Source organism: Tamandua tetradactyla, chromosome 3, assembly GCF_023851605.1.
Source record: "Tamandua tetradactyla isolate mTamTet1 chromosome 3, mTamTet1.pri, whole genome shotgun sequence".
Classification (NCBI taxonomy): domain Eukaryota; kingdom Metazoa; phylum Chordata; class Mammalia; order Pilosa; family Myrmecophagidae; genus Tamandua; species Tamandua tetradactyla.
In genome coordinates, this window is record NC_135329.1 from 87,741,735 (window position 1) to 87,813,823 (window position 72,089).

Sequence of the window (72,089 nt, forward strand, 5' to 3'; positions counted from 1 at the left end):
CACCTGAGCTGGGGGCCTATTTTTAGTAGTCAGAATTTGTTTATTAATGTCACAATTGGTGTTTGGTTGGACTCAGTCCCTGCCACTGTTAGAATCTCTTTCCTTTCCCTCTGGGAAGCCGCCTGTGGGGGAGGGGCGCCAGGCACTGGCCTCCGCGGCTTGGGGAACTCACTGTTCCGGAGACTCGCAGCCGGTCCAGCTGGTCCAGACTGGGGTAGGCTGTGTGTCTGGTCACTATCGTGGCTCTGGGAGCTGTTCTGTACTGTTTCTGGTTATTTAGTAGTGTTCTGGAGGAGGAACTAAAACACGCACATTACTAAGCTGCAATCTTGGCCAAGATCATATTCTTCAAGCTAATCCACTCCTGTGAGTATATACTTTTTTGGGTAGGACCTTTTGATTGGGTTACTTCAGTTGAGGAATGCCCCAGGTGGGGTCTTAATCCTTTTACTGAAGTCTTTTATAAGAGATGAAATTCAGCACAATCGAGAGAGAAGCTGAGAGAGAAAACCCAGAAAAGCTGAAAGAGAATGCACAGAAAACAGAGAGAAACCACAGAAACAGAGAGGCAGCTACTGAAGCCAGAAGTTGGAAGTGAGGAAACTTCACAGAGAAGAGAGAGAGACCAGCAGACATCACCACAGGCCTTGCCAACTGACGGAGTTTCTGAGGATCACCAGAAGACCATCTTTGGGGAGAAAGCATTGCCCGCTGATGCCTTGGTGGGTCATTTTCGTGACCTTAGAACTGTAAGTTGTGGATTAATAAATCCGCAAAGAAAAAACGAACCCATTTCTGGAATACTGCACTTTGGTAACTTTAGCAAACTAAAAGTTATTAACTCTAGTTTTTGCATGTCTAACAAGACAAGGTCTAATACAGGCTGGATTTTTACTGATTCTAAGTCTCTTTAGGTAAGAAATAGCCTCTATCAGAAATAAATTTTTTCTTTCAGATGCTGTTAACACTGTAGTCAATGAGTAAAGACAGGTATAATATTCTAATCATGCAAGAAAAAAATTAATTAACTGCCCAGGGCTAAGGGTAAGAGTGACAAAAGAAGAAAAGAAACTGTTAACTCAAATTTGTTCATGATTGACAACAGGACTGCTACGTTATTTATTGATGGGGATATGTCATCACTGTCATCTTAGAAGAGAAAAAATAATTGAAAATTAAGAAAACACAGAAACGCTGGGAAATGACAGAGTTTACCTAAGTGATAGAGAATATGACATAAGTTTCTACTAAGAATCAGTTTTTGATGAGACGTCCCCTTTCATATAAGGAATGATTCAGAGTCCTCCATGTTGGTGATACATAAGGTAATGGTGTCATAATCAATATCATCATTATCTCCTTAATTAGGCAGAACAAATGGAAGCTGAAAAAAATCAATTTTGGAAGCCTAAATTAGGGTAGAAGAACATTTACGATAAGCCAAGGACAAAAGGAATATTTGGGACCTTCTTTCCTACACCACATTGTTCTCAGGAAAACTGTGAATGTTACGAGGTGTACCAAGAGAAGGCAGAGTAGTGCTCACCTAAGTTTGGAAGTCATCTATAATGGTATCCATTTTGAGGTTCCACAATGTTTATAATCAAATTAAAGACATGAATAGTTTGACAGAATGCAGACCTGTTTAAGTTTGTATAATCCATACTTCTCAAGCAAATGTGGGGAAGCCTACATGTTTTTCTTTTTTTGGATCAAATTAGCATGGTTAAGTCTCTGTTTTGGGTTTGGTAAAGCTTCTAGGATGCAATGTACCAGAAATGGACTGGCTTTTAACAATGGGATTTATTAACTTACAAATTTTCATTCTAAGGCCATGAAAATGTCCCAATTAAGGGAAATCTATCTTGGTAACTTAACATCCAGCAGACTTGTGCTTTTTTTGAAATTGCTAAATTAGAAAATTCCTGTTGGAATAAGCCTGGAAATGAAACCTGGTTCAGTGTTGTTAAGCAGAAATGAATAAATATTGAAGAGTAAGAAAAATAACTAACTTTGCTTAGAGGTTCAAAAAAAAAATTGCACAGGACAGTGTGAAACAGTACAGGGTGGCTTTATCCAGGGTTACTGTAGCAGGGGTAGAGAGAGTATAACTCGACTTTGTTGAAACAAGGAGAGCCAGCTTTTTCAAGGCTGGAACTGGGTTGTAGGAAAAGTATTGGAGGATAAGAAAAGGGATAAAGGGATTTATTACTGGAGTCAGTGGCAGACTTACTGAGGTTGCTATTGAGACCACTTGGTTCTGAATGTTTCCCTCTTTGATAATTAGGCCTCCTGGAGTCTGTAAGGTTGAGAGACAGGAGGCAGGAGGTAAGTTACTTGCTATTAGGAGCCTCTCAGGACCGGGGTTGCTGGGAAGAGAAGATGAGAGCAGCAGGGGGCATAGGTTGGGTGACAAGTTTGACATATAGAATAGTTAGGATCTGAAGTTGTCCTTTTTTCTTTTTCCTTTTTTCCCTTTCATATTGCAATTTGTTTTTCTCTGCAGCCTCAAAGCTACAAGCTTGGTTTCAAGGTAGTATGCGCAAAGACTAAAGCTGGCAGCTTGGTCAAAATTAAAAATAACTCAGGATAGGATAAAAACACCATTCGCAAAATGGATCAGAGTTAACGCACCAGGTGACATCAATATATAGAAGTGCACCTGCGAATAAATTCTGAGGGGCTAGCCAGAGAAAAAACAACTCACATGATTATAATCATTACAAAACAAAAAGATATTTGTATATGAATTGATCTTTTGAAGCAATATAGCCAGCCAAGCTAATTTTGAACCAATATTCCCAATCCTAGTTGGTAAGATATTCTCAATACTCCTTGGGATTTCTCTCATAGTAGGAGGCTCCTGTTTAGAATATCACAGGGAGGACAGCGGATTAGATTTGAACTTGTATCTGCCATGTAGTCTGTGACTTTGGACAAGTCACTTCACTCTTCTGGCTTTCGTTTCCTCATATATGGACAGAAAGATTAAGTGATATTAGAGGGACTATGAGACTGAATGAAATAGAGATTTTAAGTCATTCCATTGACTTCCACTTTCCTTCAAGATGGGAAAGAGGCAAGAAATGGGCATGCTTTTGTTGTGAATATGGAAACTGAGGATGAAAAGTGGTCATCACATTTACTCAAGGGTAAAAATGTAGCTAGACCCAATTCTTTTTTTATTTTCTCCAAAAATACTCACTGTGATAGCTTTGAAGTTTCATTTCATATATTATATTCAGTGGAAAGAAAATCCTGTTATTCCTTTAACCATTGTTACTATAATCCAAGTAAGTATTTATGGAACAATTCCAATAGAAATCACAGGAAATATAATGTTATATGAGACATGGCCACTTTCAGGAAATAGATGTATAATTATATGTTTATGTAAAGAGAGAGAAGAAATAAGGAGAGAGAAATAAAATATATATATATAAAAGATGCAGAGGAAATCTCATAACAATCCTATAAGTGGAGAAACCCTCTTATCCCATCAATCAGATTTTATGTTTCTTAAGAATGGCATCCTTATGTCTTACTCTTGTACTCACTTCCCAGCTCCATGCACCTTTGCTTGGACTCAGCAAAGCTCTTACACATGGTGGACAACAGGAAGCAGATATTTATAAATCAATTTCTTCATTTTATACCAAGTCACTGCATTCTTCTAGGCACTCATATATATTCATTCATTCACTCATGTATTAATTTATTCTTTCATTCATTTGCATTTTACTCTAGCCAAAAGCCAGAGTGTGGAACAAAGTTAAAACAATGAGAACATTTAAGCCCGTCACCATCCCTCAAGCTCTGCTCTTGATTACTTTTGTTATCTTTGCTCACAAGGCAACTTGTGAGGAAATCACCAAGTGAGTAGCAGGCCTAGTGAATCAATGAGCTTTGTTATCATTTGTTCCCAGCAGCAGTACTGCCCTTGCCTTGCCTGCCAAGCCTGTTAACCTCCTGGGAGATACCTAGAGAGGTTAATTAGTTTACAGCTGGCCATAATTAGGATCAAAAGGCTGCAAAAAAAGCAGCTCTTAAGCCTCCTGACAGCAAGCATATGCAGAGGTGAAGCTGTCAGCTGGAGCACACTGCAGTGCTTTAACTAGAACTTAGACAAGGAAAAGTTTGGGCGTTGTTAGATAGGGACGCCAGCTGAAAGCTTAACAACAAAGGACGATGGAACCCCAAGGAATAACAGTCACAGTAGCTGTAGTGCAAAGAAGGAGACACTCAGGTCCTACAATGTTCATGGTCATCCCTGCCAACCAGTTTTCTCAGAAGTAAAGTGATGTAGTTGCTTTGAACAGCGTCCAAGGTTTTGTATCCTGGTCTCTGTCATGGCTGAAAAGGTTCTCAGGAGTGTTACAATGAGGAGGTACTGACTTTGGTCAATCTTTTTCACAGCAATAATAATAGTAGCTAACAATACATGGTCATATCTCATGTTCTCAGCACTTAATATTTTATTTGATTTCCACAGCAACCATGAAAAACAAATGCTGCTAATGCCAGTATGGGCCTAAGGGAATTAAGATTCCAATAGGAAAGATCACTTATTTCAGGTCATAGCCTCATCAGTGAATGAGACCAAATTCATAAGCACGAGTTTTAGGCTTTAAAATAGCTTGCTACCTCCACCCAATATCACCCAGCCTCCTAGGTCTGAAATGCATCAATCTATATTTAATTCTGCCTTTCTAAAATCCCAAGGAGTATTGTATGGAAAAATACGCAAGATGAGTTCTCACTGACTACCTTCATTTAACCCATCTAGCTTCTTCCCCAGAAATTTAAGTTTCTAGCAGTGGAAAGGAAATACCTTGAAAAATGATTCACCTGGTTTAATCTTTCCTCATAAAAGGTAAGTAGTATTAGATGGGCAGCCCAAATCAAAGCAAAACAGAAATCCCAGAGGTGGGTAAAGGAAGATATTCTAGATATCTCCATTGCCTTGTTAACTCTCATCATCTGGTAGCTCCTTGGGATTAGAACTGCCTTCTCAAGACCACATACAAAAGCTTCCCCAGGCCACTGTCTCTCTCTTCACTCTAATTTTAGAGTTTCTTCCCACCATACAAACTGATATTCAATTATTTATTTTTTTATCTTTTCCTACCTGTCCCTTTCACTTCCATGTAAGCTCCATGAGGACCAAATAACTTGTGTCTTTTTAGCCTTCCACCCTAGCACCTAGAAGAGTGCCTATAATATGGTAATAACTTGATAAATACTTTTGAATAAATGTGTGGATGAATAAATGAAGATAAATGTGCATGTTGCAAATGGGGAATCTGAATCTCCTGGAGATTTACTTTCTGAAGTTATACGCTTAGTAAATAGTAGGTTCATAATGAAAACTCAATTCTGTTTCTGTCCACATGGCTACTTTGTATAGCATGCTCTTTCCCTAAGAAGGACATGGCCCTTTGTGCAGGCTCCTCCCCACCAAGGGAATCTAAAACATGATTCCAGTGCTAACGGGTAAAGAATTGGTGTGATTGCTGCTTATTGGAATTATCATGCTCCTCAGAATCTGTGCCTAGGTCATGCAATAATTGATTCATAAATTGAAGTAAAATAGTCATCCAGAGCTAATCTTCATTAGTTCTTAAAATAATGGCCAATATGCATCAAAAGCCTTTAACATGGTCATAATGAGTGAGGCACTAACTACAAATCAGGGAATAAATCCTTAAGCATTATTATGAACTAGATGGATGTTTGCACTTATTTATGACCAAAAATCTTTTTATGAAGAATCTAAATATTCAATAATGGCATATTAGTGGAACATTTTAATGGCACATAAAAATTCTTATGAGATCAAGTTAATTGAATAAAAGGAAGTGCACATATAGAATAGTGCCATATATTCATGAAATTCTCCATCATATAGCATTAACAGTGATTATTTGTGGATAGTAGATTATGGATATTTCAGAAAAAGAAAACAAAATTACACACACATTTTTTGCTAATTCTCAAATTTTAATGATTATATTATTTTGTATAATTATAAATAAAGTAGAATTTGAGGCAAAATAAATCAGGAAAAGCTATTTCCTTCTTAATCAATTATTGTCTTTAATAGTTTATAATTTACTGGTTGGATGATGATAACCTGTTAGCAATTTTCTTCTAAGTGGTCAATTTTTCAAAATTAGCAAATTTGGTTCTAAATTAGACACCATCACAAGTAGCCCTCATAGTTATTCACACAAGTCATTTCTAATTCTCCATTTATATGGATTTTCAACATAAAACTTTTCAGGTGAGTATAGGGGGAACATTCAGAAACAAGAAAATAAGACCAGGAAATTACATTTAAAAAATTGAGTTTTATGTGCCCAACAATTTACTGTGTGTTTATTCTGTGAAGAACGTTCACTATTCTTAGACTTGACTCTGACACAGCAAGATAGTTTGATAAAAGGACATAAAACTAACACCAGGTCAGGTAACTTAAACATACAGAGAAGAATAAATTAAGAACACATATGCTGAAATAGAATCAGAAGAAACATAAACATCAACAAGTTTCAATCAAGCCTGACCTTTCAAACCTTACTGGAAGAAATTAAGAAAGACTATTTGTGAGTTTTCAAGTAGTATAATCCCTGGAAGGAGTCAACCTGAGGAAGTTAATATAGCATGGTATTCAGAATTTTATTTCTCTCACAATAATTGTAATTACACACTTAAACATCATAACTAGAAGCAGATCATTGTATTATCTCAGATTTCGTAGAAGAACCAACACAAAACAAGATAATGAAGTAATTTATCTGAAAATAAAAGCAGATATTCCAAAAAGCATTTGCTGTTAGGGCAAGTTATTAGAAATACATATAGATTCACTTGCAGAATGACTCTGACCATCTTATAGGAGAGTAAATGCTTTTCCTACTCAACTCATTTTTTGACAAATGTACATCACTCTTTTCTAAAATCTTTCTATGACTAGAGTGTTAGGTATGTCAATGAACAAAATTATCTTCAAAAGTCATCAGGATGTCTGCTTTAGTTACTCTTTCATGCTCTAAATCACAAAGCTTTCTTGAGTAGATACTGTTGACCAGGCTTTTGTTGGACAGGGAAATTCCAAGATAAGCAAGATAAGAATCTCTGCTCTGGAAAATTTGACATTGCATTGGGGAAGAGAGACAAGCAAGTCCAGAAAAGAGTAGGTTAGGAGCTTTGATTATACCCAAGGCACTGTTCTGTGGGCAATTCTCCTGAATTAGAGGAATCAAAAACAGCTTCCCAGAAGTGGAGGCAGCTGAGCTGAGATTTTAGACAGCTAAACATTGGAAGGAAAAAGGGTAAAATTAGCTGATGAACTTTCTGCCAGAAAAAAAAAAAGTAGCCCATGCAAAGTCTCAGATATCTGAGGGAATACCAACCTTACTGCTTATACTCCCTGGGAATAATGCAGAAGTTCCAGCTGACAAGGTTTGTAGGAATCAAAGTCTAAAAAATCATGCTGGGGACTTCCGGAGAAGATGGCGGCTTAGTAAGACGCGTGGGTCTTAGTTCCTCCTCCAGAACAGCTACTAGGGGAGTAGAAATGATACAGAACAGCTCCCAGAGCCACGACAGAGATCAAGAAGACAGTGTACCCCATTCTGGAACAGCTGACTGGCTGGGAGAACCCGCTCCGGTGAGAACGCCGAGGGGCGCGGGCTTCCCTGGGCCGAGGCGGCAAGCAGCCGGACTCCCTCCCTTCCACCTTCCCGGGCCAGCTGGGAGAATTGGACAGGCGGTCCCCTCAAGCCACGGCGGCTGGCGACCCCCCCACGCGCGGCCCCCTGGACCAACTGGGAGAATTGGATCAGAGATCCCCAGGCCGCGGAGAACGGTGACCAGGGTCCCTTCCAAACACGTGGCTTCCCGGTCGAGCTGGGAACGGTGCACTCTCCCGGGCTACAGCAGCTGGCGCCCTCCTGCCACACTTGGCACCCTGGGCCGGCTAGGAGATTCGGATGGGCGCTCTCCCGGGCTGCGGCGGCCAGCGACCCTCCCCGCATTCGGATCCCCGGGCCGGCTGGCACTCTTCCAAGCCGCTTTGGCTGGTGAACCTCCCCCACAGCGAGAGTTTTCCAAAGTTAAAGGACCCACAGCACCTTTTACTGGTGGGACCCGCAGATAAACGAGTGCCATGAGCGCCACCTACTGGGCAGGATAAGAAAAACAGAACCCAGAGATTTCACAGAAAAATCTTTCAACCTGTTGGATCCAACACCCAGGGAAATCTGACTAAATGCCCAGACACCAGCAGAAGATAATGGAACACGCTCAAAAAATTGAAAATATGGCCCAGTCAAAGGAACAAACCAATAGTTCAAATGAGATACAGGAGCTGAGACAACTAATGCTGAATAAACGAACAGAATTGGAAAACCTCTTCAAAAATGAAATCGATAAATTGAGGGAGGCCATGAAGAAGACATGGGCTGAACAAAAAGAAGAAATAGAAAAACTGAAAAAACAAATCACAGAACTTATGGAAGTGAAGGATAAAGTAGAAAAGATGGAAAAAACAATGGATACCTACAATGATAGATTTAAAGAGACAGAAGATAGAATTAGTGATTTGGAGAATGGAACATCTGAATTCCAAAAAGAAACAGAAGCTATAGGGAAAAGAATGGAAAAATTTGAACAGGGGATCAGGGAACTGAAGGACAATATGAAGCGCACAAATATACATGTTGTGGGTGTCCCAGAAGAAGAGAAGGGAAAAGGAGGAGAAAAACTAATGGAAGAAATTATCACTGAAAATTTCCCAACTCTTATGAAAGACCTAAAATTACAGATCCAAGAAGTACAGCGCACCCCAAAGAGAATAGACCCAAATAGGCGTTCTCCAAGACACTTACTAGTTAGAATGTCAGAGGTCAAAGAGAAAGAGAGGATCTTGAAAGCAGCAAGAGAAAAACAATCCATCACATACAAGGGAAACCCAATAAGACTATGTGTAGATTTCTCACCAGAAACCATGGAAGCTAGAAGACAGTGGGATGATATATTTAAATTACTAAAAGAGAAAACTGCCAACCGAGACTTCTATATCCAGCAAAATTGTCCTTCATAAATGAGGGAGAAATTAAAACATTCTCAGACAAAAAGTCACTGAGAGAATTTGTGACCAAGAGACCAGCTCTGCAAGAAATACTAAAGGGAGTACTAGAGTCAGATACGAAAAGACAGAAGAGAGAGGTATGGAGAAGAGTGTAGAAAGAAGGAAAATCAGATATGATGTACATAATATAAAGGACAAAATGGTAGAGGAATATATTATCCAAACAGTAATAACACTAAATGTTAATGGACTGAATTCCCCAATCAAAAGACATAGACTGGCAGAATGGATTGAAAAACAGGATCCTTCTATATGCTGTCTACAGGAAACACACCTTAGACTCAAAGATAAACATAGGTTGAAAGTGAAAGGTTGGGAAAAGATATTTCATGCAAATAACAACCAGAAAAGAGCAGGAGTAGCTATACTAATATCCAACAAATTAGACTTCAAATGTAAAACAGTTAAAAGAGCCAAAGAAGGACACTATCTACTAATAAAAGGAACAATTCAACAAGAAGACATAACAATCATAAATATTTATGCACCGAACCAGAATACCCCTAAATATGTGAGGAATACACTGCAAATACTGAAAAGGGAAATAGACACATCCACCATAATAGTTGGAGACTTCAATTCACCACTCTCATCAGCGGACAGAACATCTAGACAGAGGATCAATAAAGAAATAGAGAATCTGAATATTACTATAAATGAGCTAGACTTAACAGATATTTATAGGACATTACATCCCATAACAGCAGGATACACCTTTTTCTCAAGTGCTCATGGATCATTCTCAAAGATAGCCCATATGCTGGGTCACAAAGCAAGTCTTAACAAATTTAAAAAGATTGAAATCATACACAACACTTTCTTGGATCATAAAGGAATGAAGTTGGAACTCAATAATAGGCGGAGTGCCAGAAAATTCACATATACATGGAGGCTCAACAACACACTCTTAAACAATGAATGGGTCAAAGAAGAAATTGCAAGAGAAATTAGTAAATATCTCAAGGCGAATGAAAATGAAAACACAACATATCAAAACTTATGGGATGCAGCAAAGGCAGTGCTAAGAGGGAAATTTATTGCCCTAAATACCTATATCAGAAAAGAAGAAAAGGCAAAAATGCAGGAATTAACTGTCCACTTGGAAGAACTAGAGAAAGAATAGCAAACTAATCCCAAAGCAAGCAAAAGGAAAGAAATAACAAAGATTAGAGCAGAAATAAATGAAATTGAAAACCTGAAAACAACAGAGAAAGTCAATAAAACCAGAAGTTGGTTCTATGAGAAAATCAATAAGATTGATGGGCCCTTAGCAAGATTGACAAAAAGAAGAAGAGAGAGGATGCAAATAAATAAGATCAGAAATGGAAGAGGAGACATAACTACTGACCTCACAGAAATAAAGGAGCTAATAACAGGATACTATGAACAACTTTACGCTAATAAATACAACAATTTAAATGAAATGGACGGGTTCCTGGAAAGACATGAACAACCAGCATTGACTCAAGAAGAAATAGATGACCTCAACAAACCAATCACAAGTAAAGAAGTTCAATTAGTCATTCAAAAGCTTCCTAAAAAGAAAATCCAGGTCCAGACGGTTTCACATGTGAATTCTATCAAAATTCCAGAAAGAATTAGTACCAACTCTCCTCAAACTCTTCAAAATAGTCGAAGTGGAGGGAAAATTACCTAATTCAGTCTATGAAGCCAACATCACCCTCATACCAAAACCAGGCAAAGATATTACAAAAAAAGAAAACTACAGACCAATCTCTCTAATGAATATAGATGCAAAAATCCTCAACAAAATTCTAGCAAATTGAATCCAGCAACACATTAAAAGAAATATACATCATGACCAAGTAGGATTCATCCCAGGTATGCAAGAATGGTTCAACATAAGAAAATCAATTAATGTAATACACCATATCAACAAATCAAAGCAGAAAAAGCACACGATCATCTCAATTGATGCAGAGAAGGCATTTGACAAGATTCAACATCCTTTCCTGTTGAAAACACTTCAAAAGATAGGAATACAAGGGAACTTCCTTAAAATGATAGAGGGAATATATGAAAAACCCACAGCTAATATCATCCTCAATGGGGAAAAATTGAAAACTTTCCCCTAAGATCAGGAACAAGACAAGGATGTCCATTATAACCACTATTATTCAAGATTGTGTTGGAGGTTCTAGCCAGAGCAATTAGACAAGAAAAAGAAATACAATGCATCAAAATTGGAAAGGAAGAAGTAAAACTATCACTGTTTGCAGATGATAAGATACTATACGTCGAAAACCCGGAAAAATCCACAACAAAACTACTAGAGCTAATAAATGAGTACAGCAAAGTAGCAGGTTACAAGATCAACATTCAAAAATCTGTAGCATTTCTTTACACTAGGAATGAACAAGCTGAGGGGGAAATCAAGAAATGAATCCCATTTACAATCGCAACTAAAAGAATAAAATACCTAGGAATAAATTTAACCAAACAGACAAAAAACCTATATAAAGAAAACTACAAAAAACTGCTAAAAGAAATCACAGAAGACCTAAATAGATGGAAGGGCATACCGTGTTCATGGATTGGAAGACGAAATATAGTTAAGATGTCAATCCTACCTAAATTGATTTACAGATTCAATGCAATACCAATCAAAATCCCAACAACTTATTTTTCAGAAATAGAAAAACCAATAAGCAAATTTATCTGGAAGGGCAGGGTGCCCCAAATTGCTTAAAGTATCTTGAGGAAAAAAAACGAAGCTGGAGGTCTTGCACTGCCTGACTTTAAGGCATATTATGAAGCCACAGTGGTCAAAACAGCATGGTACTGGCATAAAGATATATATATATATTGACCAATGAAATCGAATAGAGTGCTCAGATATAGACCCTCTCATCTATGGATATCTGATCTTTGATAAGGCAGTCAAGCCAACTCACCTGGGACAGAACAGTCTCTTCAATAAATGGTACCTAGAGAACTGGATATCCATATGCAAAAGAATGAAATAAGACCCATCTCTCACACCCTATACAAAAGTTAACTCAAAATGGATCAAAGATCTAAACATTAGGTCTAAGACCATAAAACAGTTAGAGGAAAATGTAGGGAGATATCTTATGAAACTTAAAATTTGAGGCGGTTTTATGGACCTTAAACCTAAAGCAAGAGCACTGAAGAAGGAAATAAATAAATGGGAGCTCCTCAAAATTAAACATTTCTGTGCATCAAAGAACTTCATCAAGAAAGTAGAAAGACAGCCTACACAATGGGAGACAATATTTGGAAATGACATATCAGATAAAGGTTTAGTATCCAGCATTTATAAAGAGATTGTCCAACTCAACAACAAAAAGACAGCCAACCCAATTACAAAATGGGAAAAAGACTTGAACAGACACCTATCAGAAGAGGAAATACAAATGGCCAAAAGGCACATGAAGAGACGCTCAATGTCCCTGGCCATTAGAGAAATGCAAACTAAAACCACAATGAGATATCATCTCACACCCACCAGAATGGCCATTATCAACAAAACAGAAAATGACAGGTGCTGGAGAGGATGTGGAGAAAGAGGCACACTTATTCACTTTTGGTGGGAATGTCAAATGGTGCAACCACTGTGGAAGGCAGTTTGCCGGTTTCTCAAAAAACTGAATATAGAATTGCCATACGACCCAGCAATACCACTGCTAGGTATCTACTCAAAGGACTTAAGGGCAAAAACACAAACAGACATTTGCACACTAAGGTTTATAGCAGCATTATTTACAATTGCAAAGAGATGGAAACAACCAAAATGTCCATCAACAGACGAGTGGCTAAACAAACTGTGGTATATACATATGATGGAATATTATGCAGCTTTAAGACAGAATAAACTTATGAAGCATGTAATAACATGGATGGACCTAGGGAACATTATGCTGAGTGAGTCTAGCCAGAAACTAAAGGACAAATACTGTATGGTCCCACTGATGTGAACCGACATTCGAGAATAAACTTGGAATATGTCATTGGTAACAGAGTCCAGCAGGAGTTAGAAACAGGGTAAGATAATGGGTAATTGGAGCTGAAGGGATACAGACTGTGAAACAGGACTGGATACAAAAACTCAAAAATGGACAGCACAATAATACCTAATTGTAAAGTAATCGTGTTAAAACACTGAATGAAGCTGCATCTGAGCTATAGGTTTTTTTTTTTTTTTGTCTGTCTGTTTGTTTGTCTTTTTTTTCTTTTTTTTTTATTTTATTTATTTTTTATTTTTCTATTTTTTATTATTATTATTTTTTTTCTCTATATTAACATTCTATATCTTTTTCTGTTGTTTTGCTAGTTCTTTTCCTAAATCGATGCAAATGTACTAAGAAAGGATGATCATGCATCTATGTGATGATGTTAAGAATTACTGATTGCATATGTAGAATGGAATGATTTCTAAATGTTGGGTTAATTTCTTTTTTTTCTTTAATTAATAAAAAAAATCATGCTGGCGAAATTTATCCTATGCTGTATTAGTCAGGATTTTCTAGGAAACAGAACCGATGGGAGACATTATGTAAATATTATGAGATTTTTAAATAGGAATTGGTTCATGTGACTGTTGGGATGGACAAGTACAAATGCCGTGTGGCAATCTACAAGGTAGGAACTCCAATGAAAGTTTTCATGAATTCCCCAGGAGAAGCTAATTGGCTGAAATACAGATGGAAATTCTCCTGTCTGACTGATGGAATCATCACTTCTTTAAAAACCTTCAGCTGATTGGATAAGACATCTCTCATTGGCAATCTCTTCAGTTGATTGTAGATGCAGTCAACCACAGAGGAAATAAACTTACTGATGACTTAAATTCATGAAATCTCCTCAGAGCAACATTCAAGCCAATGCTTGCTTGACCAAACAACTGGGCACCATGAGTTGGCTCATGAAGTTAACCATACACATGTACCTTGGCACTTTTCCATAAATGTAACTTTTATAGGAGCCCTTATTTCATTGCCCCCTCCCCCCATCTCTGCCCTATATTTTTATCCCTTGGAACTGTTTCCCTGTCATTCATGGTTTGGAGAGAAATGCCAAAAATATGTAGGAAATGGTCACAAACACTGGAATATTGGTTTACCTGCTGGAAATCTTGATTAGCGTTTCAACCCCTAAATTACCTCACAACAAATAAGAAGATAATTAGAGAAACAGTCAGGTGCCAAACTGGATCTAGCCACTTAAGTTTCCTGTCTGTGTAGGTAACAATAATAGCAACAGTCTCCAGCTGTACAGAGCAAGAGGGAAGGAATCAAATTCTGGGGAAGGAATCATATTCAATCCTGACATCAGAGTTTGCATACAGCCCAGGAGCTACTACATCTGGCAGGCATATTCCTTTTAATTAAAGAAATCTTTATTAAGCACTGAGCACTGTGCTAGGGAAATTCCCTGTGATAGAGAAGTAATGAATTAAACACTGCTAAAGCAGATTGGGAAGAGTGAGAAAGTGAGACATCAGAAAGAATACCAAGAGCATAGCTGCAGTAAAAGTGGGATAGGGTAAGATTCTGATGATGACTGTGTAGAGAGGAATCCAGATAATGAAAGACCTTCATACCTAATTGATTTTTCAACACCATCCTGAAGGCAGAGGGGAGACACTGATTATGGATACAAAGGAAGTGGGACAGACTTCAAGTTGGGATACCATCTGTGGAAGTAATAGAAAAAAATGAGAAAATAGGGCCCTAAACCCTAGAAAAAAGTAACATCTGATCTGCTTCCAGTAATCATCCCATCTCACCTTGAGTTTTCCTTTTATTGAACAGGCATTCCATTTCACACACAATAAAATGCACAAAACTTGAGTGTTCTGTTCCCTGAGTTTTGGCAATTGAACATCTGAGGATATATTTCTGAGCTCTCTATTCTTTTCTGTTAATCTACTTGTCCTTAAGCAAATATCTTATCTTCTTTATTGCTGTGACTTTAAGATACATATTGAATTCAGGTAGTGTACTCAAACTTTATTCTTTATCAAGAATGGTGACTGTTCTAGATTATTCTCATTTCTGTACACATTTATGTATAAATTTTAGAAAATATTTTACAGAGCTTCTAAACAGTTTATGGAATTTTGATTGGGATGCTTTGAATCTGTATATCAATTTAGAAAGAATAGATATTTTAACAATATTAAGTCTTCCTGTCCATTAACATGGTATATCTATCAATTTATTTAGACATTTGAAAAATTTTCTCAGTAATGCTTTGTAGTGTTTAATAAAGAGGCCTTAGTACAGCTTTACTTAGACGTTCCTCAGTACTTAATGTTTTTGATGTTATTTTGAAATAGAGCTTTTAATTAAAAGTATTATATCTAGTATATATAAATATAACTTATTTTTATGTTGATACTTTATCCCTTGATCTTGCTAAATTAACTTATTACTCCTATTGCTTGTCAGTTTATTTGGATTATCTATGTGCACAATCAAGTAATATGCAAATAAAGACAGCTTTACTTCTTCTTGTACAATCTGTATACCTTGTATTTCTATCTCATACCTTATTACAGTGATCATAATCTCTAGTACAGTGTGAAACAAAATTAGTGAGAGCAGGTATCCTGGCTTTCATTTGATCTTTGTGTTAAAATATTTCATCTTTTACCATTAAATGTAATGTTAGCCAAAGGGTTTGGTAGATGCTGTTTGTTGGGATGAGGAAATCCCCCTCCATTCCTAATTTGCTGAACATTTTTATCATGAATTGGTGTTGATTTTTGTCAAATATCTTATCTGCACTTACTGAGAGATCATATGATTGTCTTTTTAATTCTATTAATGTAATATTTTAAAACATTTTTCATTGTGAAATATAATTTATATATAAAAAAGTAAAAAATAATTTTAAAAAGAAGAAATAATCTTGAGAGTACATTTTAAAAAGCAGTTACAGAACAAATTTCAAAGTTTGTTATGGGTTTCCATTTCACAACTTCAGATTTTACTGTCTAGTTGCTCAAAATCACCAGATGCCAAGAGAAACATCAGTATAGTGATTTAGCAGTCATACTCATCTGTTAAATCTTGTTGTCTTTATTACAACTTTTCTTTCTCCTTTGATCCCACTCCCAATCTATAGGGGTCTTGGGGTATGTCCATTCTAACTTTTTCAAGTTTTAAAGGGGTATCAACAATATGGGATATGGGATGGAATTAGTTGACACTCTTGGAGAGGCTGATCCCTCTGGGTTTCAAGTATAGTGGTTCCTGAAAAAATTAAATATTGAGTTGCCCTCTGACCCAGCAAACTCCAATACTCAGTATATACCCAGAACAGCTAGAAAGAGTGACACAGAAAGGCATTTGTACGCTGATGTTCATAGTAGCACTATTTATATTTTCCAAAACTTGGAAACATGTCAACAGAGATGTGGATAAACAAAATGTGATCTATACATATGATGGAATATGGTGTATAAGTAAAATGAAATGAGTTCCCAAAACATATGACAAGATGGATGAGCCTTGAGGACATAATGCTGAGTAAAATAAGTCAGACACAGAAAGATATTTTATGATCTTGCTATTATGACTCTGATAAAGGTAAACTCAGAACATTACAAAGAAGATTATAGGGGACTAAGAGATACCAGAATCTAGGGATAGGAGAATGATTACTCAAGTGAGGTTGAGCTTAAATGTAAGGGAACAGATAGAAGTGATGGTAGTTCATTAATGGGATAATAAGTAACAGTGCCACATTGAAGGTGACTATAATCAAAAAGTTGTAAAGAGCCATGTACCCACTGATTAACTCTACAATTATAAATAAGTTCTTGCATGAACTACTTCAAAGTTTGATCTTGTATACAGAGTCAATAATAGAGGGGTATGGGGGGAAACTGACATTGCATGCTATGGCCTATAATGTGATATTTTAAAATCGATTGATTTTGATTGTTAAGCCCTTACATTACTATGAAGATTCCTGCTTGATTATATCATTTTTATATGTTGTTGTTTCAGTTGGCTAAAGCTCCTAGATTGCAATATACTGGAAATGGATTGGATTTTACACAGAATATTTATTAGGTTACAAGTTTACAGTTCTAAAACCATGAAAATGTCAAAATCAAGGCATCAACAGGGGGATAGCTTCACTCAAGAAAAGCCAAACATTTGGGATTATTCTTTCACATGGAAAGGCACATGTCTGCCAGCCCTATTTTCCTGGGTTTTGTTGCTTTCAGCTCCAGGTTCCAATGACTTCCTCTGTGAGCTTCTGTCTGGCTATAAGCATCTGAACTCTCTGCATTCTTTCTCAGCTTTCTCAGCATCTCCAAGCATGTGTCTGAGAATTCTTCAAAATATTCTGCCCTGGTAACAATCTAATCAAGAAGCCCAACCTGGAATAAGTGTGCACCTTCAAGATTGGATTAAAAAAGTATGGCTTTTATGGGCCACATAACAGTTTCAAACCAGCACATTCCACTCTCTAGACCCCCAAAAGACATATTCTTTAAATATGCAAAATAGATTCATTACATCACAATGTCACAAAAGCCTAACCCATTTCAGTAACAACAAAAATATAATACAACATAAAAAAAAATTACAAAATCTCATCAAAGTCAGTTATAGCCATGGTCTAGCCTAAGGCAAAATTCTCTGGTGTGGACCTGTAGTAATCAGAATAAGTTATCTGTTGCCAACATTCAAAGGAGGGACAGTCATAAGACAGACATTCCCATTGCCTTATGGAGAAATTGAAGGTAAGACAGGATTCATCAGACCCAAACTGTTCTGTAAACCATCAGGGCAAACTCCATTAAATTTTAAGGTCTGAGAATCATTTATAAAATGACAGATTATCCTCAGGCCTTGAGAAAGTGACAGTTCCAAACTTTCCAATGGTTTATTCAATAACTCTTCTTTCTCCAAATACTTGGGTGAAGGTTTAATATATCCAAGTATTGGAGAAACCATCTTGTTCTTAGCTCCACCCTCTCCAAGCATTGGAGCAGCACTGTACTCTCTCCCATCTCTGGAGCACATGCTTAACCTCTTTTGAACAGTAGTGTGGTGGCCAGGTTCCTCTGGCCACAGAAAATTTGCTTTATCCTCTCTGAGGCCAGGGGCACCAAAACTGTTTCTAAACATGGAGGCAGAAGGCCCACCCAATGCCTTTGGAGCAAATTCATCCTTTCCATAAAGATTGGTGTGTCCATTCTTCTGACCTGAGATTTCTTGGTTCCAGACCTTAGCTTCCATGGTTCTGCCTTTGAAGCCACTTTTCTTTCACTCTGTCACTTTTCTGTTCCTTTTAGGCTAGACTGTTAGCAGTTCGGTTCATATAGATCTCACAGCATGCTTGCCAGATTTACATGCAGGGACCACAACCATCAGGCAATAGAATATTCCACATATCCATTCAAGGTAACTCCATCTCTAATCCTGGCTTTTTCTGAAATGGCTGACTGGTTCCATATTTGCTTAAATCCTGACATGGGGAAGTGTTCTCTGGGATCTCATTTTCCAAAATCTCAGAATTTTCCACACTATCAGTATCTGGTTTCTTTGTACCTGAGTTCAGTTCTCAGCTTAGCCCTATTCTGTCACATTTTACTATAAGCTTCAAGTAGAAGCTAGGCAGCATTTTCCATATTTAGTTTGGAAATTGCCTCAGCTAGATATTGAAGCTCATTGCCTTCAAATTCTACCTTCCATCCAACACTGGGAGTTAATTTTGCCAAATTCTCTAACACTTTAAAACAAGTATTGCCTTTTCTTCCTGTTTGCAATGACACACTCATCATTTCTGTCAAGGTCTTACTGGAAGAAACTTTAACATCCATATTTCTACTGACAGTCTGTTCAAAGTAATCCATACCTTTCCTATTGATTTCTTCATAATTCTTCCAGAATCTTCCCCTTAGGCATGTAAAAAGCCATTCCAACATGTTTGGTGTTTGCAAACTCAGCAGCACCCCACTTCTCTGGTACAAAAAACTGTTTTAGTTTGCTAAAGTTGCCTGATTGCAGTATACCAGAAATGGATTGGATTTTACCAAGGGGATTTATTAGGTTACAAATTTACAGTTGTAAGGCCAAGAAAATGTCCAAATTAAGGCATTTAAAGGAGTATACCTTCACTCAAGAAAGGCCAACCACTTCTGGAGTTTCTCTGTCACATGGGAAGGTGCATAGCAATATATGCCAGCCCTTTCCTCCCAGGGTTCATTGCTTTCAGCTCCTGGCTCCAGTGGCCTCCTCTCTGAGCTTTTGTCTGTTCCAAGTATCTGAATTCTCTGCTCTCTTAGCATCTCCAAGTGTTGGTGTCTGAGCATTTTCCAAAACGTTCCTGATTTAAAGGATTTCAGCAAGCTAATTAAAACCTGCCTTAAATGGGCAGTGTCACATCTTCATGGAAACATTAAGAGGTCCCACCCATTATAAATCTACACTCAAAAAATTAGATTTAAATAATATTGCTTTTCTGTGGTACATAACAGTTTCAAACCAGCACAGTTGCTACCTGCCTTTAATGTTTTGTTTAAAATTTGGTGTTCATGTTGTGCTTATTTGATAGTTTTCTATTTTGCATGTCATTTTATAATTTGGTGTTAGGGTTAGGCTGATCACAAAAAAGTTGCTAAGTCCTACTAGTTTTTCTGAAATGATTCTCATGAAATAAATATTCCTTTCTTAAATATTTAGTAGAATTATCCAGTGGAACTATTTGATGCTGGCGTTTTCCTTTTGGGAAAAATTTTAACAGAAAATTCAATTACTTTACTAGGTACAGGGCTATTGCAACTATATATTTCTTCTCGAGTGAGTTTTGATAGTATGTTTACTTAAGGAATTGGTCAATTTCATCTAAATTATCAAAAGGGGTTTTACTAAGAATACCAGCTGAAAATGATCCTTGATATTCCATTCAGTGCTCACCAGATACTGGAAAGACTTCCTCTGAATCACACTTCCAACAGAACCAGTGGATTCCTGCATTTCATCAAAAGTTGCTACAAATTATGTTATGTCCCCAAGGTCTCCAGGTACTAGGCAGCTGACATTTTTGAAAATACACATTAATTGAAAAGACACACTAATGCTGGGCTCATAGGATGTGAGAGGATGAGGAAGGAAGCCTACCACATATAGAGCACAACCATCATATGAACAGTTAGTCTTGGCTCTATTATACCTCTCCACAGATGCACAAATATTGGCAAACCACACGCTGGAGGAGTTGTTCATATGATGGTTGTTTATATGTGTGTGTGTGCCCAGATATATTAGTTATATTAAATGGAATCAGAATTATTCCTTTATCTTCTACATAATGAAGGGTTGGTGCCATTAACTGTGGTAATTAGTATTACTTTTTCCTTGCCAACTGCTTTACTTTGCTAATGCTATTAGAAAGCAATATACCAGGAATGGAATGACTTTTAAAAATGGAATTTATTAAGTTACAAGTTTATAGTTCTAAGGCCATAGAAATGTCCAAACTATGGCATCCAGAGACAGATACCCTGACTCAAGAAAAGCCAATGTCTGTCACATGGGACAGCAGATGACTGGTATCTGCTGGTCCATGTTGCCAGTTCTGTTGACCCAGCTTCTGATGCTAGTGGTTTCTTCTCTATGTGTCTGTGGGCCTTTACTAAGCTCCTCTGGGACACAACTCTGGATTCTGGCTTGCCTTGCATCCTATGGGAAGGCCCCTGACAATGTCTTCTGGGATCTACATTCTTCAAATGTCCATGTCTAGGCATCTCTTCTCTGTCAGCTCTCCAAGCATCTCCAAATATCTGTGTCTGAAAGCTCTGAGCTTTCTCCAAAACACTTCCTCCTTTAAAGGAAACCAGGGAACTAATCAAGATTGACATTGAATGGATGGAGTCGTGTCTCCATCTAATCAGGTTAAATGCACAATTGTGCATGTAACCTATCCAAAGAAACAACCCAATCAAAAGGTCCCACCCACAACTGGTTGGGTCACATCTCTATGGAAAAAAATCTGAACAAAGTTCCATCTCACAATATTGAATCAGGATTAAAAGAAACATGGCTGCCTGCACAAGATTGGATAAAAAAAAAAAGGGCATGGCTTTTCTAGAGTACATAGCAGCTTCAAACTAACACACCACCTTAACAGTTTTAAGTGTTCTAGTCCATGAACACATGAACTTGCTGTTTCTTGCCATTTGTTTGGATCTTTAAGTTTTTCAATTTTTTATTCTGTTTACTGTAGAAGTCTTGCACTTATCTTGTTAAATTCATTTCTAAGTATGCTACTCTTTTATATAACAATTGTAAATGGAACTTTTTAAATTGCAGCTTCAGGGTTTTCATTACTGATGTACAGAAATACAACTGATTTTTACATACTGGTATTGAATCCTAAAGTCTTGCTGAACTTGTTTCTTCTAATAGTTTTTTACTGTATTCCTTAGAATTTCTGTATAAAGATCATGTCATCTGTGAATAAAGATAGTTTTACTTCTTTCTTCCCAATCAGATAAATAATTTCTTTTTCTTAGCTAATAAGCCTGACTACAATGAATACAACGTTAAAAGAAGCTGTGGGAGTGGATATTCTTGTCTTGTTACTGATCTTTGCAGAAAACACCAGTGTTTCACAATTATATATGATATTAGTTGTAGGTTTTTTCAGAGGTTCTCTTCATCAGGTTAAGAAAGTTCCTTTCTATTGTTTGTTGAATATTTGATCTTATTATATGCTTTTTCTTTATCTTTTGATATGACCATTCATTATTTTTGTCTTTTTTTTCTATTTATGTATTTTGTATTACTTTGATTGAATTTTGGATAATAAACTAAACCTTGATACCTGGATTAATTCCACTTTGTTTAATAATGTATATTATACAATCTTTCTTGTTGAAGGACACAGCTTCCTAGTTTTTAGTTGACTATTTTTCATTTATGTTCATAAGGGATATTGGTTTTTAATTTGCTTTCATTGCAATGTCTTTGCTTTATTTTGGTGTGATAGTAACACTGACCACCATATCAACTGGATTGTGGAGTGTTTCCTCATCATATTTTTTGAAGTATATTTGAAGGATCTTATGCATTTTTCTTTAAACTCTATTTTCTAGAAATTATTGAAGTAACCATCTGAGCTTGGGAAAGCTTTAAATTCTCAATACAATCTCTTTACTTGTTATAAACCAATATAGATTTTCTAATCTCATAAGTTTTGATAGTTTTGCCTTTCTAGGAATTTGTCCATTTCATCAGAGATGCTATACCATGTCTTACTTAGTATCATATGGCTTCTTAAGTCTTCCTGTCTCTTGAAACAAATTGCCCTGTGGTATTTTTATACAATTAAAATACATATGTATGCATGTAGGTATGTATATATGTATTCATGTGTATAACGCATCTATCTATCGATCCATCAGTGTTTCCATAGTCACATTCATAAGTTTCATTTAGTTTGCTAAGTCTGCTTCATCTAGTTTGAAAGCTCTCAGAATGCAATATCCCAGAAATGGAATGGCTTTTATAAAGGGAAATTTAACATGCTACAAATTTGCAGTTCTAAGGCCTTGAAAATAGCCAAATTAAGACAAGGCTATTAAAATGTCCAAATTAAGGCATCCAGTGAAAGATATCTTGGTTCAAGAAGGTCAATGATTTTCTGGGTTTCTGTCAGCTGGAAAGGCACATGGTGACATCTACTACTTTTCTTTCTAGGCTTCGTCAATAACATCTCCAGGGCTCTGTCTATTCTGTTGGCTCTGTCAGTTCTGGTGGCTCTAACATCTCATGACAAGTCTCTTGGGCTCCAACTATCTTCAAACATTCATTTCTCTGTTCTCCATTTGTCTGCATCTGTGTCAGCTTTGCTGTGAAGTTTCTGTCAGCTCTGGGGCTTCTGTCATTTCTGAATACATCTAAAACGTTTCCTCATTTAGGGGTGTGAGAATAGTTCAGTGAAAATTCTTGCCCATCATGTGGTAGATCCAGGTTCAATTCCCAGCCACGCACTTCCCAAAACAAACAAACAAACAAAAACAACAAAAACAAACCAACAATAAAAAAATTAACAAATGGTGCTGCAATAATGGGATACTCGCATGGAAAAAGAATGAAATGTGACCCTGCCATACAGCATACAAAAAAAAAGTTGCCTCTCTTGAACGATTCCAATAAACTAATCAAGACCCACCTGGAATAGGTGGAGTCACTTCTCCACTTAATCAAAGGTCACATCCACAATTGAATGAGTTACATCTCCATGCAGATAATTAATGAAAATATTTTACATACAATATTAAATCATGATTAAAAGAAATAATTCCTCCCACAAGATTGGATCAGGATTGAAACAAGGCTTTTCCAGAATATGTAATACTTTCAAACTGGCATACTGCTGAAATGTAATACACCAGAGACGGATTACCTTGAATAAATGGGACATATCTATTAGAAATTTACAGTTCCTTGGAGTAAAGGTAGCTAATTTTCATCTGAGTTTCTCTGCCACATAGGAAGGTACACAATGATATTTGTTGTCCTTCACTCTTGGCTTCTAGGTTCAAGTGGCTTTCTCTAGGCCATTTCCTTTCTGCATCTTCAAATGTCTTGGTTTGAACTACTTCTCTCACTTCTGACTCCTTCTTTTCAAGGCTCCAGCTAATTAAATTAAATATCACACATTGCAGAAGGCACTCCCCTTACTCAACCACAGATGCAATCAGCCAGAGATGAAATTCGTATGCTGATGATTTAAGTCCACAGCAACAGAACAACTGGGCACCATCACCTGGCCAAGTTGACACCTGAACCTAAATATTTCAGTGTCCAGACCTTGTCAACTTAGAAACTATATGCATCACCTTAAATCATACTTAATTTCTAAATAGAAAACAGTAGCACACTTATATTTTTCACCTAACGATGTTCATCTGTCTTGCATACAACCCATTAAATCTTCCCATTTGCAAAACACATTCATTTCATCACAATATCACAAAAGTGTTACATCAACTCAGTAACAATACAAATAAAATACACAGTCAAAGTAGTATAACATCTCATCAAAATCAGTTAGAGGCCTGGCTGGGCCTAAAGCAAAAAAAAAAAATCCCTCTGGCAGTGGAACTGTGAACTTAAAGCAAGTTATCTTCTTCCAATATACAAAGAAGGAACAGTCATAGATTAAAATGATCCTATTGCCATAGGAAGATACTGGAAGGAAACAGGCATCAAAGAACCTAAATAATTCTGTAAACCTGCAGGGAAAACTCCATTAGTCTTCATAGCCTGAGAGTCATTCATCTTTGGGGTTTTAGGAAGGAGCAATCCTCCTCTTTCCAAAGCCTATGCAATGACCCTGCTCTCTCCAAACACTGGGATGAGGGTTGCACATTTGAGGAACATTGGCAAAACAACTTTTTTCTTGGCCCCCCTCTCTTCAAGCATCTGGGTGGCACCTGGATTCTCTGCCATCTCTGGGGCAGTGCTTAGCCCCTTCAGAAGACTGGGATGTTATTAAGGCTTCCCCCAATCACGGGAGAATGTGCTCCACCTTCTCTGCATCCTGGCACACCAGAACTCTTCCAGAACATTGAAGCAGAAGACCTGCCCTCTTCCTTTGGGGTAAACTCAACCCCTACACATGTGTAAGTGGATTCACTCTCCTAGACAAAATTTCTGGATTCAGACCTTAACTTCCATGGTTCTGTCTCTGAGCTTATTTTTCCTTCATGCTGTCCCTTTTCTGTCCCTTTGAGTTCAGATTTGTATTGGTTCCATTTAGACAGATCTCAAAAAATATTTGTCGACTTGGCATGCAGCATACAGTGATAAAGTTATCAGACAATAAGACTTTTCACAAATCCTTTTCGGAAAACTCCATATCCAACCCTGGCTTATCCTGTAATGACTGACTGGTTCCATGTTTGCTTAAATACTCACATGGGGCACTATTCTCTGGCATCTCACTTTCTGGACACTCAGAATTTTCCAGACCATTTAATTTCTGGTTTCTTTGTACCCAGAAGTTCAGTTATTCGCCTATCCCTCTTTTGTTGCATTTTACTATAATCTACAAGGAGAAACCAGGCTGCATCCTCTACACTAAGTTTGGAAATCTCCTCAGCCAAGCATTCAAGATAGTCAAATTCAAATTTTTCCTTCTATCTAGCACCATGACTGAAAGTTGCCAAATTTCCTGTCACTTTATAACAAGGGTCACCTTCCTTTAATCTGCAATGACACATTCCTCATTTCTGTCCAACACCTCAAAAAAAGTATCTTTAATGTTTGTATTTCCACCAACAGTCTTTTCAAAGCAACCTAGGTTTTCTCTATCAAGTTCTTTACAGTTCTTCCACAACCCTCTCCTTATCCATTTAAAAAGCCGTAACAACATGTTTGTTATTTGTAAGCATAGCAGCACCCCACTCCTCTGTTATCAAAATCTGTTTTGATTTGCTCTGACTGCTGGAATGCAATACACCAAAGATGGATTAGCTTTTTTCCTTTTTTTTTTTTTTTTGCATGGACAGGCACCTGGAATCAAACCTGGGTCTCCAGCCAGACAGGTGAGAACTCTGCCTGCTGAGCCACCGTGACCTGCCCAGGATTGGTTTTCATAAAGGGGATTTAATAAGTTACAAATTTGCATTTCCTCAGAGGAAAGGCAGCTAGGTTTCGTCTGAGTTTCTCTGTCACATAAGAAGGCACATGGTGATATCAGCTGGCCTTCTCTCCTGGATTCTGGAATCAAATGGCTTTCCCTTGGGCTTTTCCCTTCCACATCTCCAAATTTCTGGGTCTGAGCTCCTTTTCTCTCTTCTAATTCTTCCTCTTAATCCTCCAGTTCATTAAATTGAATGTCACTCATTGCAGAAGGTACTCCCCTTAGCTAACAGCAGATGTAATCAGATGACTGCAGACATTTACATGCTGATGACTCAAGTCCACAGCAACAGAACAATTTGGCACCATCACCTGGCCAAGTTGACAGCTGAACCTAACTACTACAGGGAAACAACCCTATGTTATTTTTTTGGCCTCTCCATTTATCCCAGTGCCTGTTAACAATTGGTGCTCAATGAATGGGAGTTGCTCTCATCATTATCACTGCCATTTGTGAAGCAACATTTCAGCAAATTACAACTTTATTACTTACACAGTACAAAGGATCAAAAGAGTAGGGGAAGAGATCCCATTATGGCTAGTCTCTGCAGGGGACCAACTGCTTGGGTCAGGGTCAGTGGATGGCAGCTCTGCATACTCCACTTCACTTTGGAGAAATCAGGCAAATCTGTGCTGCAGAGGGCACAGTATTTATACAGCGCCAGGGTGAGGGGGCTTTGCCACTGACAATTCTTGCCCTAATAAGCAACTGGAACCACTTGTTTCTGGTTTCTAAATTTAAGGTCTATTAGACCTAAAGTCTTCCAGGCTGTGGAATGGAAATATACTTAACCATCTACACAACGGGAAAATAAGGGGAATAAGTGGGGGTCAGGAGATGGTTTCTAGGTATGTCTCTAGCTTCCTGAAAACTACCACCATCATCTCTTGACAAGTTCGTTGCCACATAAGGATTAGAGCAACTGTCCTTGAACTCAAGTAGTCACTGATATAGGCTCTGAGAAGAAAATAGATTTTTAACTCATTACTACTTCTAATTAATCGGTTGTCATTTGCTCTGTTACTAAAGGTTGAGGGATGAAATTTGAGCTCAATGGATAAAAGTGATGTGCCTGATTAGCAATATCAGTTGGCTTAGTGATGGGTAATGCAGACACCAATTCCTTGTATTTGCTGATGTGGTTAGGTATGAATTCTCTAATATAGAATTTAGTATGCACAGTCCAGATAATCAAACCATTGCAATAATTACTATAGTTAAAGTGAAAGTATACAAACTCCATTGTACACACAAAACAGGCTGTTCTACCATTGATAATATCATGTCTTTCCCATAGAGAAAGTTTTTTTCCAAAAATGTCAAGCATCATGAACAGCAGCTGGGCAGTGGTGACATTTAATATTCCTGTCAGCTTTCCAGAAATGACTGAATTATCAATTATATCTGAATTGGCTTCTTAGAGTTCTTCCTCCTAAAATAATTGCATCATGAATTTTTATTATTTGAATTTAATAAAAAGCCTACTAAGCCCAATTCAAGAGAACATTTTTGGTGTCTATGTAAAGAGGGTGTAGGAATATGCCAAATCTCACCTTATTTGAAACTTCATTTATATAACTGCCCCAAGTTAAATGCACTAACTCACTTCTTTGAATCAACATAAGATAAGTGCATCTTTTGCTTCCTCTCTTCCTTTCTTCTTTCCTTCCTTCCTTCATTCTTTCCTGCATTCCTTCCTTCCTTCCTTCCTTCTTTCCTTCCTTCCTTCCTTCCTTCCTTCCTTCCTTCCTTCCTTCCTTCCTTCCTTCCTTCTTTCCTTCCTTCTTTCTTTCCTTCCTTCCTTCCTTCTTTCTTTCCTTTCTTCCTTCATCTCTTTCTTTCATTTCTATATTTCTTTATTTCTGTCTTATATTTTAGAAAAAACTTCACATTGCTTGACACAAGACAACAGTATATAAATAAGTCTTCCCCATCAATTTACCCTGCTTCAAAGTAACTAATTGGATTTCTCCAAATTGACTCAAGTAGTGCTAATAACTAACGCCTCATTTTTTACTGAAGCACGTTGTAAGGAAATTCTATATGAAGTCATCATGAATGAAAAAGATAATGATGAAGACTTTTTAATAAAAAAGCATCCCAGTAAAATATGACAAATCTATCAGTTACTACATCATCATTATGAACTCCCATGAAGGGGGGAGGGAAGAGAACTTTTAGATTAATACTCTGTCAAACTGAGTCTTTGATTCCTTCCTGTAATATCATCCACTGAGCTCATTTACTTTCTCTCTGTCACTGAGCACCAAATCACTTTATCAGAAGGCTGCAACATGGAGAGCTCTCTTATTTCAGAGGGAACCCAATATTGGCAAAATGAATTGAATTAAAGATACTCTAGCATTTTGAGCTTCATCTGAAAATCTGAGATCTTTATTAACAAAAAATATAAATGTATTTTCAACATTTGTAAACTCAGGTCAAAGATTGGAAGTGAAATATGAAGTAATCAGTTGAAAAGCATTATTTATTAACAAGTATGTATGCATTTATGCATAAGCATTTATTAACATGTAGACATTACCATTTACCAGAGATGAAAATAGTACACATTTTTATTAAAAATCATGCACCTCCTCTCATATGTCTGATTGGCCACTACAAAAATAAGTTCCTACCCTTGTAATCCCTGAGACAAGGAAAGTTAACCAATGTTCTATCTACTTTTTTTTTCAATGATTTTTGAACAATGGTTCACAGTATCACCATAAATCTGTGCATTCATCACAATAAATTTTTGGACATTTATTATAATAGATGGATAAGGGAAGCATCAGTCACAAGGTTTTCAACTCACATGTTCACACCTTAAAAGCTCTATAATTTATTCTATTATCTTCAAAATCCAGACTATTTGATTACAGTTCAACAGTTTCAGGTATTTCACTTTAGCCACTCCAAAAATAAAAAAATAAAAAGCAAAGGGATATCTATATACTGCATAAAAATAAATTCCAGAAAGACCTCTCAACTCTATTTGAAAACTGTCAGTCACAGAAACTTTATTTTCTCTCATTTCTCTCTTCCCCCTTTTTATCAAGAAGGCTTTCTCACTTCCACAATGCCAGGGCCAGGCTCGTCCCCTGGAGTCATGTCCCATATTGCCAGGGAGACTTACACTTCTTAGAGTCATGTCTCACATAGGGGAGAGAACTTAGAGAGATGCTATGTCTGAGCAACAAAAGGGGTTCTCTATGTCTGAGCAACAAAAGAGGTTCTCTGGAGGTGACACTTAGGCATAATCATAAGTGGGCTTAGCCTCTCTTTTGCAGGAATAAGTTCCGTAAGGGCAAGACCCAAGATTAGGGGCCTGTCCCATCAAATTGGTAGTCTCCAGTACTTGAGAGAACATCAGGCCTGCCCCAGGTGGAGAAGTTTAATATTTCCACCATTTTCCCTGTTCTCTGAGGGGATTTTGCAAATACTTTTTAATCTGCCCACTTTACTCTGCAGGGTATTGGGGCATCCTATCAACCTATAAAAACCAAACAATATTTTGCTCCCTATTCATGGTTCCATGTAATTTTGGTGTTCAAGTAAGCTGACCATGCAAGTTAAATTAGACAGTGTGCTATTGTATATATAAATTTTGCACAAAATAAACATCCTTTCCTTTGGTCTCAAACAGAAACTAAACCTTTAAAATACAGTCAATATCATCCTCTACCCTTTAGTTTGATTTGCCTTATTCCTACTCAGATCAGCTTCATTCATATCTCTAATTGAAGTCTGATCACTTTTTCAGTTGCTGTATGGTGTAATGTTGACTTTCAATAGCTGTAGAACTCTAGTTCTATGCCTCAGAAACCACACAAATACCTAATGTTACATGGATGACCAGGTTATATGCAAAAAGTTCAGTATCTCATAATTTGGAAATAATGGTTACAGCTGTGGAATAGCTATGACTGCTGTAAGAGCTTACAGTCTAAAAATCTTTACAATAGACCTTCACCTGATAATCTATGCTTTCAAATTAAATTTTTGAAGTTTGCACATTAAAATTAGCCCATATTAATGAGGCATTATAATGTTTGTCCCTGTATTTCTGGCTTATTTCACTCAGCTTCACTCCTTCCTGCAGTTGCTTAATAGTTAATTGTATGTACACACCACAGATCCCTCCTTCAGAATGTGTATCCTGTTGGTGTTGGTTGCAATGTTCTGTAACTGTTTGTTAAGTCTAGTTCATTTTTCTTAGTGTTCAGAATCTCTGTTTCCTTATCAAACCTCTCTCTGGATGTTCTATCCATTAATGAGAGTGGTAAATTGTAGTCTCCACTACTGTTTTAGAAGTATCTTATTTTCTCCTCATTGTTGTCAGTGTTTGCCTCATGTAATTTGGGTCACTATGGCTCAGTGCATAGATATTTATGATTGCTATGTCTTTCAATGAATTGTCCATTTTGTTAATGCATAGTGCCCTTCTTTGTCTCTTTTAATTATTTTACTTTTGAAATCTAACTTGTCTGATATTACTATCACTGCTCTTTTCTGGTTGTTGTTTGCATGGAATATCTTTCACTTTCAACCTTTTCTTGTCCTTGGGGTCTTAAGTGACTCTCTTGTAGACAGCATATAGACAGATCCTGCTTCTTTTCCTATTCTGCCTACCTACGTCTTTTTATTGGGGAGTTTAGTCCATTAATATTTAATGTTATTACTGTTAAAGGCTTTACTTTCGTCAACCATTTTTCTTTTAGATTATGTTTACTGTGCTTTACCTTTTTCTCTTGTAAGCCTATTAATTACCCTTCCTGCTGATCTTCATCTCTACACTTTTCTCCAACCCTCTCTCTTCTGAATTTTCCTCTCTGCGTATAATGTTCCCTTTAATGTTTCTTATAGAGCAGGTCTCTTGTTCATGAATTCTCTGTGTGTTTCTCTGTAAATATTTTAAACTTTCCCTCATTTTTGAAGGACACTTTTACTCAAAATAGAGTTCTTGATTGACAGTTTTTCTCTTTCAGTATTTTAAATATATCATCCCATTGCCTTTTCACCTCCATGTTTTTTTCTGAGAGATCCACATAGTCTTATCAAGCTTCCTTTTTACGTGATGGAACATTTTTCATTTGCTGCTTTCAGAATTCTCTCTTTGTCTTTTATATTTGACAATCTGATTATTAAATGTCTTGGCATAAGCCAATTTGGATATGTGCTGCTCGGCATATGCTGCACTTCTTTGACCTGTAGTTTTATGTCTTTCATAAGAGTTGCAAAATTTCCATTCAATTATCTCCATTATACTTTCTGCCCCCTTTCCTTTCTCTTCTCCTTCTGGGACACCCATACCACATATTCATGTTCATGTAAAAAAAATGAGAAAGTATGCCTCTATAAATGAGAGAAAGAATATAAAAGAACCAATCCTTGCCTACACCATATCTAGTAAAATACAGTAATATAAATCCAATTAGATAAAGGTATACTTTCTCATTTTCTTTACATTAGAAGTTGGGGCAATATCTCAGTGGTGCTCTGGATCTAACTACTTCATCTACTGTTTTCATGTAAATTCCTTCATCACATGGTTATCAAGTTCCTCCTTAGCACTGGTGTCTGTGTGAGGCACTGGAATTACCAAGATAGACAAGGATTAGCTCTTGCCCCTGGGAGCCCATAGCCTGCTTCAGGAGACAAGCACAAAAACTCACAATTGTGGAGGGATGTGCATGGGTTACATGCAAGCCACCAAAATGAAAAATGATTCTGTAGGTGTCAAGAGAAGCTGCAAAGAAGAGGTCTCATGTAGCCATGGATTAAAAGGATACTATGTTGTATTCAAGAAAAAGGGAGATGGAGGGGTATAGTAGGAGGAGGAGCAGCACTTGAAAAGGCACAGATACATGAAAGTAGAAGAACCACCTGGACATCTCATGTGGCCATGGTGTGCTCAGGATGGTGGATATAAATTAAGGACATGTTGAAAGGCATCATTCATGGTTTTCTAAGGAGTTTGTGCTTTATTCAATGACCAGTAGTCAAAGCCTGCATCTTCATTATCTTGCCTCTGCTACTTACTCATCTTAGAATGTATGAAACTTGCTTGATTTCTCCAAATTTTGGTATCTTCATCTAATAACTTATGGATGGAGAGGTTTTATTCCCAGGTTTGTAATGAAAAGAGAAACAATATGACCGTGCTAAGTGTGTTTTGTGAATATAGGTGCTTTGAACGTTATTGACATAATTTACTTCCTTAAACAGAGAAATAATAGCTTCAGATCTATGTTTTAGAATGATTCCACTAGGAATTGAAACCAAAAGACATTAGAAATAGAATATCAGCCAGAAGTCTAGTTCAAGAGTTCATACGGACTGCAATAGTAGGTCAAATGAGATGGTGGAAATGGAAATGGGCAAAGGAGGGTAGACTCTGGGTTTGGATTTGAGGCTGAATATATTCAAAATAATATAATAATAGAGTTATTATTATCATCGTAGCTGAACATCAACCTCATGAGCTCTCTCAAATACTCTAGTAGTTATCTCATTAGCCTTCGCAACAATCTATTCAAGAATTATGTTCTCATATTTTTAATAGTAAACAAAATTGAAATGTGGAAAGCTAAATTAGTTGTCCAAGGGAAATGGTAGAATTGGAATTCAAATCCTGTTTCATAAATCAAAAGTCATTGCTCATACCATTTTACTGGGTATTAAATTTTCAAAATGCTTTTTATTATTTAGGTCACTGCTAATCAACATAAGCACATTAAATTATTTTCTCCCTCTACTCTTTCTTTTTATCATCTCTTTTCTATCTTTATCTTCTTTTCTATTTTCTCCTTTGGCTTCCTTTTGACAAATATAATGCGGCCTTAAAATTTTTTAAAGTGATAATTAAATGGGATTTGACTTTCATTTGGAAACAAATTATTTATCGATTTTCATCCATTTCTTGTATTAGCAGAGTGCAGAAAATTGTTTATTTATTCAGTGAAGAATTATTATCAAGTCCCTGGCTTGTGCCAGTCATTCACCTGCAAGAAATATCCAGAAGTAATTCTTTTTAGGCATGAGGCATAGATTTTAAACAGAAAAGTAAAGGAGCTTTATTTAGCCCTGGGAAAAGAAAGCGTGAGGAGAGATTAAATACTTGACTAAACTCCCTCAAAACATCTAAAGGCAAAGTTGAAAAATAGAAATGTTCACGAGCCTTTTTTACACACTGTCAAATACACATACATTTGCAAACACATGGATGCTTGAACTAGAATAAGCACTGAATAAAATTGTTTAGGAATATTTTTTGCCTTACCCAGAAATTTGTACACCCATATGCATGCACCCACTTAGCCATCACGTTTAGAGACAAATAAAGAAGTATGGTATGGATGTTTACAAAGTGTCCAATGCTAAGAAACAAAAATTTAAAGTAAAATTGTGAATCATATTTATCTGCAGGTTATGGCATATTCTCATGGGAGTTTTAGAGACGGAAGAATGTTTGGAAAAGTCTGACATTGGAAGCTTTAATGAGATTACTGTCCAACATCATGAATTCTTCATCTTCTTGCTGTCATCCTCCTCCTCGCTATCTCCCTGCAGTCTCGCATGACCAGCTGACAACCACCCATTTGGGAACTTAGCACACGAGATCAAAAGAGTAGAATATAGTATCATCAAGTATGAGTTTAAATTGTGGCTCAAACAATTTTTGCTGCATTACTTTAGACAGAATACTTAACTTCTTTGTATTTTATTTTTCCCTTCTGAAAAAATGTTCACAGAAGGCGATTGCCCTTCTGTGTTAGTTTGAAATTGTTATGAACCCCAGAATTGCCATGTTCTTTTTCCTAATCTTTATCCAGTCTTGTGGGTGCAAACCTGCTGTTTAGGTTGGGAAATTTTGATTAGGTTGCTTCTATGGAGATGTGACACACCCAAGTTGGGGATGGGACCCTTTAATTAAGTGGTTTCCAGAGAGATGTGTCTCTGCCCATTCAAGTATGGGTCTTAATCGACTTTCTGGAGTCCTTTAAGAGGGAATCATTTTGGAAAAATCTCAGAGCCAAAACAGACAAAGACATTTGAAGATATAGAAAGAAAACACTCGGGTAAGGTGTTTAAAACCAGAAGCCAAAGGACCAGCATATGCCAGCCGTATGCCTTCCCACCTCATGAGGTATTCTAGATACCACTGGCCTTTCTTGAGTCAATGTATCTTTCTCTGGATACCTTTTGCTGAACATTTTTGTGGTTTTAGAACTGTAACCTCATAATTCAATAAATCTCCTTTATAAAAGCCAATCCGTTTCTAGGATATTGCATTCCAGCAGCATTAGTAAACCAAAACAAATTCTTGATACCAGAAGTGGCTACTAAAACACCTTTCTTAAAGGCCTATTGTATATATTGTGTTTGGTATACAGAAAGATATTTGCATAAAATAAATGACAACATATTGCTGCTATTGATATCCTAAAATGTTTCTAAAATAAGAATCTTTGACCTTTTCCTTTACCTTCCTTAGTTAATTATTGAGAACCAATGAAATAGAAAGAACAGAGAATAAGTCATTCAATAGCAAATGGGTAATCATTTCTTTCTTCTTTTATTCAAGTGGTTCTCAAAGTGTGGCTCTCAGATTCATCTCATTTGCATCACCTGGGGGCTTATTCAAAATGCGAAATGTCAAATCTCCCCCAAGCATCAGATTCTATGGGGATGTGGCTTATTAAGCTGTTTTAACAAGCTTTCCCAGTGATTCCTATTCATATTTCAAGTTTGAAAACCACTGCTCTGTCCTTTATCCTTACCAGTACCATCTTTCCTCTCCTAGTCATTCAAAGTTCTTTCAATCTACCCCATTTTGTCCTGGGAAGATGATGTCCAAGTCAAATGATAATTGAATTGACAAGCCCCTCCATCTAGCATTGGATACACTCTAACTTCAGGGTGTTTACTCGATACTTCTCTCTGACTTAAACTCTTCATAGATGGAAGAGTTTTCATAATGTCAAGGACATTTGAAGAATTTAACAGCCATTCCCTGAAGAGTTTCCATCATATGGAATCAGGTATTTGAGAAGATAGAGTTCTCTTCATTCTTAAAATCCCCCTTTTTCTTTTCTTTATTTTAGAATAGGAGGTATATAATGCCAAGAGAACACTTGAAAGAGACCAGACAGATAGGCAAATGAACAGGTAGGTCTTTAATATGCTGAATGCTTATCTGCAACTATAGCAACAATAAAAAATAATCTTTAATGATAGTAATATTAATTGTAATTACTGGAGTTCCATATGTGCAACACACCATTGGCTGAACCCAACAACTCTTTAATGTTGCCATTATTATCAGCTTCATTTTGCAACTGAGAAAAGTGAAGTTCAAATTACTTTTTCAAGGTCAGTCAAAAAACTACGATGAAACCAGAATTCTTCCCTATACACCCTAACTCCAAGCTTATGCTTTTTACTATCATGCTCAAATGCCTCAAGAAAAAGTTTTTGCAAAAATACCACTAGCTTAGGGGTGACGTAGCAGGTGGGATCAAGGAATGCTTCAGAAGAAATGAATTCAATCTGGCTGTTCTCTCTGCTATAGGGTTAAAGGGACAAAAGAATGAGAAGAGAATGAGTTTTCAATAATGCCTGTTCTTGTTCAGTAGGTTTGGAATAGATTTAGATTTGGAACAGGTTTCCAGCATGTAACAAATAAAATACATGTGTTTAGAGCTTATACATAATTGGCATTCATGGAGTGATTTGAAGGAGGTAGTTGCTGAGAAATTAATATTTGGTCCTAGTATTTCTTTTAAGGTTAAACTACAACTCATTGTATCTTTGACATGTTATGTTACCCAACCAGAAAAGTGAATGTTTTATGTTAGTTGCTTTGGTGTTGTTGCTGTCACTGCTGATGTTCCATTTTAATGTAATCTGGAGGGCACTGAACACACTTTGGACATTTTATGAATATTAAGACAATCAGTCAGTCATAAGCTTTTGTGATTTTTCCACATAACTTCACTGGCAAAAAATAGAAATTTTCTTTCAGGAAGCGTGCTTAACTTCAATATGAATTTCTAATTTGATGATGAATAAATAACAGCCATCAATTATTTATAAGGAATGTATTTAAAATTATAGTAATAATGATATTAAAATTTTGTACATATTGCTCTTCATCCAAATATCAAAAATTATTTTAAATATCTGATTTCTTGTTCCAGAATATAGCAATTATGATTGAGAATTTTTGAAATCAAGGAAAAATGTCCAAATATTTATCAAAGCCTGAAATCCCGCATTAGCAGGCCAGATCAGTGATGACTCACTTCTTCTCTGTTTCTGGCCATGCGAAAAGTAAATTAATTTTTTTTAATTGACTTTCTTTAGCAGAAACCCTTTTTCAGTCATTGGTCACATCATTCTCCTAGTTCCTCAAATACCTGATTTCAGAGAAGCGTTTTACTTAACCTTCTTCTTAACGCATATTCGGTCTCTTGATTCTTCTATTACTTGTTTCATTATCCTATTCCTAAGTCTTATCATATCTCTTCCTCAAAAGGCTAAATTTTCTAAGTTTTTGTTTTTTTTGATGTTCAAACTGTTGAGCAAGCAGTCTCTAGATGAATCCCCATATCTCTTTGTCATCCCACTCATAAAGGAATTCAAAGTTTATTGTTGTTAATTGTTTTTTCCTCATCAGAACAAATCCAATCTTGTTCCAAAAACTCCAAATAAGAAAGCACTTCATTAGTGAGGTCATTCCAGGATTTATCTTTTTCTCCTCACCATGATATCCAAAGCTTCCTGCTATGTCCCACATCTTTTATGGTCATTTCTACCTCAGCAACATTGCTTGTGTAATATCAGTGCATGAATGATCTTTTCCACTTTCCTCAGTCTGTTCAAATCCTACCTTTTCATTGATGGAGAGGAGGAGCTATGAGGTATACCATTTGGAATGTACTATCTCAGCTAACCTTGGGTTTAAATTCCTAGCCTACTATATTATCGGGCTTCCAGCAAGTTATTGATATCTGCTGGACTGAGTTCTTAATTATATTTCATAGTGCCCTATTACTTTCTGTCTTAGTTTGCCATGGCTGCTATGACAAATATCACATGGTAATTGGCTTAACAACAGAAACTCATTGTCTCATGGTTTCACGGGCAAAAAGTCCAAATTCAAGTTCTTGGCAGGATATTCTTTCTCTCCAAAGTCTGTAGTGTTCTGTTGCTGGCCCCACAATCTTTGGGTTTCCTTGGCTTTCATATTTCCCTCCCATGGCCTAGTCATTCTCTCTCCATTTATCTGATCTTCCAGTTTCCACTGAATGCTCTTCTTGTGAATTTCTGTGATTATGTGTAGCCAACTTTCTTCTCTTTGTAAGATCTCCAATCATTTAGAAAATTACCCATTCTGATTTGGCTACATCTTAACTGAAAATAGCAGTTTCAAAAGATTTATTTAGAAATAGGTTCATACCCACAGGAACGTGAATGAAGTCTTGAATATTTCTTTACAAGGACCATGGTTTCATCCCCAACAGTTACTTTGAATATTTTTCTTTGTTTTTCCGGGGGGGAGGGTGCAGGTAGCTGACATAAAAACTGTTTTAATGATTCTCAACCTCTTGTGGCAAAAGTATTTTGCCAAAACGCTTAGCTCCAATTACAATAATAATAAAGCCAAACTTGCCTTGAAGAGCACATTTACATATTGAAAGGCATTTGAAGGCTAAATTTAGACATTATCAGTTCCAAGAACATATAAATTTAAATTCGAGGTGGCAGCAATTGTTTTCATATTTCATATAATTAAAATTTCTGGTAGACATAAATCATAAAAGATTTAAACAGATCAGAGAAGATATGGAATATATGAAAATGGTAAGTATTAGAAATGCTGTTTTATAACACATACAATGAATTGAGACTGAGATCTCTATCAGCTTTCTCAATGTCTTCCAAGTGTATCTTTAATGTTTTATATATGTGCTTTGTCACTCCAACATAATTTCCAATGCCTTGTGAGCTAAGGCTTGTCTTCAACTTATTTTGTATCTACCACTGTGAGAGAAGTGATGCTGATATATGGCTGCCATAGATCAATATAAATAGAATTGTTCAGGATTTAGGTGTGGGCTAGATTGAATTATTAGAGTAATCCTGAAACAAAGTATTTCCAGCTTTCTATAAGGTAGATAGCTCATTTTCAGAAACAGGGTTTGAAAACTTCATTATTACCTAATGCTCATGTTTACGAAAATGTGCCATTTTTACAGGTCCCTTCTGATACTTCATCAGAAATGAAAAACTAGTAGCTAAGCATCACTGTGGATTAATATTTTTAGCATCAATTTGCAAATACTTATTTAAATTTTACTTTCTGTTTTCTTAATCACTATATGATTTAGGCTAGTTTACTGGGAGCACAAATTTGAGGAGAAATAAAATAGCATATGCACAGTTGATTCTCATTATTGGCAGTAGATGTGCTCTATAAATTTACCACAAACATTGGATTAGTGACTACTGAACCATTGTTTCCAGGGGAAATTCAAGTTTAGAGTCTTATGAGCCTCTAGTTGCAAAATTTTAATGTACTGATCAATACGTAACTTGGTTTTATGATTTTTGTTTAAAAACACCATATTTCATACATATTGATGATTCATTAACTCTAAATAGCATTTACCTCATAGCCAACAACACTACAATTTATGCCTGAATGTAGTTTATCTAATGCACATATTTTCTCTGCCAATCACACCCTTCTTTCTTTTAAGGTACACCAGACAGCACTTCAGCACAATGTTTGAGGACCATTTTAAAGAGTAAACTCAACAACAAAAAGCACAAAAATGCAAAAAAAAAAAAAAAACCCACCAAAAAACATGTCACCAAATTTACTCTGATAGGATACTTGTCTATGATATAAGAATTGAAACAAGGAGGTAGCATGTCATCTTATATGTCCTCAGCTGGGAAATCAAACTTTTCACCCCTCTGTGCATATCTGCAAATGACCATAAAATTGCCACAAGTATTGATTTTGGTGTTAGAAATTAATTTTAGTGAGTAGATGACTTCACAAATAAGAAATCTTTAAATAATGAGAATCCCTGTGTTTTTAACAGTGTGTTTATTAAGACGGAAATGTATCCAGCTAGCAGATACATTAACTCCTATTTTGTAAAGGAATGTGTTCTATCACTGTTAAATTTTACAATATTAGCTATCTCAACACTCTTTCTAAATGCAGTTTTATTGAGATATAGTCACATATCATATAATTATCCAAAGTTTACAATCAATGGCTCACAGTGTCATGGTATATTTGTGCAATCATCATCATGCTGAATTTTAGAAGATTTTCATTACTCAAAAAACGTAATAAAATAAAAAAGAACACCGACTTCCTATACACCTTATTGCCTTATTTTTCATTTATTTATTTTGTCTTTGTTTAATTACTCATCCGCTCACTCACTGGTTAAAAGAATGTCAGTCACAAGGTTTTCACAATCACAGGGTCACATGATGAAAGCTATATAGTTATATAATCATCTTCAAGAATCACATCTACTGGATTATAGTTCAACAGTTTCAGGCATTTCTTTCTAATTATTCTAATACCCTAAATACTAAAAGGGAATATCTATATAATGCATAAGAATAACCTCCAGAATGACCTCTTTACTCTATTTGAAAAGTCGTAGCCACTGAAACTTTAATTTGGTCCATTTCTTATCTCCCTTTTGGTCAAGGCATTATGAATCTTACAATGCCAACATCTGGCTCATCCCTGGCAGTCATGTCCCATGTTGCCAGAGTGATGTATGCCCCTGGGAATAATGTCCATTTTAGGAGAGGACAGAAGTAAGTATATTTGCAGAGTTCCTGAGAGGGAGAGGCCACCTCTGCAGCTCAGCATTCTTAATAGAAGTTCTGACCAAACTCTACCTGTTGAACATCACTTTCTGTTTGTTTTGTTACTTTCTCAGCAGCTTCTTCCTCCCACTCTCCTCTTCGTGCACCCAACCAACATCAAATCCCTGATCCAACATGTTGCGCATATCTGATAAATGCACCCCATTTAGAAACTAACCTAAAAGGAGAAAACCAATATTAGACAAAAGTTTCTTGATACCATTGGTGGGAAAGCTTTGTAGAAAGAATACCAACTTCTGGAAGCACTGTGTGTATGAATACCACAGATCTGGGTGTCAGATGAATGCAAACCTGGGTTGGATCCTAACATGTCCATAACATTGGGCAAAATACCTAATATCACAGAACTTAAGTTTTCTCAGGAAAGTAATACAACATATGGTGTTCACTGTAAGAATTAAATGAAATTAAATTATGCATGTAAAATGCTTAGCAGTATGCCAGACTCATAATAATAAATGCTAGAGGTTGCAGTGGTTGTTTTGTTACCTCTATTTGAAAGCAGAGTTGAATTCAGTTACTAGTAACCTCACTTGCTGACATCTGATATTAGAATAACAGTAATTCAAATGATCATGTTTATAAAATATGGCCCATGGTAGATATTAAATAGATGTGTGTTTCTTTATTTGCTAGAACATAATGGAAAATAAATGGTGTGTCTAATCTTCAAATAGGTATAGAAAGAGCAAAAGTTCAAAAGGATTTTTTTCTGGATTTTTGTGTATAAACTTGTCAGTGATAGTGACTTTGTTTAGTTTTATTTTCACGTGCAAACAACAGTCTCTAATGGAGAAGGTATCTCCATACATATTTAACAATTTTCCTAATAATAAACCAATCAAGCTGCACCTTTCTTCCCTGCTGATTTGATTGCCATGGTAATCACCACCCTAACTTTCACAATACATTTATCTTTTAGCCAATTCATGACTTTACACTCTCAGATAACAGAGGCAACTTTGAGAATTTTTGCTGAACCAAGTACTGTTCTGTTAAATTCTAAATCATTTAATTAAAATTTGAAGCCTATGGCTTTATCATCTTGAGAAATTACAATCTAGTAACAGAAAATATTGTTTAAATAAACTTAAGGGTTAATCTGATAATATCTGAGAAAATATATTATTTTAATGCCATGAGATATGCCTATAGTCAATACTTTTATATAGCAACACATCTCAATACGATTCTTTTTTAAGGGAAAAACAGTAATATCCACTCCTTTCTTGCTTTGTAACTCTGGTCATTTCAAAAAAGATTCCTATATAGTGGTGGTGGCATATTTTTAATAGTAACACATATTTGTATTTCATTCATTCAATTCACTCAGCAGTTATTTTATCCACCACCTATTATTCATTAAACTCTGATCTAATTTTCAGGTGTGAGGTGAGTAGTAGAACAAAAAAATCCATGCCCTCAAGTTGCTTATATAATTGTGAGAAAAAACATGATGGCAATTAAATTAATAAAATGGCAGATAATAAGAAGTGCCATGAGGAAAATACAGCAGGTAAAGAGATAGAATGACTGCTTAAGAAGGGTGGGGAAGGGGAAGCTTCAGCTGGAATGCTCAAACCATTAATGAACTGAGACTTAACTGTTGTAAAGGACCTAGTTTCATAAAAATCACTGGGAAAGAGTTCCAGTCAGAAGGGGAACAAAAGATGTGCAGAGTAGAGCTCTGTTCACTCCAAAGCCCAAATAGAATAGAGTGCATGAGGGAAAGGAGGGATGCCAACCCAGTGTGAAAAGAGCATGAGGGCTAAAGAAGATGAGCAGCAGGTATGGTGAGACAAAGTATCACTCAGGAAATGTATGAAGGGGCTAGGTAACTGGACTTGCTGAATTTTGGATGAATATCCCCAACATTCCTTGAGGATAACAATGAAGAAAAAGAGAAGAAAAGGATGACTGGGTGCTGGAATGAGCTTTTGGGAGTATGGATGGGAATCATAGTTGAGACGGAAAGGGAAAGGAGAAGTTGTGAAGTATGAAACCAATGGTTTTTTGTCCCCTAAGTGTAGTTTGCAAGCTGTTGGAATGTGATATACTAGAAATGGAACAGCTTTTTTCAAAAGGGAACTTAATAAGTTGTAAGTTTACAGTTCTAAGGCTGTGAAAATGTTCAAATTAAGCCATCAACGAAAGGTTACCTTCAATGAAGGATGGAGTTTGGGGTTTCTCCTTGAGCTGGGAAAGCACATGACAATTGCTGCTGGCTTTGTCTCCTGGCCTCTTGTTTCATGAAGCTGCCCCAGAGGTGATTTCTTTCTTCATCTTCAAAGTCCAGCTGTGTGGGCTCTGTTGGCTCTGGTTGCTCTAAAGCTTTTTCAAAAGTGGTTTCCTCTTAAAGCCTCCAGTAAGAAACAGACTTTGAAAGGGTGGAGACAAATCTCTATGGAAACCAACTAATCAAAATTACCTCCCAGGTGATGTGATGGTGGCTCAGTGACAGAATTCTTGCCTGGCTTGCTGGATACCTGGGTTCAGTTTCTGGTGCTGCTTATGCAAAAAAAAAAAAAAAAAAAAAAAAAAAACCTTATCACCCATAACTGGGTGAGGTCACATATCCATGGAAACAACCAAAAAGCTCCCACCCAGCAGTATTGAATGAATATTAAAGGACATGCCTCCATTGGGATACATAACAGCCTCAAACTAGCACATCATGATAAAAGTCAGATCTCTATTAGATATACAACTGGAGATGTCAGATAAGCAATTGATACACTGATTGGAGTACAGGGGAGGAACCAGGGCTGGAGATATACATGTGGAGTCTTCAGAATACAGATAACATTTAAAAGTACAGAGGGAGGGTACTTCCAGGAAGATGACCAAATAGAATAGCTCAAGATCAGCCCTGCTCCATGAAAATTTTAGGGAAGGGACAAAAGGGTGACTGAAACCACGATTCAAGAGTGTCACTAACCTGGTAGAGCTTCCTGCACCACTTAGAGCAGCCCTGGTGGCAGAGGTTGAGGAACTGAGAACCAGAAAGCTGGAGCCTGGCATGGAGGTGAGGAGCCTGAGGGAGTGCATGGACAGGAACTGGGGTTAAGAAGTAAGCCAGGTCATATTCCTTGGGCTCACTACCCTCACCTGCACAGCCCCATGACTCACAACTCACCCCACATCCCAGGCACCCAAATCTCATCACTGCTCCCATTCCTTGTACTCTAAGCACCTCTGCCCACCAGCCCCCAGCACTCATACCTGCCCCATATCCCTGCCCCAAGTGCAGCCTGACCGACCTCCTCTGTACCCCTCCCAAGCACTACCTCCCCCTCCCCGTTCCCTGCATGCTGTTGCCAGTGCATAAAGGCTATCGGCAATAACCTCTGTATCTAAGCTACCTCTCACCCCCCTGCCCACAGGGTTGCACAGCCTCACCCCACCCACCCTGTGCTCTGTGCATCAGTTTACAGAACTCCTAGTCCTGCACATGAGGACAGGACCCCACTCAGATCCTTTAGCTCTGGGATCTTCTATTTATGTCAGTCCTTCAATCACACATGCGCACGGCACTCAGTCACACTTCCCAGCTCTGAGAGAGTGCTGACCTGTGCTGCCGGACCACATGTGCCATCAACCCATGAAGGCATAATGTTGACCTGCTACCACAGCTCTACACATGTGGACAAAAGACCCCATACTCTAGACCAACACACAAACAGAGTTATGCACCCAACAGGTGCACCCACACAGCTACATTCTCCCTGACTGCTGGGTGCCCACATTCACAAGCATCAGTGTAACATCCCCAACCTGCACCTATACCTGCCATGAAATAAATCAGCATACTGCTGTGTCCTGCCCCATACCCTGCTCCCTGCTGAAAGACAATCCTGCAAACACAAGGCCTTAGACTGCTGAAAGAAACCAACTCCAAAAGTAAATCAATCAAGATACTTACATGAGATGAAAACAACAGAAGATCACTAAGCTTATCACAATGCAGAGAGATATAGCCCTACCTAGTGACCAAATTAAAACACCAGAGGAGAGACAGGTGTTGGAATAACTAATCAAAGATATTGATAGAACTCTGCTTAATAAAATAAGTGGGATGACAAATGACATAAAGATCATGAAGACAGTAAAAGAGAACAAAGAGGTAGTTAAAAGAATAAATAGAAAAACAGCAGATATCACAGAGATTAAAACTCTGTTGACCAAATTAAAAAAAACATACTAGAGACACACAACACCAGATGTGAAGAGAGAGAAGAAATAATAAGTGATATAGAGGACAGCATAATTGACTTTGAAGACTCAAACAGCAAATGGCAAAAAAGATGGAAAAATTTGAATTGGATGTCGGGGAAATGATAGATGAAACAAAGGACACAAATATAAAAACCATTGATGTCCCAAAAGGAGAAGAAAGGAGCAAAATGTGAGGAAGAGTAGTTGAAGATATAATGAGGGAAAACTTCTGAAGCCTTATAAAGGACCTAAATATACCAGTCAAAGAAACCCAAAGAACTCCAAACAGAGTAAATCCAAATAGGCCTTCCCCAAGACACATACTACTCAGTCTGTCAAATCTACTACATACAAAGGAAACCACATAAGACTGAGTTCATACAGAAAATAAGAAAGATAAGATGGTGGATTAAAGAAATGCCTTTTCAGTAATAATTTTGAATGTTAACAGACTAAACTTATCTATTAATAGATATAAATTGGCAGAATGGATTAAGAAATATAATCCAGGTATATGTGGTAACAAGAGACTCATCTTAACACAAGGATACAGATAGATTGAAAGTGAAAGGATGGAGGATTTTCCATGCAAGTTGTAACCAAAAGAAAGCAGGAATAACTGCTTTAATATTGGACAAAATTAATTTTAAATGTAAAGACATCATAACAGACAAAGAAGGACACTATATACTAATTAAAGGGTCAATTCACCAAGAAGATATAACAATCATAAATGTTTATGCTCCTAATCAAGGAGCTCCAAAGTACATGAGAAAGACACTGGCAAAACTGAAGGGAGCAATAGATGTTTCAACAACAATAGTCGAAGACTTGAATACACCACTCTCTTCTATAGACAGAACAAGTAGACAGAAGATCAATGACAAAATAAAAGAAGTTAAATAACTTAATAAATGAATTAGATTTAACAGACATATATAGGTCATTGCACCCCAAAGCACAAGGATATACATTTTTCTCTAGTCCTCATGGAACATTCTCCAGGAGAGATCATATGCTGGGGCACAAGACAGGTCTTTATAAATTTAAAAACACTGAAATTATTCAAAGCACTTTCTCTGATCCCAATGGGATGAAGCTGGATCTCAATAACCACCAAAGAATGAGAACATTTACAAATATATGGAGATTAAATAACACACTCTTTAATGATCAGTGGGTCAAAGTAGAAATTGCTAGACAAGTCAGTAGCTATCTGAAGATGAATGAAAATGAGAATACAACTTATCAGAACATATGGGATGTGGCAAAGACTGTGCTGAGAGGTAAAGTTATTGCCCTAAATACCTATATTAAAAAGCAAGAAAGAACAAAAATCAATGTCTTTAAACACATGGAATAAAGATGAATAATAGGGGGAACAAATGTTAAAATAAATTTAGAGTGAAATGTTAGTGATCGGTGAGGGGGAGGGGTGGGGGGTGTGGTATGTATGAATTTTTTTCTGTTTTCTTTTTATTTCTTTTTCTGAATAGATGAAAATATTCCGAGAAATGATCATGATGAAGAATATGCAATATGTGATGATATTGTGATTTACTGATTATATATGTAGAATGGAATGATCAAAAATTATGAGTGTTTGCGTTTGTTGTTTTCTGGTATTAAAAAAAAAAATTAAAAATGGAAAAAAAAAGATAAGCCAAAAAAAAATTGAGGTCTTAACAGCACACCTGGAGGAAGTTGAGAAGGAACAGCAAACAAACCCCAAAGCAACTAGAAGAAGAAAAATAACAAAGATTAAAGCAGAGATAAATGAATGGTAGAACAAAAGAACAATAAAAAGTATCAATAAAACTAAAAATTGATTCTTTGAGAAAACCAATAAAATTGATGGGCCACTAGCAAGACTGACAAAGAAAAAGGAGAGAGGATGCAAATAAACAAAATCAGAAATGAGAATGGATGCATTACCACAGACCCTGAAGAAATAAAAGAAATCATAAGTGAATACTATGAGCAACTATATGCCAAGAAACCAGAAAACTTAGATGAAATGAACAAATTCCTGGAAACACACAAACAAACTACACTGACTCAGAAAGAAATAGACCTTGGCAAACCAATCACAAGTAAAGAGATTCAATCTGCCATCAAAAATCTTCCTACAGAGAAAAGCCCAGGGCTAGATGGATTCACAGGGGAATTTTATCAAGCATTCCAAAAAGAACTAACATCAATCCTGCTTAAACTCTTCCAAAAATTGAGGGAAAAGGAATCCTACCTAACTTATTTTTTGAACCTAATATCATTTCAATACCAAAACAGGCTAAAAATGTTATAAAAAAGGAAAACTACAGGTTAATCTCCCTAATGAACATAGATGCAAAAATTCTCAACAAAATATTAGCAAATAGGATCCAACAACACATTGAAAGAATTATACACCATGACTTAGTGGGGTTATACCAGGAATGCAGGGATAGTTCAACACAAAATTAATTAGTGTCATACAGCATATTAACAAAATGAGGGAAAAAATGACTTGATTGATGCTGAAAAGGCATTCAACAAAATTCAAATCCTTTTCTGATAAAAACTCTCCAAAAGATAGGAATCAAAAGTAACTACCTCAATATGATAAAGGGAATATATAAAAAACTGATAGCCAGCATTGTACTCAATGGAAGAACCTGAAAGATTTCCCGCTAAGATCAGGAAAGAGATACGGATGTTTACTGTCACATCTATTATTCAACATTGTGCTAGAGGTCCTAGCTAGAGCAATCAGGAAGGACAAATAATAAAAGCATCCAAATTGGAAAGGAAGAAGTTAAACTCTCATTATTTGCAGATGATATGATACTATATTTGGAAGATTCTGAGAGATCTACAGTAAAGCTACTTGAGCTAATAAACAAATTCAGCAGGGTGGCAGAATATAAAATTAATGTGCAAAAATCAGTAATGTTTCTATGCACAGGCAATGACCTAGCTGAGTCAGTTAAAGGAAAAATTCCTTTCGAAATAGGAACTAAAAGAATCAAGTATTTAGGAGTGAACTTAACTAGGAACATAAAGGACTTGTACACAGAAAACTGCATGACATTGCTTAAAGAAATTCAACGGGATCTAAATAGGTGGCAAGACATTCTCTGCTCATGGATAGAAAGGCTAAATATAGTTACGATGTCAATTCTCCCCCAATTGATCTACAGATTCAACATAGTACTGATCAAAATTCCAACAACCTACTTTGAAAACTTGGAAAAGCTAGTTACCAAATTCATCTGGAAGGGAAAGAGATCCCAAATACCTGAAAGAATCCTAACAAAGAAGAACAAAATGGGAGGACTAACACTTCCTGACTTTAAAACCTATTATAAAGCCACAGTGGTCAAAATAGCACTGTATTGGCACAAAGATAGAACTACTGACCAATGGAATCTAATCAGGAGTGCAGAAATAGAACACCAAATCTATGGTCAACTGATTTTTGACAAGACCCCCAAATCCTCTGAACTGGGACAATAATTGAGAATGAAAGAACTGGATACCAATAGCCAAAAGAATGAAAGAGGACCCCTATCTTACATGCTACACTAAAATTAACTCAAAGTGGCTCAAACACCCAAATATAAAAACTAACACCTTAAAGTTTCTGAAAGAAAATGTGGAGAAACATCTTCAAGACCTAGTAATAAGAGGTAGCTTCCTAAACTTCATACCCAAAGCACAAGCAACAAAAGGAAAAACAGATAAATGGAAACACCTCAAAATCAAATGCTTCGCATCTCAAAGGACTGTCAAAAAGGTGAAGAGACAGCCAACTCAATGGGAGAAATATTTGGAAATCACATATTGGACAAGGTTTTGATTTCTAGTATATACAAAGAAATTATACAGCACAACAACAAAAGAACAAACAACCAATTATAAAATGGGCTAGAGATAAGTATAGGCATTTTTTTGAAGAGCTAATACAGATGGCTCAAAAGCACATGAAAAGATGCTCATTTTCATTGGCTGTAAGGGAAATGGAGATCAAGACTACAATGAGATACCACCTCACATCTATAAGAATGGCTGTTATTAAACAAGCAGGAAACTATAAATGTTGGAGAGGATGTGAAGAAACTGGGACACTTATGCACTGCTGGTGGGAATGTATAATGGTGCAGCCACTATGGAAGACTGTTTGGTGTTCCCTTAGGAAACTAAATAACAAGTTGCCTGTTGATACAACAATAGCACTACTTGGTATATACCCAGAAAAGCTGAAAGCAATGACACAATGTTCGTAGCAGCATTATTCACAGTTGCCAAAAGATGGAAACAAACCAAATGGCCATCAACAGGCAAGTGGATCAACCAAATGTGGTATATACATATAATGGAATATTATGCAGCACTAAGATGAAATGACGTCCTGAAGCACATGACTAGATGAATGAGCCTTGAGGATATAATGCTGAGTGAAATTGTCAAATTTCATACAGTCTGTATATCCATACAGTCAAAAGGATAGATACTGTATGACTCCACTTTTATGACCATGGTAAAAGTAAAGTCAGAGGCTATAATACAGAGTATAAGGGACTTAGAGAAACATAGAAGCTAGAGATGGGTGAAAAGTTAGCTAATAAGGTTGAACTCAAATATAAGGGAATAGATAGAAACGAAGGCAGTTCTCTAGTGGGTCTATAAGTAATATTTCCATATTGAAGATGAACAAGTTTGAAAGGGGTTGTAGAGACAAATGTGTTCCATTGTTTAACACTAGAAATATAAATTACTTCTTGCAAGAATGACTTCAAAAGTATGATTTGTTTACACAGAATGTTTAAGTCCAGGTACTGGAGGAAAACTGCTATTGCATTTTATAGGCTATGTTTAAAAAGAAAACATCAGCATGACCACAGCAACAGCAGATGTAAATAATGGGAGGAGGGACAAGGGTTAAGATGAGGTTTAAATTTCCCATTTGGTGAGGGTGTGTTTATTGGTTATCTTTGTCTTGGGAACAATGAAATTATCTAAAGTTGAGAGTGTTGATGGGCAGTAGACTTTGGGCCCTCTGCATGATGCCTAATGAATGGAGGTGGCTGAAGGATGCACTGATTGAGAAGTAGATTGGTGAACAATGGTGTATACATATGATCAAATATTGTGCTGCCACAAAATGGAACAAAGCTATCAGCATGCAACAAAGTGAATGAGCATGTTAGACATTTGGTGAGGTAAAATAAGTCAGAAGTAAAAGAACAACTACTGTATGGTCTTCCTTTAGAAAATGCTTGTAAGAAAACAGGAGCCTAGATTGTAAGCTCTTATAGCAGACACATTTAGTCTGGAGTGTTAATTATTATTTCTGGATTTTAAAGGCTCTTTCATATGTGTGTGTGTATATATATATATGTAGTCTGGTATTTAGAGGCAAGAATTAAGTTGATCAGGTCAGGGTTAAAGTAATTCAGAACACAGGGTTAAGAAAGACATTGTCTATATTTTAGAACCACACATACTCCTTGAGCTCAAATAAGAAAGGTTTATTTTGTCTGAATCTGAAATTTTCTGTAGCACATAATCTAACTCAACCTATCTGTTCAACATTTGAACAATTGAAACACAGGGAGCCCAGAATAAGAAAGAGGGCCTTTAAACCTGCATAACTTAATGTAATGCCTGGATACATCCTATAATATTTTAAGCAGATAATCCAAAAGTATTATAATGTCCCTTGAGGGATGGGAGGAAAAAATATGTTCCATATCTTAAACTTTACATCAGGGAATCTGTTGATATTTGGTCAAACTTTAGGGACACGCAAATCAATAGGCCAAGCCCTTGATCTTGAGACTTACTCTTGTGAAGCTTAGGTAGGCAGTGGAGAAGCTTAGCCTACCTATGGCTAGACCTAAGAGTTACTTCTGGAGGACTGCTTTTGTTGTTCAGATGTGGTCTCACTCTCTCTAAGCCCAGCTCTGCAAGTGAAACCATTGCCCTCTCCAGTATGTGGGACATAACATCCAGGGGTTAATGTTTCCCTGGCAACATAGAAGATGACTCCAAGGGATAAGTCTGGCCCTGGCACTGTGGTATCAGCAATTCCATCCTGACCAGAAGGGGTAAAAGATGTGCAACAAATTAAGTATTAGTGGCAGAGAGAGTTCAAATAGAGTTGGGAGCCTACTCTGGAGATTGCTCTTATGCAAGCTTCAATTAAACATTGCTACCTATCATAACCTGCCAAACCCCAACCGGTACCATTCCAGCAAATCTTAAAGAACACCTAGGGCAATATATAAGATTCCATAAGGGGTCCATGCACTAGAGTAATTTTCCAAAAACCTATAATCTCCAGATGAGTCCCTGGTCCAGATAAGTCATAAAACCTCTCCAGAACATCAGATAGTTCCATCTCCCTATCCCATATTATTGACAGACCCTTCCAATATGTAAAATTTAGAATGGCCAAAGCCCAAACACCCTTAAAGAGAGGGATGGAAAGATCAAAGGTGATGGTGAACTTACATAGTAGATATAGGATTTAACAAATGAATATGAATCCTGAGTCATTAAATTGATATCTTTTTTAGTCTCCAGTATCTTAGAGAAGCTATAAGTAAAAACCTAAAATTGTGAAATTGTACCCATGTCAAACTCTGAAACAGTTCTACAACTAATTGTGGTGCTTTGCTTTGAAATTTATTGCTTTTTTCTATGTATGTTATTTTTCACACAAAAAAGAAAAAAATTGATTGTGATGATAAAAAAAATCATCATTTTTTCTCCAGTGCCATGGAAGAAATATGGCTGCTTCTAAGGCATACTTTTCTGGATCCTGTTGTGAAGGCTCTTGTTAGCGTCTACATTTATCCCCTATCTTTCCTGCATGGCCGCGTACATGACCAAAACCTAAATCAAGGGGGAAAAATCTATACATTACCTATTGTTCGAGGAAGCATAGCAAAGCCTCATTGCAAAACATATAGTTGTATGATCCAATTACAAGGAGAGAGTGGAGAATGGGAAACATTTCAGTCTCCTCCAGGTCATATTACAGCTTTTGTTTCAGAGTTTGACATGGGTACAATTTCACAATTTTAGGTTTTTACTTATAGCTTCTCTAAGATACTGGAGACTAAAATAGATATCAATCTAATGATTCAACAATCATATTCATTTGTTAAATTCTATCTCCTCTGTATAACTCCACCATCACCTTTGATCTTTCCATCCCTCTCTTTAAGGGTGTTTGGGCCTTGGCCATCAAGCCTTCTAGCCTCCTATATTCTGGAGCAGCTAGAAGAAAAAACCTTCGAGGATGGTATGGTAGCCTATGACAAACGCTGGGATCTGCCCTGTAACTACTTGTTGAAGAGGCTTTGAAAACTATCACATTTTTATTTTTTTGCTTTGTGTATATGTTATATACTTTTAAAAAAAGTTTTCTTTTAAATAAAGTACGGAGGATGTGATTCCAGCAAAAGACACCAAGAAGGAGAACAAGTAATGTAGCAGGATTACTAGAGAAGTGTTGTGTTCAAGAACCCTGGAGAGCAAAGATTTTAAAGAAGGAAGCATGTGGTTGGCACTGTAAACAGAATGGATAAAATATCAAGTAATATAAGGATTAGGAAGTAACCAGTGCATTCAGCCACATGGAGTTTTATGGGTGAGCTTCACAACACTATTGGGTTATTGTTCAGCCTGTAAACATGCTGTAATATGACCTGGAGGAGACTGAAATGTTTCCCATTCTCCACTCTCTCCTTGTAATTAGATCATACAACTATATGTTTTGCAATGAGGCTTTGCTATGCTTCCTCGAACAATAGGTAATGTATAGATTTTTCCCCCTTGATTTAGGTTTTGGTCATGTACGCGGCCATGTAGGAAAGATAGGGGATAAATGTAGATGCTAACAAGAGCCTTCACAACAGGATCCAGAAAAGTATGCCTTAGAAGCAGCCATATTTCTTCCATGGCACTGGAGAAAAGGCAGATAATATGGGGAAAGATAGAAGCGGGTTAGTGGATGTGGTGGTAGCAAAGGAAAGAGGTCATAATCTCAACTTCTCCAGTAAGCCTTCTCTGAACCACCTCTGCTAAAAACAATGCACACTCAGCTCTGCTTAGTTACTGAGAGTGTTCTTCCTAAAAAAATGCACCTCAGGCCTCAGAATGGAATTAGGGGTTTGTGCTGGTTTGAAACTATTGTGTACCCAGAAAAGCTATGTTCTTTAATCCTGATTTAATATTGTAGGATCAGTATTTTTATTAAGTTGTTTGCATGGAGATGTGACCCACCCAGGAATGGATAGGACCTTTTAATTTGGTGGTTTCCATGGAGTTGTGACTATACCCATTCAAGGTGGATTGACCTTTCTTGAGTCAGGTTATCTTTCTCTGGATTCCTTTGTTGGACATTTTTATGGCCTTTGAATCTAAACTTGTGACTTAATAAATCCTCTTTAGAAAAGCCAACTCATTTCCTTTATATTGCATTCTAGCAGCATTAGCAAACTAAACCAAAGGTGGTATGGCAGTATTGACCAAGGCTGAGGATTCTGATATCCAGCAATCTGAGGGACGGTCCCACTATAACAAAGCTAATATTTGTATCACATCCCACTTGTGTTACTTAGGATGGGGAAAAATTTCAGGGACTATAAATACAAAATATATGCAGTAGCTCAACATGATACTAGGTCATCTTCTCATTACACAATAGTCTAAGGAGGTTCCTTGGCCTGTGACTCTCTTCCTCCCTGACCACTTTTATCCTCTGACTCTCAGAGCAGATATACGTTGGGATCACCTAGAGGTCTTATTAAAGTGCAGAATTCTGGGTCCCATTCCCAGAGCTTTTGATGAAGTAGTTCAGAGCTGGGGTCATAAAATTTGTACTTCTAAGAATTTCTTCCAGCAATGCTGCTGTTGGTGAGGGAACTACAACTTCAGACCTACTACCTCAGAGTAGTCAGTGATTTCAGCCATCCTGTGAGAAGGGAAAGAGGATAGGGAGAGATGGGCTGGAAATCTTTCTTTTGTTCCTCTCTTATCTTTCTTTATGTTCCTCTGTGCCCCAAGAAGATGTCCTGCACCCATCCCTCCCCAGTCACCACCACCATTGGATTTCAGTTGGACTTGGTCAATTAGCATTTAAGACATGATAAGAGTGAGGAAGGATAAAAAAATGGGATTTATTCTTCTCCAGTGGGGTTGTGGCCAGCTGTGCCCACACACCAAGCTTATGACTCCTAAACAAGAGTCTAGGAAATAAGGAGCGCTCCATGCAGCCTCCTTATTTCTGAAACCCACACCTTTCCCATGGCCTTCCAGGCTAAAGGAGTCTACTGAACTTGCTAGTACTAGCTCTGGGACTTGTGCTATTTTTTTTGACTTCCTTATATCCTGCTTACTCCTATACCTTGTATCTTGCCTATATCTATACTATAAACTTTCCTCCAATTATCCAAGCTGAGCAAACACTTTCTTTCCTGTAGAGAAACTGGCTAATAGAGGGGACAGAACAACTCTTCTTAAGGGGCTCATTTCTGCTTTATTCCTTTGGCTATTATTTGGTTATTTAACCACATTATGATGTCTGATTAAGTATATATATATATATATATATAGTAGAGATAGGACATTATGTTGATTTTACTTTTGAAACATATATGCCTAACAAAGTTAAATTATAAATATATGATAGTTTATACTACAAATGCAAACATTTGCTATAATATTCTGGTTTTTATGGTTGATAACTATATTTTATAAAGAGAGGGGCCATTGAGAAGACATTTGCAGTCATGCATAAGTGATAAACCAAGGGCTTGAGTTAATGAATCAGCATAATTAGGGAAATGGATGGCTGTCAGTGCTGTAAATGCTACACCTGGATGGAAGCCACTGAACACTCTACCCCAGATAATGTGGAGAATGGTGATGCCATTTGCAGAAATTTTCCCATGTTTGAATATTGCCCTCTCTAAAGAGCCTGGCATCCTCCCAGCCGCAAACAACTGTGCCTAATTTGGGAATGAGTCATGAGGACAATTATTTGTTCATTAAATAGCACAATTTCATTAAAGGCCCAGGGTATTATTCTGGTACTACCTGGGGACATGCATGAATTTCTTCCTCTTACTATGTGGGTATTTGCTTAGAAATGAAGACTCAAAACCCCATTGCAATGACAGAAAATGAGCAAAATAACTATAGTAAGAAACAAAAAAATCTTCATTGTCAAATGACAGCATCCACGTGTTATTAATAACGTCTAATTTGTATGGTACTTTAGAACTCTTTGGATCTTATAAATTGCCTTTCAATATGCTACTGCATTTCTTTCGCACAACATTCTGGTGAGATGTGTGTTAATATTTTAATTTTTCTTTTGAAGAACATGAAGCAAAAAGGGTCATTTAATTACACAACATTGCTAAATTAGTAAGGCTTAGAGTTAGGAATCAACATTTCAAATTTCAATATCTATTCTTCTACAAGTGATTCCACCTTGTTTTCTGAGTTCTGTATCAGCAACTTTTGAAGTAATGAATGAATTTTGGATTTATTCTTGGATTTTGCCAAGAATACTGAATAGAACACACAAAAAGGATAAATCATAGCCTCATTTCCAACTCTTCTTCAACTGTCTGCATCCAGCAATTGAATTGAAGACATCACACTAATTTATTCACAACAGTTTTTCTTCTTCATTTAGTTTTGACTTGTGAAGTCCTTTGCCATGAAAAATGTTGAATATACACATGTTGTATACACATTTCTCTGGTTTGGTATTTAGTATGCCTTAGAATACAATTAAAACTACCACTACAGATTGTCCCCTTCAGTGAATCTAACTACTCCTTTAGTTTCATCTACCACCTACAAGTTGATAATACTTAACAGCTGTCCCCCAAGTTCATAACATCAGTGCCCAATTGGTGGCTCAATATATCCTCAGATAATTCATGAGAACGTCCAACTCATTATATCTAAAAGTAAACACTTCATCCTCTACCCCCATCCCTCCTCAATTTTTACATATACTTGACTTTTTGCATCGTTCTCTAGTTTATTATCGTGAACCCATTCTCACAATATAGACATTTAAATTCCTCATTTGCTGATCCTTCATTCCTTTCAGCACTGCTTCCAAAATTAATGGTTATACCTCCTAATTTTTGCTTTATATCCTTCTGTTCTTCTTCACACTACCACTATCTTATTTATAATCACCACCATCTCCTAAGTGAAATAACTGAAATCCTCTTAATTTTCTTGATCCCAGCTTTTCCATTTTCTGATCCATTATCTATAGCCTAAGTACTATGTTTCAAATAAAAATCCAATAACATTGCTCCCCTGTCCTCACCTTCCATTACAATAAGGTACACAGAATAAATTGTAGGTGGAAAAGTGTACATAGGCTCTCTTGCCCTTTGCCTACTCTACCCAGTGCCTTCTACATATGTAATCCTTTTGCAATCCTTTTGGCTAATCCCTACTCATCTTTCAGTCTACAACTGAGACAAACCCTCTGAAAAGATCTCATCACTTTGGGGACTTTTCTATTTGCTCATGGGCTTACTGCTATCATGACTATTTTGCTCACCATTTTAATGTTATGCATGTTTATCTATCTCGTGCATTCAACTTTAATCAACCTGAGGACAGAGCTTCTGTCTTAAACATTGCTGTAATCCCAGAAGCTAAGCATGTCTGACACATAGAGCATTCAGTCAATAATGATAAAAACAATGAAAAACTTAATAAATTACTGCAGGAGTATGGATAGCACACTAAAAGAGTATGAGGCACATACAGAAAAGCCTCATTCCTTCCTGGTTTGGCTGGAGCTAGCTGCTCTACAGCAGTGCTACTCACCACACATGTACTAGGGTGGCTGAGAAAAGCGATTATCAAGGATTTTGAAAGGATTACCACTGTAGGAGTTTGGTGAAAAGAGCGACCTAGACCTTTGCACTTAAATTACCTCACTTCTATGAGCCTCGGTCAACACACATACACACATAGACAGACACAAACACATGCAATAATTTTTATTGTTCAATTTGTAGACATATTGTGAACTGCAAACTGTGGAGGATGAAATTTACAGTGTAAGAGCATTGTCATATGTATTTTTTGGTAGTGTCACTTACCATTTTGATGGAAATTTATCTTGATAATTTAAGTGGTACATTCAATCACTGAAACATGTTAAATGCATTCCACCAGATTAAATACAGGGCATCAGCTTAACTGTGCAAGGCTATATTTATACAGTGACAATCACTTATTTCAACCATTCATGACTTGAGCAATTTTTGTGAGTATGGGCTTTGGGAATTTCCCTTTCACATTATCTGGCCCATAAAAATAATAATGGGGCTTCTTGTTTTTTATTATTATTAGTTACTAGAATAATTTTTACAATCATGCAATATTCCAGAAATAGTTTTGCTTTTATAGTTACAATTTCAGGATCTATTTCACGTTTATGTTTTTCTAAATGTTAACGTGACTATAAGTGATTTGAACTTTTTTAAAAATTCAGAATAAAATGTTATTACTATAACATAACTTCAGGGAAAAGTTCTAGTCCTTAAAATATGTGTGTGTATGCAAGAGAAAAAGAGTGCAGAAGGGAGAAAAATAATGCAAGAGTTCTACTTTTCATCTCCAGGGTCTAAAAAAAAATTAGGGAAGTCTTCTAGGCCAGAAGAATGGACAGCACATGGTAGTATGGTTGGGACAGATTTTCCCATGACCTTCAAAAATGGACCAAAGTTTTCAAAGTAAAATTCATTGCTCTTCTGATGAACAAATGTCAGTGGAACATCAGTTGACAGACATCTTTCCTGCTTCACCACAAAAAGGGGATTGAACTTAAGAGAGTAGATGAGTGAAGATTTTTTAAGGGAATTTTTTAAAGATATATTCACACACTATACAATCCATCCAAAGTATTCAATGTCTCACAGTATCATCACACAGTTGTGCATTCACCACCACAATCAATTTTAGAGCATTTTCATTACTCTGGGGGTGGCAGGAAGAAAAAAAATAAAATAACCCTAGACATTCCATACCCTTTAAGCCCCCATCATTGACTCCTAGCATTTGTGTGATACATTTGTTAGTGTTAATGAAAGAATCTTAAGATATTAGTGTTCATTATAGTCCATAGTTTAAAAAAGATGCATTTCCCCCCATATACCACTCTATCATTAACTCCTTGTAATAATTTTGTTTTAGTTTGTGGAAGAAAATTTTTGTTTTCATTGTTAATCTCAGTCATAGCCCATCACAAGATTTACTGAGCTATTACACATTCCTATGTTTTAATCTCTGGATTTCTTTCTGGTGATACATATGACTCTAAATTCTCACTGTCCACACAATTCAGCACTGCTAATTATACTCATAATAATGTGCTACCATCACCTACAACCATTTCCACTCATTTAAATTCAACCTACTTAAAAATTTTGCACATCTTAAGCAACCACTCCCTGTTTTCTGGCCTCATTCCATCTCCTGGTAACCTGTATTCTAGAAGGGTGAAGATTTAAAAATAAGCAATTTCCAAAAATTAAGATCCCCTTTGTAAGCTTTCTGAGGTTGCAGGACCCTCTGGGGTTGTTTCGGGCCTATTCACCTTAAACTGAAGGCCATCTTCTTACATGCCCACACAGGGGTATTAATAAGAATATACAGCTTCAGAGTATGGACTTGGGAATTTCCCTTTCAGTTCATTGTGGAAGTGCTTTGCTTGCAAAATCTAAATGCAGATCAGAATCTCCCAATAAATGCCAAGGAAATCTGAGAGCACCACTGTCTTAGTCTGCCAGGGTTGCTATGACAAATACCACATGGTGGGTTGACTTAAACAGCTGAAATTTGTCAAACAGTTTTTGAGGCTACAAGGCCAACCAGAAGATATTGGCAGGGCTTTCTTTCTCCTAGTCTATGATGCTCCTCTATCGCCTGTCGATCTCTTTCTCCTTGTGTCTGCTCATCTGGCTTCCATCGATTTCTGGCTTTTACATTCATGTTCAATTTCCTTTGATCATAAGGACTTTAGCCATTATGGATTAATGCCAACTCTCATTATCTTAACTAATAATAGCATCTTCAAAATCCTTTTGAAAAATGGGTTTTCACCCTCAGGAAAGCAGATTAAGTCTTGAGCTGTCTCTTGTGGGGGTAATGATTCAATTCCCAACAATCATCATTTGGTATAAAGAAAAACAAGACTGAGGAAAATACTAAAGTCATGGAGGATGGGACAATGAGAGAGAAAGTGAAGTCGTTGGGTCATCACACAAATTGTTCCCAAACAGTCTACCCTGTTTTCCTCAAAATAAAATGTCTTTGTGCTCATGGTGTCTGTCCTCTTAGTCCTTGTCTGTCCTCACTAGCATGCCCTCCAGAGAAAGACAAATTAATTGTATCAAATGCTGAGGAAAAAATATTTAGAAATTCATTATATATTAGGGGGATACACATATTAAAAGAGTATTTCTTTTTATTATAAACTGGCTTTTCATTATGAAAAAAAGTAAATAGATAACACCAAGGAGAAGAATGTAAAAATCAATTCTTTATTTGTAAAAACAATATAAATTATATTTTGATTATCTATTCTTTTGATTAACCTATTATTAACGTGATCCTTCATTTAGCACTAAGTGCCAGGCTAAAGATTTCAGAGTCTGTTCACGTCTAATGGAGACCATTCCCAATCAACCAGTTATTTTAATTATATACACCAAGCCATTTTGTGAGTCAGTATTATCTTTCCCACTTTACCTGACACTACCTCTCTGTTAACTCCATAAAGTGAAGGACTTTCTGGAAGATGCTTATTTAAGGTAGTGTTTACACAGGACAACCAGGCAAAATATTTTGTTTGATGCTAAGTCACTTAAGTGGTGGATCTTAAGACACTCAACTGAGCTGAATTTCTACCAAATTGTTCTTGTGGCATAAGCTTAATTGAGTAGGAGTATCAGCTCCACAGAGACAATCTAGCTCCCTGTTAGAAAGCAAAGAAAACATTTTGTCTCACCCAGATTTGCTTGGCAGACTCGACTTCAATTACTGTGACTGCTGACAAACATAGCCTTCTGGCATCATAGAAGAGTGGAATGTGTAAAGAAAGTATTATTAGACAGATCTTGATCCAAATTCTATCTGTCTCTTCCCAGTTGTGTGACTAAAGTGCTTGCATCTTGTTAGACTCATTTTTCTCATCTGTGACTTGACATTAAAAAACACCAGTTGTTGAACACTATTATATAGATTGAATTTTGCACATGTAAAAAGAACCTGGTTCCCTTGGAACACCAACATGGTACATATACTTTCTTACATTCTGATTTCAGCCACTTTTCTTTTGTTTATTCATTATTCATTTATTCCTTCAATACACACATAAAACTATAAATACCTATACCTTGTCTTGGTACATGCCTTCCTCTCTCTAGCACATATAACCTTCCTTGAAACTGTTTTACTTGCCCAACCCCTGCACTAAACTCTAAGCTTTTCAGTGATGAGGATGGTCTACCCAGCCCTTAGAACCCATCTGGACATGGATGAAACAATCCCTTTAACCAGCCACTGCCCTGTGATTCTTTGTAAAGCAAAGCTTTATTTTGTGATTCTCTTGCTTACAAATAAAATGCAATTAATAAAATTGCTACCCACTCTGTGGCTACTGTAAAAAAGCTCTAATTCCTGCGTTTGACAATAGATGAATGAATTTATTCCATCACCTAGTTCCAACTTTCTTTTCCATCTGGCTCCATTCAGGCACCCAGAATACAGTTGTTAGACATTTGTGCTCACGAATATACTTCTTCTGACTTTGTACCTTTAATCCCACTTTCCCCACCTCTTAGAATTTCTGCTGCCACAAGCTTTTTGTCCAAACTCAAACTGTTCTTGAAAAGCAGTTCAGAACTCCCATGCCCTCCTTGAGAGCACCCTTCATTTTTTCAACCTAACCGCCCACAGGAAGTAATCCCATCCTCTTCTATATTGCATTTACTTTAACTGTATACCTATCTGCATTAGTTGTTTGTTGTTGAATAATAAATAGCCCTCAAATTTAGCAGCATAAATATCAAGTTTTCATTATCTCACACACTTTGAGTGTCGGGTATCCAGGGGTAGTTAGCTGGATGGTTCTGGCTGAGGGTCTCTCCTAAGGTTGGGTCTGGTGTCAGTCAGGTCTATAGTTGATGGGAAGGGGTGAAGCAATCTCTCCCGAGCCCAGTACTTTTCCTTATCACACAGGTTCCCCCAGGTCCATTCACAATATGGCAACTGACTTCCCCTAGAGCCAGTGATCCAGAACTGAGAGAGAGCATGAAAGGGAGAAAAACAGAATCCATACTGTCTTTTAGAAACCTCACTTGGAAGGGCATACTATCGCTTGTACTGTATACAATTGTCAGGAGACAGCTATGCAAGATTGTGAACACCAAGATGTTGGAACACTGGGGGCCAACTTGGAAACTCATTACCATCTTTGTTATGGATATTATAACATCATTCTTGCATTTTATAGTTCCTCTTTCCAAGTGAATACTTTGATAATTTATAGCAGGCTCTTTTCATCTTTTTTTTTTTATTGTATGCTGTATGGTAGGAATCACATTTCATTATTTTCCACGTGAGTATCCCCTTTTTACAGAACCATTTGTTGAATTTTTTTTGGTTGGGTTTTTGTTTGTTTGTTTGGGAAGTACATGGGCCAAGAATTGAACTCTGGGCTGTGGCCTGGCAGGTGAGAATTCTACCACTGAACTACCCTTGTAAATCCCCTTCTAATCTTTATATCTTCTTCCACATTTGGAATAGTGTCTGGACTCATGAAAAATACATTTTTATTAAATTACTCAAATTAAATAAATGCTTCATGAAATTAATCAATGCTCTTAGCAGGGTCACTGATATGCATTCAGTTTAAAATAAAAAGCATGAAAAACAAGAGATTTGGGAGGAGAAAAGGCTAGTCTTTCCTTTTCTCACCTCCATAAAAATGTTGCTACTTTAAAGATTCATTCCCAATTATAATGTATCAGGTGTAAATGAAACTCCAGGTTCCTGGATGAAAGCAAACTCTGACTATCTAAATACAAAGTACATGCAAATGAAAGCCAAGATGGGAACAGACAGTATAATATACACAAAATGTGATCACTTGAATAATAAACTCGCTGTTGTGTAGACAGAAGTCGGGCACATGCATACTTATGTCTTTCTCTCTGGATTTCTATTTTCAGTTATAACAGAGTTGTTTACCTTATTTTTTTTTAATTTCCTTTAAGAATTTCTGGAGATAATTCTGATTATTCTATTTTTTTTCTTTTTTATCACCCACAGAGCCTAATTCAATATCCTCTATACAAGTTATTCTTTGCAATCATTTGGCAGAAAAAAAAAATATGAAATTTATTCAAATAACTTGCACTGTTTTATTGAGCAGATTGCTTCTTCTCCCTCAGTTTCAGTTCTAGGAATTGTAAAATAATTACATAGATTTTTCACTATATTAAATTATTGTATTGAAATAATATGTTAACAGAAATTTCTAACTCTCCAGGCTGTGAATTTCTAGCGCAGCAACTTGCTTCACATGGCAAGACTGCAATAAATGTTTACAGAACTCAAAAGTGTTGAGTATGTCTGTTTGCTTTCTTAGAAAGTATGCTTACATATTAGGGCCCAACTACAAGAAATATTCAAAGGGGCTACTCCTAAGGGGCTCACTTACATCCATGTTTCTTTCTCTTAGTTATGTTTACCTCATCCATAGATTCTGACTACATCACATAGAACTTTTAAGCTCTCGTCATTTGTTTTTTGATAGCTTTGAATGGAAGTTATTTCCTCTCAGGCCCCAGTTCTGACTCTCCCACTACCCCTCCTTCCAGTCCAGCCCCACTACTAAATGATAATTAAGGTGGTAATTGATAAGAAATTAAGGCATAAGTAGGAATGCTTTCATTTTCTTGAAGGACATTGTCTAGGACCCCTCAGAATCTATTCACACAACTGTCAAAGAATCCAAAGGGAGAATGTAAGATTTTAACCTTTCCTAAATTTCAGGTTATCCTGAACTTTTAGGAATGTCATATTGAAATCCAAAGACTACCGATTTTACTAAGAGGAAGATGAAGATTCTCAATACTGTAAAGTATCCTAAAATGCTAGAACTAGTATCCCATGCAACATTCCCACCCAGCAATTTCATCCCCCCAAACAAAGCATGTTTTAAAGAACATTCATGGACAACACTAGTAAAATAATAATGTGATTATTTTTTAGATTTCAGTCTATTTTAGATACTGTGAAAATTGATTTAAAAATATTTTCTCATTATGTGACTTTCACAGTAGCACCACAGTTTGGATAAGTAAAGCCTGCTCTTTCTGGATATTGGGCCATTGTTCCCCTCAGACAGATTTCATCTGTTAAAATACTGTGCATTCCCCTATGAGGGCTGGTATTGTGTGGTTATATGCAAACACATTCAAACTTAGGTAAAGAAAGGAGAGTCTTTGTTCAAAAGTAGTATTGCACGGGGGTTGCTGGGAGGAACTATTAAAATAGGGAGAACACTGACAATGATATTCCAAGAGTCTCAAACCTGATTAAAAGGAGCTTTCCTTTGATGGGGAGAAGCAGACAAAGTTACAAAGAAACAGGCTTGGAAAAGTGGCATGAGTGGCTATGGTGACACCATTTCATCTCACAGTTGATTATTTCCCCTGAGGTCAGTGATTCTCAGAAAGGGCCATTAAAGAGGAGAGGTTGTCCTTCATTCCCAGACTCAAGGGTGGGCAGTGGTTCAGGGGGACTGGGGAAAGAAGAGAATCGTAAGTAACTCTTGGTCTGTTCAGATTAGCTGGCATGTTGTTCTGATTGATCAATGGGTACAAACACTGAAGGTAATCATTTGTAATGCAAAGAATGGGAACATAGAGGTCTGGCCCATAGGTAAACAAGGAGTCCCTCCTGAGTCATATGGGGAAGGGTAGTTCTTGTGCTGTTTTTTTTTTGACAGAAACACAGGATTCTGGTAAAGTTCAACACTGTATGTATGTTATGTGTGTGCATGCATGTGTACACAAGGAAGCTTGTGATAAGGCTGGGAAAATGTAATTGTTCCTTCCATGTGTACATTTCATATTTGTCTTGATGACACTCCTCTCTCAAATATTCAATATCTCCTGCTCAACACTTGAGATGAATGCCTGTTTGCCTATTTTAATAAAACAGATGTCTTCTTAGCATTAATATTTACTCTTGCTCATTTTATTCTATATGGGCATATTTTATATTCAAAATATTTTCGTTAAATCAAGTTCACTTTAAATATTTTTAATTCTGAGATAAATTGAATCAAATCTGGCAAAAATAGTCATAAACATATGCATTCAAGTGAATAACCCAATGATGCACGCAAAGGCTAAGACTGACTGAGCATTAATTGGTTTTATACTCACTCGTAATAAATCCCTTGAATTCTGCAGGCAGTAACCAAAGATACATTTGTTTTTGTCATGCAAGATAATGAGATTACCAGCTGGTCCAAGTCTTTAATCTCTGTTGATAAAATGAAGTGAATACTCAGGAAATACACTAGGTGGGCTTAAATTGCCAAAGAAGGAAGGAAAAGCCAAAAGTATTATATTGCCTAAGAAGGAAATAGAATTAACTGCAAGCACATTTGCATAAATGAAGAGATTTTCTAGCCCTGGTTGCAAGGTACAATTTTAAAGTTAGTTGTCTAATGAAAATAATTGGCATGTATAATGAGTGACTCAATTTACGTTCTTTCATTTCTACCCCTTTGATTGGGATATGATGTATTGCTATGATCATCCTTTCACACATAGCAATTTAGTTATAAAAATAATAAAGTTAATAATTACTTTGATTTTTAATGAGGGGAAGTAATGTGCTGTTTCTATTCTGATTTGCTTTCTTTTTCTTATTGTTTATATTTACCACTTCAAATTGTATAGCTAGCAGAAGTGTTAGAATGTGGCTTCAACCAACCAGCTTCTGCTTATTAGGTTGGCTGAGATGTGTGTCCTTTTAATAGATGTATTTAGGCAACTTTAATAAATTATTTGTTTACCATGTCAGTTGACATAAAGCATCTTATTCTGTATTAAAATAAGTTTGAGTCATTATAAAGTCAACTTTCAAAAAAAAATCAAGACTTCTGTTTAAAAAAGTGAAAGAGAAGGATGCAACTGATCTTTAAATTCTGACTTATTCTAAAAAAATATCCTGCAATGCAGACTTTATTTTCTTTATTTTTCTTTGAAAGTATTCAGTCCCAAGATCACAGAAATAGTAAATTATGGAGACCAAATCCTAGCCAGGTTCCACATTTCAACTCCCTTGATACTCTAGTAATACATTCATTCTGAATATGCCCTAAAATGTTGCATTCTCCTGCCTTATTCATATCAAATACTTGTGAATCTTCATGCGCAATCACATACCTCAAGTTCATTTCCTACATGTGGTATTCCATAAATTTTGGTTAATAATGAACCTCATTGTCAGAAAAGTACAAGGTCATACGTATCTCATAGGCTTACCCAAGCAAATACTCTTTGAATAGAAATTTCTGAGCCAGCTATTATGAGATTTCTCAACAGTGACACAGGATCTACAGGAGCTACATCTCCAAAATTTTAAGGAAAAATTATATTTAGTGAAGGATTCTGCACTTGGCCAAATTATTAATATGGAAGATAGGTTAAATATTTTAAATTCACAATGCTTCAAAAATGCAGGAATAGCAACCTCTATTTTAAAAACTACTAGAAATTGTGCTTCAATAAAACAAGGAAATTAATTTTTAAATGTTGTAGATATGGGACATGTGATAGAGAAGCTCCTCCACATGGGATACCCCAAGATTAGCACTGGGTATATACTTGGTGGACAACGGCTCAATGAAGGGGAAGCTCGGTAGTTGATGAGAAAATGCACCCAGGAGAAGAGTTAATGGAACTAACAAATTAATTCAGTGTTTGAGCACCTGAAAAAATTTTAAAGGAATTTGAAAGGTCTTTTGTAGTTTTGAGAAGAAAAAGAAAATTAGCGACAGATACTGAAAAGTAAATCAAATAAAATTTTAAAAGTAAACGATTACTGATGCCAAGAAAAACATATGGACATGTGTACAGAAGAAAAAAATGTCTCTTAAGAGCAGGATTCCTGACTTAGTAATAAATTATATAGAACTCATAATATGTAAAAATATCACCATATTGGGAGGATGGAAGGTGGGAATTGTGAGATAAGAGAAATAAACTCTTAACTACTATATTAAGTGATGTCTAATATGATAAGCGATAAACTCAGAGTAATTTTAGTTCCTTTAACATATTATTTAGCCATATGAGGGAATTTGTTTGAAAATAGGATTAAGTTTTGAATGTGGTTATCTTTGATGAATAGAACCATGGAATGAAGAGGGGTTGGTAAAGGATTGCCCTTTTACTTAATGAAACTTTAGTCCTCTATGATTTTCATGAACTAAATTAGATTAAAACTAGTAACTATAAAATTATGCTTAGCATATCACCCACATCAATGGCTTTTCTCTGCATAAGCAATGCCTACCAGAGATGTGCTTTATTTTCTGAGGATACAAATGGACTTCAATTAATTCACTAGGGATGGATTTGTCAGATAGAAATGCAGTGTTCGCGCATTGCCTACTTCACTGCTTACTTCATGCCCACAAACTGCCCTGGATTTAGTTTTCCACCAAGTAAATTCCTAGTTGACGAAATTTGTGTTTGAGTTCCAGAAAAAAATGTAAGACAAACTGAAGCAAAATGAGGTTTCCATTTTTAGTGATATTCTTCCCAAACCAGATTGATAATCCATGAAATTTGAATAAATCAACCTTGAGAGAGTACGAAAGTGAGGAAGCTGAGAGTTATAGAGTACCTACTACAGAACTTTTACATTTATTTTCACATTCAGTCTTCAAAGTTCTCTTTACCAGAAGGTCCCATGACTCCAAAGCCCAGGTCCTTCACCAATGAGATCGACACGTGCTTACACCCTCCACACAAAGGAGGGAAGCCCACAAGCAAATGTGACACTAAAAGGGCCTTCTACTGACAGCTGTTACAGGTTATTTTAAGACTCTCTAGTCACAATAACCCCACTAGCTTCTTTGATGTAGCAATTCAATCAAATTCCACTAACATTTAAATATTACACACACACACACACACACACACACACACACAGACTTTCCCCCCTATGAGAGCAATTTGCTCCAGTAGTTTTCTAAGTGTAAGACATCACTAGTGTACCATAATCATCCATGAGACATTCTTCTCTAGGGAGCTTTTCTCTTCCAAAATTGCATTTGACTAATTTTGGCTTTCATCTTGGAAACTGAAACTTCTTCTATATCTGTCCTTTGTCAAAAGGAAGAAGCTTGAAGGCATATCATTTTGCACATCACTTAAAAACATCTGATAGATACACTTATCAAAGTTTGGTGTCCTTGTTCTCACTTCATTAGTGGTAATTAGTCTCTCTACATAGACAATGTTAGAAAAAAAGGAAAATGGATATTTTAATCTGAGACAAAAATACTTTCTAAGCACTCAGCTCTCTCTCTCTTTCCATGGAAGAGTTTAAATCATAATCACTTAGAATGTTTTAAAGCAAGAGGTAACAAAGAATCTTTATTAGTTGTGAATTTCTTTTTATGTTTTTGTTGGATTGGTTGTGTTTTCTTTTTCCTCCAAATATACCACACACACACTAGTTTGTATCCAACCCCCATTAAAGAAAAAACTGTTTAAAAATTTTCATTGCCACTTTACTCCTAAATGCAACCGTCAGCATATCAGTTCAAATTTTCCTGCTGAAGGATATGGAGGAAATGTCACCCCAGCCTCTGTGGAACACCTGCATTTATAGATAGGACCTAACAGTATTCACATTTGTAAAATCTTTTTAGCACCAGGATGAGTCAAATGTGTGCCTTTCCCCAAAGCCCTTTATTCTGACTCAGAGCAGACCTCTTCGTGCAATTAATAGTTGAGATAGCACAGGTTTTGTTAAACAAATGGAAGAGGAAATAGTTATGAGAACAATAACAGAGATCTTTTCTCTGGTGTAGGAGACTGTGACATCCTTTCACAGTTCAGCAAGAAAGGCCTCTGTATTTTGAAGGACATCGCTCCAAAACCAGGCAGGGGAAAGATTTTCAGTTCAGCTCTACCTTTCGCTAACATGGAGGGTGGAACCAGTCAGTACATGCATTTTTTCTACATGCTATGCCCCTAAGATTCTGTACTCTAGAAAAGATGAAAAGGCAACATTTATGTTTCATTATCAAACTTTTTAATTTGTTCCATAGCAGCCATTAACATAGGTTCTAATATATTTCCTAATATCTGCCATGCCTTTGCCCCCTCCTCTCTTAAGTGTACCCTGTATTTTAGCTACACTAAACCAGTTATATTTACTGACATTATAATGTTTCATACATAATCAAGGACAAAGAATCTTCTGGATTGCTACCCCCGTCATCAAGGGAACTTGGATGATATTTATGTTAAAAAAAATAAAGTTTTTCTTAAGAAATAAGAACTGGAGAGAAGAATGTATATCAGAACACATTTTTTTTTTGTTATTTTCAGCCATTTATACTTGTGTATGTCATGTGTATCTAATGAAAAGGAGAGGGATAAATTTAGGTTAAAAAAATAACTCTATAAAGTACAGGTAGGAGAGGCTTTGAAAGGTGGACTCTTGTGTTTATCATGCTTAGCAGCCTTTTCTATACTATATTAGTTGAAATCCATGAGGGAAATTAGCAGTAGAACATACGATCTCTGAAATCTGTAAGAAGACAGGGAGGCTAGGAAAGGTCCATATTCCTACAGACTTAACAGGAAATGAGGCAAGAATGTAGTTGTGACTGGATATGGCAGTGCCTTCCCTGCTCCACCTAACGCCTCAGGACCCTTAACCATGTCCTTGCATGTCAGATCTAACTTCTATGGCCAGTGACTGCATCTTTGCTGAAGGGTTTCCCTCAGGCTGCAGGAATTTATAAATATCCTCCTAAAAATAGCCCTTATATGATTAACTACAAATGTGGCAACAGGAATATTCCTGTCTTCTTACCCTTTAGCAAGGCATGCATTACCCAACTTCACTGAGTTCACATTAGGGCTAAGCTTCAGTTGCACATGGAATCACTCATTATTGTGCCTTTCCTCTTCCCTGTATCACCTTCCACTCTCTTCCTGGTGTGCAAGGGACATGCACTCTATCTTTATTTCTGGATGGTGAGAGGTGCCTTCCTTTTGGAGGAAATTCAATCAGATTTGACTAACTGATGGCATTCTTGGCTGAGAGCAGATCTAGAAAATATCACTCCACTACTGTATGATGAGAAAGGCTACAAACAATGGTATCAGTAGGAATGAGGATACTTCAGTGATATCTGCCAACTTGAGAGAAGAGGAAGTGAGTTCCAGTTTAGGAGTGGTTGAGTAAGGCACAAAGACAGCAGAGGACCCTGAGATGGACTGGAGGGACGAATGACAAGCCCCGTGTCAAAGGAGTTGGCTTCTGGCTTCTGGCTTCTGTCGGATTGAGGCAAAGCATAGCCCAATACACCCCCAAAGCAGGATGAGTCAACATGACGAAGAGAGTTAGAGATGGGACACATAACAGAACTGGACAGGGCAGGGAGACATTCTGATGATGACGACTAAAACTTCAACAACCCTTTAGGCGGATAGAAGAAATTTCATAAGGTTTGAATATCGGATGTCTGTGGGTCAGTCTCCTAGACAGGAACTTGAAATATTAGAGAAGTTCTAAACCATGAAGAACCCTGTCATAGCTGGTATGAGAAAGAGGGAAGAGAGTGTAGGATCTCTGAAGAAAGACTGAGGACGGTGGGTCAGCGTGGGGAAAAAAATATTATCATTCACTTTTCAGTGTATTCCAGGACAGATGCTGGGTTGGTGATATTTTCTAAATTTACATTTCATTTTCACCATGAATGGGCTACCTTTTGATTTCCATGGTTTAGATATTTCTTCTGCCCTAAACGGCAATAAAATGGTTTTATAAATCTGATTTCATACCACCAAGCAAACTTCAGGTGCTACTTGTTTCCCCCCATTTCCTGTTGTTCCTCTAAGGGAAATATTATGGTGATTTTTGAGCACCTGCAGTCCATTTGTAGTCTAGCTTTTAAATTGCGAGCTCTTTAGTTTGAGTATTTTGTATACATTTATTTGATACCATGTATTTTATTCATTGCAAAGCACCACAGGCATTCATGTAGCTATAAAAGTAATAACGCAAAATAAAAATAATTTTGTATTGAGTCTCCTGAGTTTTATTGTTTTTCTGGCTTTGCAGTGCTTTCAGCAATGTTCAATGGCTGCTGTACCCTTGAGATTTTCTTGGGAATGAGACATGAAGATGTGTATTTATAAAGCCATGCCACCGAACATATTTTTAAGTGAAAAAAGTAAATACAGAGCGGAACTTTCTTCTAAAGATAGCTTGGGTTTTCCAAAAGAACTATGTGACATTCCCAAATCAAGAAAAAATTACACAGTACAATGAGAAATGTTTTTGAAATAATAGGAAAACATTTTCTAGAAAAAAGAGCAAAAAACGACTGAATTCTGCTATATGTTTTTAGTGCCTTGACTATATGATTTTCAAGTTGTGACCCATCATCTGTATCTCGTGATTTCCAGATACATTGACATGAATATGAAAAGCAAGAAAAATGTCAGGCAACTGTTTATATGCTTGCATGCTCATGTGTGTGCTTACATAAAGCACCGAAATCATTTTAACAAAATACAAAGAAGGTAATGAAACATTAACTGAACTCATGAAAAAAAAGTATTTTACTTCTCTGAGCCTCATTTTTAATTCACTTTTAAAATAAAAATGACCTTCTCCATTTTGATGGATTTTTAAGGGTTAATGAAATAAAGTGTTTAGTACTATTCCTAACACAAAGTAAGAATTCAATATAGCAGTGATTACTACTAATATAACTATTGTTTAAGAAAGTAGAAATGACATAAGTAAAAGGCATCATCTATCTAAAATTCAATTCTGTTTTATTTCACGTGACTGGAAAGCTAAAGTCCAGAGAATATGTCACTGATAGAACTGGACCACCACTGCTATGCAACAAAGAATGACAAAACATCAGTGGTTCTATCAGAAACTCTGTGCCGATAATTTGGACACTGTACTGATAGGATTGGATAACTGAATTCTGAGGCCTTACAGATCACCACAAATAAAAAATAATGGTGACGGGTTAGGCAAGGAACCATGTGATCAGTAGTGGACGCTGACAGCAGCCTCCTGACAGCAAGACAAGAGCTCTAAAGGATTCTGCATGCAGAAAAGTCTGAGGCCATTTTGATGGAGACACAAATCTTACCACGTTGGATTTTGGAGTTATCAGCACATTATAATATTCTTCAATATTATCATTTAAATTTGGTGATCAAAAAATATCTATTAATGGGCAGTGCAATGGTGGCTCAGTGACAGAATTCTTGCCTGCTGGAGACCCAGGTTCAATTCCTGTTACCCGTCTATGCAAAAAAAGAAAAAAAAAAAGATATCTATTAATATATGAATTCTGTTTAATTTCTATGAAATAAAGAATAATATAGAATGTAATAAAGAATTCTAGATGATATGTTGAAATGATTTCCATGGTATATTTCCAGTTTGTTAGAAAACACAGATAAATAAAATATCATTTTTAAACAATTTCAAAACAGATATGTGGTGTATTGGAGCTGTATGTCCTTAAAGTTAATCCCTTCCTGTGAGTGTGAACCGATTGTAAGTAAGACCTTTTGATGAGTCACTTCAGTTAAGGTGTGACCTACTTCAATCAGGATGGGTTTTAATTTTATTACAGAGTCCTTTACAAGAGAATTAAATTCTAACAAAAAGATAGAAAGCCACAGAAGTTACAGCCAGAAGTTGGAATTAACGGCACCCAGAAGAAAAGTGAAAGATCAGGAGATGCTGCCATGTGCTTTGCCATGTGGCCACCTAAGGACCAAAGTTCCCTGCACCCAATCCCAGAAAGCCACAGTCTTCAGGGAGAAAGTGTTGCCTTTATGATACCTTGATTTGGACTTTCTTTTAGCCTCAAAACAGTAAGCTAGTAAATTCCCATTGCATAAGTCAAAACATTTCAGGGTATTTACTTGAGCAGTCAAGGAAACTAAAACACCTAAGATTCGTAAAATGATCCATGTCCCAGAGAAAACAACAAAAATTAGCATCTTCCATGTCCTGGGCTCTTTGACTTTATAATTTCTAGATCAGTTAGGATCCTGTCATCTCCAAGAAGAACAATGCTGGGGATTAAATCATGTCTTCTATAAAGGCACTTCCAAGTTTTAAACGGCAGTCTTGTGAGCATGAACTCATTTGTAAGTAAGACCTTTGAAGATGTTATTATTAGTTAACTTGCAGATGATTTGTGAATAGGATCTTCAGAGATTCTCTGTAGATAAGGCTAAATTGAATCAAAGTGTGCCATCATCCATATAATTGGATTCCTTAAATTCAGAGGAAATTTGGGTACAATTAGTTAGAGAAAGGCACCAGAGGAGGCCAAGAAGTCAGATCACATGTAATGGAGCCAGAAACATAAGCCATGGAACCCCAAAGATTGTGGGTACTCAGTACAGAGCACTACAGATTCCAGGAAAAAGCATGGCTTGTTGAGACCATGATTTTAGACTAACAGACTCCAAAACTGTGATATGATATACTCTTGTTGTTTAAGTCAAGCAGTGTGTGGTATTTGTCATAGCAGCCTTGGAAAACTAAGACAGACCAAGAAAAACATTTCAAAGCACTACGACAAGGAATTATCCTTTCTCTCTCTCCTCCAGTCACATTAGGAAGGAAATATTTCTCAAAACGTCATAGATTGCATTGTACACTTCTTTGGCAAGTGAATATGTCTTAAATCCAGAGGCAGCCAAGAAGGCACATATCTTTTTCTTCAGGCTCTGGAAGTAGTGTTGATTATTCTGGT